The following is a 72,089-nucleotide window of genomic DNA, read 5'->3' as shown; positions in this document are numbered from 1 at the left end:
ATGATAGATTTTTATGCTTTTATGGAGTTCATGCCAATACTCCCGCCTCCTGCTTTCAAGAGCAGCAGTTTCTATGTCAGATATTTTCTTTAAAAAGAATTCAGACGCAATAAGGAGGTATTTCTGCAGCTCCAGCCTGTAAACTTAAGGCGTGGAATATAGCACAAAAGAAAGTAAAACCATTGTGCAAATATGAGGAAAAAAAAGGAGTCAGGGTTGCACAGAGTATTAGCACTGCCTTATGGTCACTTTACTGCTGAAGAATTCCAGTTTGCTGGTACCTGCACTTCTCTAACTCCTTTTCCTCTCTACTAAAAGTGACATGCTAAAAATTCATAATGTAACCAGCCACTTGTGTTTATATAGCAGTATTCCTGCAAACATCTTGGAGTGCTTTACAGTCATTAAAATAAAATTAAAATACTATCTCAATAAATGGAAGAATGTGCATAGTAATTCTCATTTGAATATTAACCCAGTCTAAATACTGACTTCTTTCTGGAAAATTCTAATAAAGAAAACAACTCCATGACAATATATTTTCTCTTTGAACTGTTCTATAAAGAGCAGAATCCTCAGACTGTGTTCTGCACCAGTACTCATAAGTAACTGCATAATATCATTACAGTCAATAGAGCTACTCAGGTACTTAAAGTTGTGTTTAAACTTAACTAATCTCAGGTGGGTTTTACTACTGTTAAGATGCTCTTGAAATAATGATGAGAGCGAACTCTAAATCGTTTCTCCACTATGCACAGAACACAACTTGATTAATGATTGCTTACTGTATATTGCATCGCTAAAGAACCATCTCCAAAGAATTTTTTTTCTTCTCTCAGTCCTAAGGCATTTGGTGTATTTGATGCCTGGCAATAGCAAATTGCATCAGAGCCATTGATCCCCTTATTTTCTTTGATCCATCTCTCCACTGACACACAGAATGTGCAGTAATACTCACCTTGGGGAGCTCAGATGAATCCAGTTAGTCCAGCTGGTGATGGTCCGTGTGGTCATCTTCTTTTTAGTATAATGTCTCATTCGTTGATATTTTTACATAATGTTGGCCATCAGTCTGCTTCTTATTTGTTGGTGACAGCATATGGAAACTAGAAAGCAACAGCTAGTGGTTTCCAATTTTCATCAGTAAAAACATCGATCATTTTGCAAAATGCTCTTTTCCATAGTTGCTTAGCTGATCCGCAAGCAAGCAGATGACATTCCACTGCACGTGACTGCAAGTAGGAAGCCTTCATGTTCTCTAAGCTGTGCTCCTTTATTTACTATTTGCATTATGTATTAGATTATTGGCACGCATTCATCCATGACCTCTGCTAGACTGACTGAGGGTTTTTTCCCCTCCGTTTCTCTGAAACTACATTAAAACAGGTTTTGAGCAGGAATCAATCAAACGCGGAATCAGTGGATCTCCCTTGATACCTGTGGGTGAAAAACTTTGCAAAGCAACTATTATGTCTGCTCACTTAATTTTATGTTATTTCTTGATATTCATCAGCTAAAAAGAAGATTCACACTCCTGATTTTAAAAAATATTTGGGGGCTTATGAGATTAACTACTTTTAGTGGGTTTTGTTTTAAACTTCAAAGTCTGTTCCTTTCACTGGAAGCTCCTCCCCAGTCACAATTTTTATGAAACAAAACCAAAACCCAACAACTAAAAATCTACTAAAAAAGAAGAGAAAAGTTATTAGGAAAGAAAAGACCATCAGCTGAAATTAAAAATGCATTATCAATCCTTTCAGCAAAGGAATGAAATTACGGATTCAGCATGAATCAATCATCTGAGTAGAAACTGACAGCATTCTGAGGATAAATAACACGGCTGAGTGGTTTATTGCTGTGTGGTTTATTTTCTCTGCAAAGCTTCTTCTGGAGCTCTCCTTACAGAAACACCATCTGTGGTTTAACTGGGATTCTTTTCAGCCATGAAGTAGAGTTGGGTGAGGTGAGATTCTGTAGAATTGCAGTGTTTTGGCTAGGAAACTCTAAACAGTGGAGGAGGGAAGAATGAACCACTCCTTTAGGGCCCATTAGCAATGTAGAACAATACTCTCACACTATAGGAGATTAGAGCTAATACTTTGTAATTAATGGAGGGTAATGTAGTTCCCTGGGGGCGTCATATCAGTAATTGATACATAGTGCCTGGACTGAGTTGTTTCCCTGTATTCCATATTCATGTTTCGGAAGCACATTTAATATTGTGATATGATCTCCTCAGTAATTCCCTCATAGTCAACAGTCTCCATGTAAGGAATAAAGCGTCCTGCTCCTAACAGACCTATTTTCATGAGTTTTGAAATGGTTTCCCTTTTGATTGAACTGGGGGATATTCTAATCTTATGAAGAAGTGATACTTGGCAGCTTTCAGAATAATTTTTAGCATGACTAAAATATTTTCAAGGCTAAAATACAGTATCTTAGTTGTTTTACATCAAAGCAGAACTTGAGTGTAAAGAAATTGCTAGTGGTAATAGCAAACAATCTGTTATGATAATGAAGAAAGGGAAAATAATCATCTTGCGTCGTTCCAGCTGTCTACATTTCAGATCCAGTAGATACCTACCATTTTCTGGATGTCAGTGAAGGCTGGTTTTTTTGGTTACTCACATTGACAAAAAGTGAATCCACCACTGTTGAATGCTGCCATGAGATTGCAAATTACTGGAAGAATTCTACTAGGCAACACTTTATCAATTTTCTGGTAGAGAATCAAGCACTTTTAACATTTCTTTCTGTTGTAAGACTGTGAAAAACTTGTGACAATGTTGCTCAAATCCAGAAATAGCTTTGCATTTCTTGCTGTAGATGAAGCATCACCATATGTGCAGAACCTGTACAGATGACCATGCTCAACCGCAAAACAACAAAACTATAAGAAGCATTTTGAAACCAATGTGTAGGTGGTTGAGAAGACTAGATGACTAATAATCATTAAAACTAATTGTAAAGTGCCTATAGTCCACTATATAGAAGAAGGTCTTTAAAAAGATTCCTTTTTTGGGAGTGTTATGAGGGCCCTAATCTAGATTGAACATATGCTTAACTTTAGGGGCGCCAATTAATTAATGTGAAGGGAGCTGATTAGATGCCTAAAACTAAACAGACGCTTTCATATACTGGTGAATCCAGACTTGCTTTCTATTTTCATATAATATGAAAGAAAGCACAGGAATGAAAATATTCAAAAGAGCGTAATAAATTTCTAGTTTACATGCTTAGAACCTTAGTCTCACTTGCTTTCACGTGGCTCCAGTCACTTACAGATGCATTTCTAAAACCATTAAGTAGACCAATAATTATCAAATTGTGTGCATATCAAATTCTCTGTATATAAGCATCAGGATAGTACTGAAAATTTCAGCAGACGTATAGTTCACTTTAAGACATTAAAATGCATCTCTGAGTTGTGTTTTTAAAATCTCATCTATGTCCTTTGGAGACAGTGCTTGTTCATTTCTAACCTTGACTTTTTTGGGGGGTCTGCAGGTCCTTGCGATGTGATCCAAGCCATTTCTGTGATCTGTACAATGTGGTCTGTAAGCTCGCAACAAGACTATACTGAAAATAAAATAAAACTCATTATTCTACAGAGATACATAACAAAAATCTACTACAGTCTAAATATTCTGACTACAGTATCTGTTGTTCTAAACTCTTACAAAGATAGAAGGCAAAAGATATTAGGCAGGGTTTGCTAGTTTTCATCCATGTGTAGGTCATCTCTTTCTCCTACGTCTATGCACATTTATGGCACTAGTCATGCTAAATTTTGGAAACTTGATTTTCTTAATATTAGAACACTTAGAACACAGTCTTAAAAGATGCTGAAGACTCCAGTCCACATGCAACAAATTAGATCCCAAGTAATTCCATCTTAAATTGACATTGTTCACAAAGCAGGCAGTCTGACATGTTCAAAAGTTTTACAATTAAAAAAAAATTGCTAGTTTGCTAAAGTGTCAAAACCAGGATTATGAAGTGTATTTCAGAACTGAGTTCTAGAACTTGGCATAACTCAAGCAATTTGACATTTTAGTATAAATGTAGTGTAAAAAAGATCTATATGGAATATATATGGCAAAATTTTGCATTGCAATATATTTTTTACAGATAAATATTCAACCAACTTTAAAACTTAATTCCTTTCCCTAGTGTGACACTGATGTAGGATATCTGTAGATCTGTCCTGTGGTTAATTAGGTGACCTAAAGATGGAATACCTTGTGTTTTCTTATTCTCTGAAGGACTATCATCTGTCTCCTTTCTGACCTAAACCTTATTTCCAAATATAAGTTAGATGGAAAATCGATATTTCCACAGTAACTTATTTTAATATACTCAACAGGAAAATACTTTTCTGTAGCAAGAGTTTACATATTATATATACTCTCTATATTTTAAAATTTAGATGTTTGAGATTTTCTGAGCTTGTATTTGAGTATTTGCTTTAATTGGCACAATTTTGATCTCATATTTACAATGTTACAGAACTGGGTTATCTACTTTTTAATGAAAATACAAAGTGGGACAAACAGAATGACTTCTATAACATTTTATGTCTACACACAATGGGTTTTGTAATGATGTCAGGGTGGTTCCACCTTGTTTAGAACAGAGGAAAAATTTGTCCAAATAAAATTAAAATTTCTGCCTGAAGTGATGCATGCCAAATATAGCTGAGCTAGCCAATTTTTAAGAACTGGATACAACCTTTGTCTATGAACTAAGCACAGATGCACAGTACAATACGCAGTAGAAATACACACTGAAAAGTGGTTCACTTTATTTTTTCCCAGTTTCATGATGTTTATATTTTTTCCTTTCTCATCCTTTTGCTCCTGTCTGCTTTTTAGTTTTTATTCTTCTGATCTTCAAATAATTGCCAGCCTCTTTCTATCCAAATCAACATCTTCTAACTGCTTGTCTCATCAGTTGAACTAAGATTGTCTGGAACTATTTGATTTTCTCTGTGCTGCTTGTCTTGAGACCAACCCACTCCTCTGGCTGCTTTTTCAGTCAGTTGAATCCTTCTTTCCCCTTTTACATCACAGCTTTTAAAATTCTGTTTCAAAGGATACAGCAGCGTTAGAATTCATATTATCCCTTCCTCTTAAAATAAGCCATTGAGAAAATCAAAGGAGGACATTGATAATCCAGTTAAAAGATCAGAAAGAGAAAAAATACTCTAACCATCTAATTCACTACTTTCTGCAGAGGGAGAGAGATTAAAAATCACTGATGTTTCTGGGCTAAGTCTATCTCTTCGCTTGATTCTTGCATGCTTCGGGTCATGCTGTCGATTAGCATGCAGTAGAAGTGAGGGTAAAAACACCAAAGAAAATATTCATACGACCTTTTGGATCCTTTCTTTCAGTCTGGCCTACTAGGTCATAGGACAAGACGTGTAGAATGGTGTCCAATTAGTAGTGAAATGAATGAAACCTGGAACAAATCCCATTAGGAACAGGACTGAAGTACATCGTTCTGCCCCTATGGACAGTTGAGGTAATGAGCGATGCTGACAATACAGAGGCTCTGACAGTTGAAACACAAATTTAGAATAGAAGATAAATGATTGAAAGTGAGCTAGGATGATTCATTCCTTATCACTCATCTGTCAATGTTTTGCTGTCTATCTGTAGGCAGTGAAAAGGAGAGATAACATCTATTGTCTAATGAATTCTGTGGTTTTGCTCTCTTTCTTAAAAATTTAATCTTTTAAAATAGTTATATCTCTATTAATGTTTAGAAATTGAATAAACAAAATATCAATTGATCAAAAAAAATTACAACTTTGTCTTTCTTCTCACAACTGAGACATTGTGAAAGAAGTGAGGCATGAAACAGGAATTGTCAGCTTTAGAGTTGCATGCGAAGGGATAGGATGAATATATTCAGATTTGCATCTAGAGTTGAAACATGAATATAGAACTTCAGGCAATACATGTTGGACTTCTATATCTGTCTGTTGCCAATGGCCATGGAAAGAGGCTAAGGGAGCTGGTTTCGCTGGTCCTATTCTTGCCTTGAAGATCTGGTGCAATATCCCATCTATCATGGCTTCGATTTTCTCTTTGGAAAGGGACTTTCACAATGTTATCATTGTAAGTTACAAATGAGCTCTACATAATTAATGGAAAGCACCCTTATTCTGTGTCCTGGTTTCAGCTGGGATAGAGTTAATTTTCTTCCTAGTAGCTGGCACAGGGCTGTGTTTTGGATTTAGGATGAGAATGATGTTGATAACACACCGATGTTTTAGTTGTTGCTGAGCAGTGCTTACACTAGGCAAGGACTTTTCAGCTTCTCGTGCTCTGCCAGCAAGAAGCTGGGAGGGGGCACAGCCAGGACAGCTGACCCCAACTGGCCAGAGGGACATTCCATACCATGGGACGTCACGCTCAGTACATAAACTGGGGAAAGCTGGCCGGGGGGGGCCGCTGCTCGGGGACTGGCTGGGCATCGGTCGGCGGGTGGTGAGCAATTGCATTGTGCATCACTTGCTTTGTATATTTTTTATCATTATTTATTATTATTATTAATTATTATTATTATTATTATTAATTATTATTATTATTTTCCCCTCCTTTTCTGTCCTATTAAACCGTCTTTATCTCAACCCACGAATTTTACTTTTTTTTCCCGATTCTCTCCCCCATGCCACTGCAGGGCGGGGGGCAGTAAGCGAACGGCTGTGCGGTGTTTAGCTGCCTGCTGGGTTAAACCACAACATTCAGATAGTGCCACAGGCCCAAAGAACAACCCAGTAATACATTTTAGCAACTGAGAAACTGAGAAAAAAATGGATGTGGTAACAAAGATTAAATGCAATTGATACTTTCTAGCTCAGTGTCAGTTCATTGTAAACTACAGGGAGGCAATTTGAAGACCACAGCAAGTAGGATGGAAGGTGATATGAAGGTTATCTGTCTGAGGCAAAGGTAGTGAAACCTGTGACCGGACAAAAGGAGTTAGTTCTGCTTAAGACCAGGAATTTATAGAAAGTGAAAAATGAGTTAGTCAGCTGGCATGAACAAAACAAAGAAGTTGTTCCCGACCTAACGTCGCCAAGGAACAACACTAGGAAACAAACGAAGTACACAAGAACATGGTCTCCCCAAGCGCAAAACCTAAGACCTGATCAAATCTCACGTAACTGTAGCTGTGCTTATTTTTATTGCCTGTAGAGTTAATTTAGCATGTGTGGTAGCTATTGATAATAGTCACCAGGTGACGGGTGACATAATATGCCACTCTATTTCTATTTTGAACTGCTGTGGTAAGTCAGAGTAGCTATTTTCCCATGTTGAAGGGATTTCCTTGCCCACCTATGTTAAGAATCAACTAGTGAGTGGACCAAAAGTTTTCCTTAAATGGCTGACTGATTGGTGACACGCAGCTACTCTCAGTTGGGGTAAAACATGGAAAAAGCAAGTAATTGTTTATAAAAGCATTCCCAAATATGCGAGAAATAACATTCAGAACACACACACACACACAAATATAATGCAGTTGCCCCAGTGTGAATGTACTAAAGATTGACTGACTTGTACTCTTTGAGCAGTTATTTGGAGAGTTTCTGAAGATGCAGTTATGAAAACAATACCATACAATGCAGAGTGCAATGAAGTATGCAAATGGTCTAGCTACATGATGTTGCTTCAAAATGAGCAACTAAATTAACTTCTTTCAAAAGCTTGAATCATATGGTGCAACTTACTTGAGCTGCAAAAACTGTAACTTACCTTCCTCTCCTGTAAACTAGAGTACTGCATGTGTGATGGAGGCTGAGAAAAACTCACAGAAATACACAATACTACATATATAACATCCTGCACAACACTAGCTGTTTAAGCCTTGTTTTGAAATATAGCACTCCCAAGAAAAATCTGATCAAAGCCAGTTGCATTTGTTAGAATAAGCCATCTAGCAGCTTGACCATGAGAAACACACAGATCCAACTCACTCCTTTTATTAGTACTTTATTTTCTAACATTTGTTAATGTCCTTAGAGTCTGATTTATTGTTCTTATTAGACACTAAACCAGACACCACCTGAGGCCTCTTGGGGACTTGGGATGGGGGGGGGCTGAGCCTACAAGAGACATCTGAGAGTAACGTTCAGCCCTCTGTGTGCTTCCTGTGAGTCACCTCACCAAAGAGTGCCCGCTATCTAAAAATTTCCAAAAGCTATGGGACGAAGTTCATCCACTATCTCCAAAGTCTCCCAGTGGAAGGTAAAGTGTAGCGTTGGAAGAGAGAGATGAGGGGACACAGATGCAGAGGGGCAGAGAGGACATTTTGCCTTCCCCAGCTGCTCTTCCAGCTGCTGCATCTCAGTATCCTCATAGGTCTTGGCTTCACTGAAATCACATTTTTAGGGTGACACAGTAGGTATCTGCATTTTTCTGTACATTTTCAATGTTCATGGCAATTTGTGTTAATGTGTCATTTTCACTAATAACAACAAACAAAAGCACATTCAAATTCAGTACTCAAATAGCAGAATCCCACTTTCTAAAAGATTTATCTGGCACTAATTTAGGAATTTTCAGGAACTGTTCACTTTTAGCATGTTAGTAACTCCTACTTTTTTAAACGGAACTCTCCCTACTTAATCTCCAAACATTTTGTGTCACACTTGAAGAGGAAGCTGAATGTTAGTACTAATAGATGCTTTTAAATTCCACCTCTGTAAAGTTTTGAAATCCATTTGAATAAGGTGCAACAAATTATACGAAGATAACATCATTATCACTGTATTGGGATAGCACTTGGCTTGCCAATGTGGTATTCCATTTCTGCGTGGTATTTGGTGGCTTCTCTGCTGTTTAAATAGCAGAGGTGTGCCCATGCAGAAGCAGTGTCCATACAAATGCATTTTTTAACAGTATGTGTAAGAACATTTCTGTTTAGGCATACCTTAGACACTGCAGCTCCTTACAGACATGCTGGAATAAAATTGGTATCTTTTAATATAGTTGAAAGCCTTAAGAGATCTAGTGGTAGCCAGACTAATGCAGATTTTAGCAAGATTAATTATAGAAAAGCAATTTGGAAACCTTGGCTATTTTTCCTTGTTCTTTAAATTTGCACCTCTTTTCTTAGGGGAATTGTAGAGGGCAACATTCAAAGAAGTACAATGTTCCACTGCCATTTCCCAATACTCTCTATGAATTGTCTCGCTACTTTGGGGACAAGATAGGTGCCTTGCAGGGCAAAGCAATAAGAACAAAGGTTATTTTTAAAAGAACAGGAACTGGTTGGTGTAGTTAGTTACTTGCTTAAGAGACAGTGCAGGTAAGGGATAGTCATTCTTAAAAAGCATTGCACATTTTCTAAACTTTTGGCAATTGCCTTGTGGCATCCGTTGTAACCTGTCGTCAGATGTCTCCTTAGATCACATCATGTTATAATCTAATGAGCTATGACAGATGCAACCTGCTATGACACTTAAAGGTAATGTTAAAAAAATACACCTGCCCCAGGGTTGGACTTTTATAGTTTCTAGAGAAAAACAAAGCAGCTTGCATGCATTCAAGACTTTGGAAAATTAAATAGAAGCTGAGACTAAAAGAATACAGGAAAAAAACCCCACAAGGTACTACTGATTAGAATATACTGTGCGTACTACAAGAAAAAAATATTGATAAGATTAGTCAGTAAGATGCCAAGCGTGTTCAGGAACTATATACGGATGGCTATAATGGATTATCGTCCTGTAACAGAGAAAATGATGTAATAGCAGATCTTATGCACAAATCATGCTATAGACACAATTGTATTAGATTAGAGCAATTGTCAATGTAGTCAAGCATCCTGATGTCCAGCAGTGGTAAATGCATGCCTCAGAAAAAATGGGAAGCCTTTATAAAGTCTTGAACTGTAGAGGGTTATTATTTGAGACGAATAACACTTCCTGACCTGAGGCAAAATTCACCTTATGGCCTAACCCCAAAAGTAAAGCATTTAATAGTTCTGTATTCTACTAGGAAACGCTTGCTGCAAAGTGTCTCATCTTTTCTTTGACCTGTACTAAACCACTTGTCTCAATGATATATTGTGATAGCAAGTTTCACACAAAGATACATATCACTGTTTTATTGTGCCTGCCTTAATTTCGTTTCCCGATATGTCTACAATATATCACACTTGATTGGAGTTTTTTTATAATTACATTTATCATGTCATAATCAGATTTTGCCTTGCACACCTTCTCTTCAAACTAGGGAATCCTGGACAGTGTAGTCACCACTAATATTCTCTTTTTGTGGGACATTTTTAATGGGCAGTACCTGTCAAAGGACAACAGTGTTTTAGGAACAGGAAAAAAAAAAAGTAACAAAATTAAAAAGAATATAGAACTATTATTAACACAGAATATGAATCTGCATTGGTCCCACCCTACACTTTCTGCTTTTGTGTGTTACGTATCATCATGAATCTGTGATATGAAACAAATAAAAGATACAAGTCAAAGGATTAAAAATGTAATAGAAGCAAAGGAAGACAGAAAAAAAAATGAAATTGAAAAAAATTAGAACTATATGGATTAGAGATGTATAAGAAGGCGTGCTCTGAAGATATGCAAGGTGTTTACGAGTACAGATAAGCTAGTCTGGGAATTTATATTCACTTTTCCATATAGTGCATCAAAAAAGAAATATTGAAAATGGAAAGAAACCAAATTTAAACCAACACACTGAGTTTTCTTTAACAATGAACATTCATTGTCATGCAAAATACCAAGAACAAGATTTAGACAGTTTCAAGAGAGGAGCCAATGTGTATACAGAGAATAAAATCAGTAGTTAAAAGAAGAGTTTAGAAAGGGAAAAAAGTTTATGATACAGAGGTGGAACTCATGAGTCAAATTAGTGATGATGGCTGGCCCAGAAATTACTCTAATATTCTACAGAATTTTCTGAAGCACGTAGTGACTCTTCTGTTAGAGAAAGCATAATGGGCTGCACAGACTGCTGCCCAGGATGCAATATGACAATTCCCATATTTCTCAACTCTGAAGTTGTGTCATAAATTTCTTTATAAGATTATATTCATAATTTTGTTAGTGTTGTCATAAAGTGGCAGTATAGATACTTTTTTTCTAACTGGGCAGTTCGATTACCAATCTCTGTAACTCTGAAATTTTTTGGAGCAAGGGTCTATATGACGTCTGATTTCTTTCAATGCAGACTTTCTATGAGCAATTGCTAATGAGGTCCATACCTGCTGCTGCTTTGTTTTCATCTCAGTTTATTATGTTTTTTATTTATGATTTAGTCTCTTCTTGAGCTGTGCAGAAAACTACTCTATAAATAATACTGTGGATTGGTTCAGTCCGTTGCGGACTGAAGTTTAGGGCAAAGGCATCAGAGAAAGAGCCATCACAGTAGTTGCAGGATTCCATGAAAAAATTTCTTGCTCTTATTTGTAGACACTCGATCAGATGTGAAATTTCAGAGTGCTCTATACAGTTTTCACAGAGACAGGACTGAAAATGTTCAAATATTTGCCAAATTAGGTAACAGAAATTACAGTGTGCCTTTCCTGTAACCAAACTAAAATGGATTGAAAGTTGACTTCTGAATCTTTTGATTGTCAAATTGTCTATGTACACTATTGGCATATATAAAACTCATTATTTGTAAAGTTATGCTGTGGTTTTAATTTAGTCATATTGACAAAGAAAATGAGAATCTTATTGCTTGCTTTAATGATTTAAAAGTGCAGTGGCTAGTCTAGTAATCAGGACTTTTTCTAGACAGTGGAGGGAGATGGTGCTCTTTGTGGGCTATTAATCCCAGCTTTTTTAAACATCTTCCATAATATGGGAGGAATCATATTCTGGAAGTACTTCATTTCTTTCCACAGAGGACAAAAGCATTGGCTAGTTTTGCCAGATGCCTAAATTTTAGAAGCCAGAGTGAGGAGAGATGAACCCCATTCTTAAGTAACATATGTTTTGTTACAGACATGATTGTACACCTGTGTTTCACTTTTTGACTAACCTTCCAAAAAGACTTTTCTAACAGGTAAAAAGAGCCAATGTTCTAATGAAATCTTAAATTCATTCTGTTGTGAAATGTTATTTGTCTTGTGAGAAATTAGTTTATGGCCCAGAAGACACCCGTAGTCAGCTAAATTTCCCCCATTAGCAGCAAAGTAGGCGTTTCAAGAATAAAAAGTGGAAAGAAAAATCATCCAGGCTACATTAACGTAAAATAATTGTGATAATAAATTCCAACTAACTAATACATTCTGGCCATTTGAAGAGCTGTTCTTTAAGGGTAATAAGGACAAAAATCTCTAAGTAAAACTAATGAAAGGTTATGTATCACAGAACACGTTATTGCTGCAAGAATGCCTGTACTGTGCAGCATTAAAGGGAAGACCTAGCAGACTGTAAAGTGCTGATGCTGTTGAGCAAGGAGATAGCCAAGAAAACATAAGGAGAACTCTTTTTGCCTTCAATCCATTCTCTCTCCCACACTTCCATGACTCCTTTGCTGATAGCCTTATGGTAGTGCAATCAGTGAAGCTGGTTTGTTTCCTTACGCTCAGAATGATTAGGTTGTTGCAGTCAGTAAAGAAGATGCAAATAGTAAGTCAGATTGTTGATTATAATAGTTTTTTCCCCTATCTCACAGGAAAAGGCATGAATTCTTATTTTTTATATATATGAGAAATATATATATTTATATATTTTTTTAATATATATATACAAAAAAATAAAAGAAATAAGCTATTCTTGTTCTTGCCAGTTACCAGATTACATTCCTCATGGTCATTAATGACTCAGGACCCACACTTAGCCTGCTGAATACCCATAGCACGCGGTACTAGATGTGGGTACTGTTTGCAGTTTTAGCCTAGTGGCTAAACCCTTTTCTACAATTGCTTAATGTATTTCATCTCCAAGTGAATGTTATCTAAATGGAATTTTAGAAGAAAAATCTGCTTTTTTAGTGAAGTTACGTAAATATTAGGTTAGCTCTAAGCACTTGCCATTGTTTTTTCTTTGACAAGGATTGGGCAATCACTGTGTTTATATTTCCTATGTTAAGAAAGCCTTATTATCAGAACATTTCTCATGTTCTGGTTTTTGCAGAAAGAAAAGGCTACTTTCTTAGCTCATCTTCTGAAGTTGTAGTAGGGGTATGATCACAAAGTAAAAAGAAAGCTCTCTGTCCATAGTGATTAGTGGCAGCTTGAATTTGCCATGTGCCATTTTGAAGTCAGAAGTATTTAACTGGATAGGGATTTTTACTTCAAAATTTAAGGAGTTCTAAGTTATTCTGATCTTATCTTGAATTACTAAAGAATTTAAAATATAAGAAACCTAAACATATAAAGGAAAAATACAGCAAAGAGTATTTTGAATATATGTGTGTGTGTACATATATATAGATATATTCCTCTTCTCCTCCCCCCCCCAGTTATTTTGGACATACTCAGACACTTATTAAATAAGTTAACTCAGTTTCAACCAGTGTTAAACTCCAAGTATGGATAAAAAGCCTATTATACCAACTGAGGCTGAGACAGAAGCATATAGTACTATTATACCTGCCTTCATCTTGCCCACCTCTTTAACCATCTCTCTATTTAGAAAGCATGCTTTAAATAACCCTAGATAAGAAATATTAAATGGTTGATATTAATGTACAGTTGGATTTTAGGGCAGCAGTATCAGGTAGCAAGCAATTCTATGATGTATACAGAAAACAATGCATAACCTTTGGGATACTGTGAGCAATACTTAAATGAGAGCTCCTCGTAATAATAAGTTGCTGGTATTGCTGTAAAGATTCCCTACTTAGTTGAATCATATATATAACCAGATAAAATGGGAAATTTACATTTTGCTGTACACACAAAATTACATTAACCTCTCATCTTCCTGAAGAAAGGACTTGTTGCTCTTTGCAGCATAACCAGACTACACTGAATGTGCTTTACCTATGACCAAAGCCTGAAACTGATACAGTAATAAGCAACAATCTCTGGAAATGCCAAATGCTAGAGCTTATGCAACTAGATTTAGACTAGAAACAGTATTTTGGCTACAGGGTCTTCTAAAAAGTGTAAAGAGGTTCAGAGCAGACTTTGGAGATGAGGAGATGGTGGTGCTGTTGCATTTCCCTTCAGAAGTTGTGAGGATCCCTTACCACAAGCTAATATAATCCCAAAGCAATTAATTTCCATCAGTTCAGATCTCAGTTAACAGCCAGTAATGACCTGCATGCATTAATCCATTGAATGAGTCTGTTTGAAACATTTTTTGTCAATTTACAAACAGATGTAAAATACAAGGTTCAGTGACTAGAGGTGCTTCACACTGAAATGCACGAACTGAGTCACCATGTGGGGGAAGTTTAACGACATTGAGTCAAGTTAGTGGGCTAGTCAGCTACTGGAGGTGGCACCTGATCTGCTAAAATGGCATTTGTATCTCCAAAGAGGTGAGACAGTCTGTAATTTAGTGGGAGACATGTCAAAACTAACTTCTGAATAGCTTAGAGTTAGATAAACTTCAGAAGAAGGAAACCGAATCTGAATGGATACCGTGAATCACTGCAAGAAATGAAATGGTATAAATACTCCAGCAGGAAAGGCTTGTCTCTGATAAGGGAGCTACCTCTGATATGTATAAATTTGGAAATTTAGAAAGCAAGAGAGGATTTCCCCCCAAAATGGTAATACATCAATTAATCTACTAAAAGCAGCTAGCTAATGAACCAACAAGCACCTTCAAATCCTCCACAAGTCTGAAGAATTTCAAGCATTCAGTACCTTGCCAGACCAGGCTCCAGGTTCTTAAAGTAAATCAGCACTTTATTTATAACAGTTAGAATTATTTATAACAGCTAGACCTGTATTGGGTAGAAAGCACATTTTCTGCACACAGATATGACTACAGAGTAGGCAAATTGCCGACATTCTGCACAGCTTTGGCAATATCACCTACGGTGACAAGTGCTATAAATTCTTATCCTCAGAATAAATCTCTTCAAGATTTGACCCAGTTTAACACAGCCATCATGTTCTGGGAGAAGGGTTTGCATGCAATGCGTCACAAGTTCAGAAGGCCTATACTGCTGCTTCTAGATTTGCGAGCAAGTAGTTGGCTACCCATGAGCTTGACAGTATTTTTTCAATTTCAGTGAATACAAGTTGGCTGGGAATAACTTGCAGCTGGTACAGCTCTATTTTTAAATAGATTTATTAAAAGAAATTGAAATTAGCCTTTCTGCTTCCCCTCAAAATTCCATCTGCTACAATTAATATTAACAGGATTTCTAACTTGTCCTTTTGGCTAATTATATTTTTAGAAAGACTCCATAAAAGGTTAGTGTGAAGAACATACATTTTGCATTCTTGTCAATCTGCTTGCAGAAAATGTGATCCTCCATAGTAACATGTAGGTCACAAGGAATTTTATTTTATACTTTCCAACTAATACACAGCGCATGAAGCACCCTCAAGTATATAGGTGTTTTTGAGATACTGTTCAAGCCTTCATCACCATCACACAGTGGATTCCATGCCGGCACTCACGGGGAGGCTGGCAGAATTCAAAGGCAGCTGCAATACTGAGCTCAGAATTAAGTAGAAAACATTTGCCTACCCTTCATCAATAATATATCTTCATCATCTACATGTGCTATAAATATAAAGCAATCATTGGACATACGGAGCAGCTTTTCAAAGATATTGTTGCTCTCTGTTCCTAATGCTCTAGTGGGTATTAAAGGTCCTCCCTAAATTAGGTCATGGCTTTTGTGAAATTTTCTTATTTGGAAAACGCTGGCCTTAACGCTATAAGGAATTTTATCTAGCAGCTTCTAGTAAATTGTAGCAGTAGATTTGTAGATGAAATCACTCTGACAAAATTGTCAACCCAGAACTGATCCAGAGAAGCAGTTAACCGTGTAATTGGCTGTATTGGGTCTATTTTTATGAGAACTTTATACTGAATAGCTTTTAAAATGCTCTTTAATGCAAAAAATACCTTGCATATACTATACTAATTTTAAGGACATGTGGATGGGTGTAGGATTTCAGTTACAGTGTGCTTTTGGATGCTGAGTAAACCAGTATTTCCTGCATTTGAAAATAGCATTCTTCAGAATAAAATGTGGAAATTGAGCCTGATCATGTAATCTTTTCCCATTTGAGTCTCATTGACACGAATTTTCTGTTTATTTTTAGGGAAGGACTTGTAGGACAAGTGCTATGTTTTTTATTCACACTGTGACCTAACTCACAGATCTCAGTACTCATGCAGCATTAAAAATCCCACAACAGGTATTGTATGTTTTGTACAGATGAATGTGCAGGCACACACATAAAGCAACATCCATTTAGCACTCAATTGTGTAATTTTACACTTACTTTCAGGGCCAATTTCATGGAGAGCACTGCTGATGCTCAATACACCATCAGCAATAATTCTCTAAAATACACACAATACCTAAAAAAGAGTACTGACAGTTATCTTTTTACTTTTTTCTAGAGTGTGAAAAACCTCCAAAAACTTTCTCTATTTTATTCTGCAATCTTTTCCCTCAGTTGAATAATGTCCTTTTTGGTTAATGCCTAACCTCAAGAACAATAGTAGAAGATGGAGGTAGTAGTAATTAAGCTGTGTGGATACCCGGGTATTGCCACTGCTGCATGGGCAGTGAAGAGCGAGCACGGGCCAGGGTGAGAGTGCTCACTACTGAGGGCAGATGTCCTGAGCCACGTGGTATTTGCATCTGTAAATCAAAATACATGGAAGAAACCAGCTGTTCCTGTTTAATAGTTTGGGTGTAGTTAGAAAATAGAATCTGTAAGCTCTCCACTGTCCTCTTCGCTGCCGCTCAACTATTACATTCTGCTGTATATTGAGGCAATTCTAATAAGTACCTTAGCTATTGCTGAGTAAATAAATGAGTAAACACAATTACTGCAATAATGAACTGGGAACACAGTTTCTGGTTTGAAAATATTTTAATAAAGCAGAAATTCATTAGCACTCACTTAATGACTCTTCTCCTTTGCCTATGTTGAAAGTACCGTAAGAGGAGGGGGAGAAAGGGAATCAGAGGCATCCTTTTTAGTTGTTTGGAGTTTACTAAACAAAGACACCAATAGAGTTAATCTGCATAATATAATTTCACTGGTATTTACTTAATGGTGCATTTAAAAATAACTTTTTTATTTAAATCTTTAAAATTAGCTTCTTCATTGAATATTTATAGTTTTATATAGTTTACATGATCTGTCTGGCACAAAATAGCCATGTTGGCCCTGGTTCAGAAAATTATGTATGTACTGCTTAGCTTTAAATATATACCTAAGTGATAATTAAATCAATGCTAATTAACAGCAATGTGGGAATCTGAATTAAGTTATTTTCCAAATAGAAGGATGTGAGGTATAAAAATAAAGACAATTTCGAGGGTACCATAAGCAATATTTGTAAAGAAAAAGATGCTGTCCATACAATGAACTGAAGTCCAACTGTCTTTTTCAGATAGTGAATGAATTGAGTTGACCCAGATTGGTCCTGTCTCTGTTTTATATAAACAAGATCTGCCAGTTTCGGTTGGAGAAATAAATATAACCTGTCTTTATGCAGGTGTGCAAGACTAACAAAGCTTAAAGTGAAAACCGTCAAGGGCATAGTCTTATTGTAGCATCATCAGATAATAGAAGCATACCCCATGGAAGCAGTTGCTGGGTTCAGAAAATGAAGGGAATGAGTGATTTATGTGCTGGAAAAGCTTTTCTGCAGACGCTAGTTTAATACAAGAGTCCTGGGTGCTGCCGAGGGATTGGGCTAGATTGCTGTAAATTCCTGCAGCTACCTAAACTTCACACTTCTCTAGAATACCCTGGGAATAAAGAAATTAGAGGTCTTAGAAACTTCAGGGCAAGGATGATGCCTTCTGTTTTGTCCTAGAGACAGTTTCTTTTAAAGTGGATTTACCGCTCAGTCTGCTTACTTATTAGAAAGAAACACAGTGCAAACCCTTCGTTTATCTGTTCCTCCTACGCTTTTACACTCTGGAAATTCACGTCTGATTCTTCCACAGTCCCCATTTATAAATCCACATTCCAAGGGGGTATAGTGAAGTATTCTAATTTCTTCCTGCTGGCCACTACTTTTCTGTAAGGAGTTTTAAAAGAATAATTAAGTTTCATTACAGTTAAAAGTGGAATTATTCTTTATGGATTTGGGCAAGTGCAGTACTAGTTTCTCTGGAGGTTTTGATGGTAAAAGCAGTATGCTTTCTGAAGAGTCCTGACAAAATATATATATTACAGAACATTGTTTCTGCCTCACGGGATGGTAGTAAGGAGGCATGACTACAGCCTTGCCTCTGTCATGCCAAAACTTATTTACATGGCATTCTTCAGGAAGCCAGTTCTCCTGGTGTCCTACGTATACGACCCACATAACCAAAATGTAGCATACCACAGTACTTCCTATCAAATTTCCAATTTCCCAATGCCTGACAGAGGGTCTGGTTTCACAATAGTTATCTCAGGTAGAAATATCAACCTTTAAGAACTTCATAAAATGCAACTGTTGCTGTCAGGACCTAAGTCCTTACGGTGAATAACTGTCAATGACTGTAAGCTTGCTTTCTGTAGCCAAGTAGTCAGCAAATACATTTTCATTTCAGTGAAATCATTCTTTATTGTAGTTTTAAATGAAAATTGTATGAGAACTTCTTTAATGCAGGGTTTGTTTCCAACTTTTTGCTATGGCTATTTTCTCCATTAAGAATTCCTTACTCATGTATCATTCACTCGTCTTGGTAATGTAGGTCTTTCTGCAAGTCACTTTGAAGCTGGATGGGCAAATGGGCTCCTGAAGTTCCCCTGTAAGTTTCACTCTCTCTGAGTAACGTTGTCCCTCTTGATCATGTCTTACTTTTAATGGTGTCATTTGTGTGAGTCTCCAAAGTACCATTGCTCTGCATGAGCAATGGCGTCATCAGTATTTTTTCACTGGAGGAAAGATACGGATAAGAACAGAAGGAGTTCAAGGTGTCAGGAGAAAATGTTTTGGCAATGGGCACACCGTATCACGAGGGGGAGGCAAAGGCACAGCTACAATGCAGGCAGGCCAAAGTGCATGTCCACAGATCTCTTGCGCAGGAGGAGTGCAATGGCTTGCATTGACATGGGAAGGGAAAGAACTGATGTTCATAACATTACCACTTCTCAGGTGTTGTCAAATGTGTGCTTTCTTATGCAAATGACCGCTTCTTATGATATGAGACAGCGCTACTCTGTTCCCATATCCGCTATTTCAGGCTTCTCAGTGTTGTTGACACAACTTTTTCCCACAAGTTTGACAAACACAAGAAGTATCAAGTTCACATTCATTTTGAAACCATATAAAGGTTATTTAAAACCAAAACAAAACCCTTAAGTGTTCTGTCAATGCAGAAGTCAAACAATTTAAGCATTGATTCACTCCCTATGAATAAACTAGTACATGTAAAGCAAGCCCTAAGAGGCAGAACTCTCTGTGCTACATCCAGAGTGTTCTGTGAGGCAATGAAGCAGAGAGACCTGAAAATACAGGTGTTGATGGATGAAAAAGTCTTATTTCTTTCTAAAACCAGCAAACTTCTCCTTCCTGTGTGACAATAAGAAGTCTGTTAGAGTTTGAAATCAGGTTTCTGAATTCTGCTTTTGTGTTTAGTCCCAAACTTTTGTTAAGGTAGTAGCTTTCAGAGCTCAGTTGTACTGAATCGTCCTCATTCTACTCCTCTTACTGAGAGACTTATCCTTGCTGCATTTAATTTGCATTGCATTTTGGCCTATTGTTACAATCTTTCCAATATTAATTTTTACTCAGGTTATTGCTTGTTACAACAGATTTCTCACGAGCAACTATGCAGGTGTCTGATAGGAAATTACGTAGGACTTTGTGATAGCCGGAAACTTAACTCACCCCAGTAACTTATAAAGTAGTTCTGGAGTTGATGGAAATTAAAAGTGACTTACGGAACACACTGTGCTATGTCACCTCTCTGTGTGCAGTAACGTGTAGTTACTCCGGTAGCAGATCAGAAGATGGAAGAGTCTCTCCAGGAAGCATAATCCATATTCACCAGTATGCTTGTTTCCATCTTCCTCTTCAGCACACATACAAATAGCTTCGTAAGAAACAATCGTTAACATGCAAAATACTCTGAGTTTTCTAATATTTCACTAACCATGAGAGACCGAACTATACAAGGCAGCATTTGGGCTTTGGATGACTAAACCGTTTACTTCTGCCTTCTTCTGAGACTAATGAATCAGTAGGCTTTTGTCTCCATATAACCATAATGAATAAATAATATTGATGAAGTTAGTTAAAGTAGAAGTACAAAGTGGCTGGAGAACTGAGTTGGAACTGTCTGGACGTTACGTGTGTCTGTTAAACTGTTAAATTGCATACCAAATGGAGGGAAAAACCTAATTCACCCAAAACTGAAAAGAAAAATTTCCAGTGACTTCATGGGAAACTGATTCATGTCCAAAATTAGACGTTTAAAGTTGTTTAAAGTAGCCCATGTAAGCATGTCAATTCATGGCACTGCTGCTGCTTAGAGAAACTATGCAACGTATCTCCACATACCAGGATTTGGTCTCTACCTTTTTGTGACAACACTTACCATGAGTGCTCAGTCCCAAACCTCCATGTCAAGAAGGCTTCTGTGTGCTGTTTCAGTAGAGTTCAGATTATGTCTTTATCTGCTCCAAAGTTTTGAATTGGTCAAGGGTAATTTCCTAAGATAGTCTTTGTGCTATCAATAAAATCTCTTGTGTGCTGATGTGTTAATTGCTCTTGTGTGCAAATGTAATCTATAAAAAGCTGTAAAATCTTGAACAAGTGCTTGCACATCATCAGTTTTCATTGTTCACTCAATAAATAAAAGATGAGAACATTAAGACATGTTAGTAATGTTCAACGAATAATAATAATGTTTACTGAGACAATCTAAAATAAATAATATTATGAGCATTCCCATATCATCATATTAGTACAAATACGATCATTATCTTAACCTTTTAATACTTTTTATTATGTTGTTGTTAAACATCCAATAATGTGTTTTTAATGAACTCTTATTTACTGAACAATGAAATAACTGAGTTAATAAATTTAATTAGCCATGCAAAAATGTTAATTTAAAAAAAAACAAAGGAAAACTACATCTGTCTGGAATAGTACTACTCCTGCAGCTCTGTGTCAGAAAGGTTGCCAGGACCCACTCACACAGACACACACAGTGACGGCAGTGCTGGAGCCCACCTATGGCGAGGGACCCTAAATGGTCCAGGGTCCCAGAACCTGAGACTCAGTATGGCTCTCGGGGTCTCTGCAACAAGCGGGATCCTGGAGAGCTGCAGTGACTTCATGCTCCCTGCATATCTTGGAAGAGCTTTAAAAGTTTTATCAACCTAGAGCCTCAGACATTGTTGCTAGGTTTGTCTTTAAAGGGAGAAGTCTCAAAGGTTGACCTCAAGATCAACCATTTAGAAAACCACACTATTTCTTAAGAAAATGTTTTTTAAAAATCTGTGAGAATATACAACCCGGTTTATAGTCCCATAGGATTTATTCCACTACATTGTCCAAACCATTTGTGTAAATTATTAGAAGACACAATGTAGGCACAATTTCTACATGGTATTCACTAGAAAACATAAATTATTCTTCTTTTAAATTAGGGTAATTGGATTAGGCAGCTGGCTATGTGAGTGCAATACTAACCATGTGCTAATGTATTTTTTCTGAGGCTGTTGCCTGACTAAGACACTGTATCATTGGATTTATCAAGGAAATTTCAATGCTATAGACTGTAGGAAACATTTCTTCTTGGTCGACAAGTGCCAGCAGACTCCGTGCAACTTTTTTCTGTGTTATCTGCATGCACATAGATATGATTTTTTTTTTCTTTTTCCCTGTCCTCAGCAAATGGAAGTGTTGGAAAGAATGATTTCTCCATGAGGAAATCTTCACATAGTGAAGTCTCTACTGGATGGATTGACAGTTTATTAATGTTAATGGAGAGATTTCAGGAGTTTAGGTCAGGATATAGATAAGCCATTCTGGTGAAATACAAAAAAAGAATGAACAATCAAATTTTTAAATAAAGACAAATCCTGATTGTAGTGAATTATATATTCTGTACAACAGTTTAGTAAATTCTGAAAGGTGGAATCCACTGTTTTCACATGGATGGTATCCATGTTTTCATATTCGCTCACCTCAGATTACTTCTGCCACTTTTACCACGCTTTTTTTAGTCTTCACATAAGATATAAACATCTTAATTCAATTCACTGACTTCCAGATGGCAACAGTGACTCAGTTTGGAGAATGGTCTTACTGAGGACAACCATATTACTGCTCAAAGAAATGTAACGTCATTCAAATTTGTTGTATGATACCTGAAAAATGGAATGTTGTAGCCTACAAATTCGTGTAAGAAAGTGAGTTTCTGTACATTTTCTTTAACTGTCTTCTTTGAAAAGCCTTCCTTCCATTTACACTATCAAAAATCAATGGGATGTTTTTTGGCTTTTTTAAAAAACTTTTTAAAAAATTAAGTATTTTAAATATAATATTTAATCCTTGGAATATGTACAGTTTTAGCTGCAAGCACTGCTGTCTTCATTTTAACTAACTTGTATCTTTTGACAACAGTAGCAATTTTGTAAAGGGGGAAATAATTAGAATGTTTTGTGATTTCAACTACTGAACATGATCATATATGCCTAAATGTTTCCAGTTTTGAAAATGAAATTTTACTACTCTGTCAGGATAATGTTCAGTTTAAAGTTTGAGCTTTAAAAAAACAATGAACATTTTTTCTTTTTTAAAGGACTATATCTTTTTATTCCTCAGAGCAATTGTAGACCTGAAGCCAAATTTACATTCATTCTAGTAGTCTGATTCTCAGTTAAAAAACTGAGATTAAAAAGATAGGATGTAATTAAGCTATGTTATATGCAAGAGTATAATTCTGTACTGACTTTTACCCTATACTTTTAAAATGGAAAACATAAAAGGCATTTATAGTCTAAGGTAGACTCTGACTGTTGAGTGCTCAACTTACACAAATCTTTTTACAGGTCACACAGGTGACTGCTGAATCATGAGCAGTCTGAGAAACCTTTTGGCAATTTGAAAATTTTACCATAAATGTGGGTGTAGAAGGAATGAAAATCAAGCCAATCAGTATAATAAACTGAAAAAAACATTACTAATTATTACTAATATCAGACAAGTTGGGTCTTTTCATAACATCAGGAGAATGAAACTAACTGTGTCTCACATCCTATTCACGAGCACAGGCCCAGATGTACCTGGGATGTGAGTGGCAGGAGGTAGGTACCACTAGTCAGTCTATGGGCATTTCAGTCTGTGGAACAGTTCATAGGGAGCACAGAAAAGGTTAGAATATATTAGAGTAGCTTCTGTGTAGCTGAGTAGCGAAATTACTTGGTAATTTATGAAGGTTATGTTCTCTTTCTTTCATTTGGCTTGCTGAATTTCTGTACTCAGGAGAGTATAGAAGGGATTGCTTTGGGTTTTGTCATTTCTGAATCTGTGTGGAAGAAAAAGAGACATTGTTTAGCCATCATAGTTAAGGCATGCCATACTAACTTTGAATAATATGAATCTCATTAAAGTGGATTTTAAAGATGGACCTGAAACAGAGCAAAATAAATTTATTTACGTTTTATAGGTCCTGTTGCTCTGAGGAAAAAATTATATGACCTATGCTTTAAGGGAAAAAAAATAAAAGAAGCCTCCCTCACAGCTGAATTTACTTTAGTCTTTTTTTTTGTACCCTTGATTAGGGGTGAATTTTTAGAGTTCTCTGCACATTTCATGTGCATAACATTTAATTTCTAAAAGATGGTGTGTAGTATACTCATGCAGTTAACATAATAACTTGGCTACTAATGTTAATCATCAACACACTTAAAAATGAGGATAATGCAAATGTGCATACAAGTAAATTCACATTATATGGGACTTGTATAACATTTATAATTAGGATTCATTTTAAAAGTGCATGAAAATGCCGGGAGGAAATTTAAAGTGACATGTATTACTATTATGCAAATCCAGCACTTACTAAACTCCTTATTCTCATACTAAAATCTGCTATCTAAATAATTGCTTCACAACTGGAAATTATCACCAGCAGCCAAATGCTCCTCTCCCTTCCAACCCTTCCCTTGATCGTGTTTATTCAGTAATACAACGGCATTCAGCAGTGTTGATAAACATGCTTAGTGTTCATTTGGTTAAGCTTCAGTAAACTGAGCCTCTGGAATTAGTGATCATGGGTTACAAGGATGCAGTACATAGTGTAGTATATTAAGCTACTCTACCAGAACCTTAGCTAAAAGAGCAAGGAACATTTCAAAGCTCGGTTGACATTTGTTACTGTTTTCTTGGCAATGTCACTAGCTTTTACACCTGTTCATAAATCATTTTTAGCTTAATGTAGTATTGAGTCTTCATGTTTTGCAGTAACAACCAGGGCGCTGCCCAGCAGAGGGAACACAAACAGATACCCAGACATAATTATTAGGACAGGTAATGGTGACTTCACTTCCTCAGCAAGTGAGAGAAAATCATCAGGATCCAATAATGAAAATAGATTATTTTAAAAAATAATTATAGGTGGAGAAATATAAGTAGAGAATAAACTTCCAAAGCACGTTTTAGAAATATCAGACATACACAAAATAAGCAGGATTTCTACTTCATCTACCCTATTGATTTGTGGGCTGGCAGCGTGAGAAGCTCCTCCTCACTTTCACTTGCTCTCCTTTTATAAGAAAAATTACAGATATGAGGCCTTCTTTAATACTTGGAGTTTAGAGATTGTCTGGCTAGACAACTGGTCAGCCAAGGCCAAGCAACCTCTGCCTAACTGTGGCTGGAATCAGTGTTTTCCTTCTTCTACTTATAAAAAGACTGATCCACCATGTTATGTACAAGTCCATAGCATTTACCCAGAGCAACTGCTGCAAAGTAAAACTTCCTATATCAGCCACTGGAACTGAGCTACCGTGGCGCTCTTGTGGGGTCAGTAGTTGTAAGAACAGTAATCCCGTTAGAATTTGACCATGTTGCGGGGAAAAATCTCCACCGCTGCTCCAACTATTGCGTTTCATATGAAAAGCAGGGGAAAATGAAGAGGTGCTCTAATAACAAAAACTATTTACTCAGAAAATTAATATTTAAGACTTTAAAATACATAACGGTGATTTACTTCCTAACACATGGGTCTATTACAGGTTTCTATAGTGAGGTCTTGGAGTTTACCATTTAATCTTTTCTTGAAAAGCAATCAAGAGCTGAATTCATTTGATATGGAGCTTGGTTTCAATTTGCTTGACTCTCTTGCTGGCATTTACACAGTTTTCATCTGAACACATGCAAGATTGAACAGTAACGACATATTTTTACAAGCTACCAGTGGGCCTTTCATTGGAACAAGTATTTGTGGCAAAGTAATTAAAGAGCAAATTTTGCCACATGTACTCTCCAAACAGCTGTAGGTAAATATTCCCAATAATGAACTGCCTGAATTATTTTAGTTAGATGAAGTAGCAACAGCAAGACTAATTTCAAGACATATTTATGAAACATGAGATCATATTTCCAGATGACTGGCCTGGTACTGATCCCACTGATACCAATGCAGGTCTTGCATCACTGCTGTTCTGTCTCACACATCTCCAGCTGTTATGAGTTCACCATGCCCACTTTTGTAAGAACAGGAATTTCACAACTGAACTATGATTACATATCTGAAAACGTGCAATTAAATGGGGAAAATATGCCAACAAGCGCAGGAGATTGGGATCCAATCTCATGTGCTGTTTTGGAAACTTTTCATTGTCTGTTTAATGAAGACTGAAATTTTTCCACCATTTAAACATCAAAAAAAGAAAATATGAAATAATTTCTCAGGGCAATGTAGGTTAATTCTACCACTGAGACAAACCCTTTGTACTTGGTTATAATCTACACTCATGATCTCTGAATATAGCTCTGATGATATCCATGCTGCAGTTGCTATAACTGTAGAAGCTTAGCACATCTGCTATACGAATCTGGAATGAAAAAATGTAGACTTGTAATCCCCAGAAAATACGAGCACTTACTTCTACCACCTCTATGTGGAAAAATGCTACAGATCTGGATTAAACTCACTTAATGCTAGCTAAATGTAAAACGACTATGAAGCCAGTCTACATCAGACATTTGTCTATAGCCATGCAGATAGAGAGAGAGAGAAAGAACTCATCCTGCTACATCTTGGTGCTCAAGATTTTTTGGCTGTATTAACTGCTCTAGGTTGTCTTTTCCCTTTAAGTGCAGTGGGTCCCCAGCTCAGACAAGCCACTTGAAGTGCTGATGGCTACAGTTAAATGGGCTGACTGCTGGCCTTTCTGTCTATATAGTGCCATGGACTTCAATTAGGATTTTCAAGAGTAAGATGTCAGTCACTCTTTGTAGAATATGGCCCAACTTGTGTTTTTAAGCAGTAGATATGTTAGAGGAAAGACGCTTTTCTTGTAACAGTTATGTCAAGCCTATTTTTAGAGGAATAGCATACAGCATATGTTTATTAGTAGATTCTTCCTCCTGGAAGCAGAAGGCGATTTCTTAATTGCTTAAAAAAACATTAAAAAATATTTTTGCTGTCTACTTAACTTCTTATTGCATGTTAGAACTCTACCAGGAGAAGGGTCCTAAAAGACAAGCCACAGCTTTTCCCTGTGTCACCCCTCCTGCTAATGGTAATAATATATGCAAAGTGAAAAACATGAAACATGAAAGCTCTTTGTTTGGGAGTTCTGAAGAAAAGTACGTGCCAACCAAAAGAGAAAAATGAACAAGCTGCAGCTCAACGTTTCTTCTCAGTTGCAATAAAACTTACCCTCCTTTCCAAACAGTATAAATAGTAAGTGTTCACTGACAGAAGGTAATTTCAGACGCTAACAACTTCAAGACAGTTGATTCCTTAATGGCACCAAATGGATCTTCAGTACAAGTTGGTCTGCCAGTTCAGAAATGTCACATGATGCAAACCTCTCATTTTCTTACAAGAAATAAAGGATGAATCACTGACTTCTGTTAGGAATCAGATTTTAAAATATCAACACAGCGTATAACTTCAATAGAAATTCAAGTGTTTTTCTACATTTTAGCATTTAATTTCACTCTGCATAGTTTATAATCAAATGTAGGTGCTGAGATAATTTAACTTTTAACCTGACTTCCTAAATAATCGCTTATACTCTGTGTGTGTGTGTGTATGTATCTGCCTGTCATTCTTTCTTCCAATGCCTTTTAAAGCTGCTAGCCAATTTTAGCTAAATTGGATAGAAGGATACAAGTCTGGGATAAATTTAGCTCCTGCAAGATTTAGAAGAATATCTAGCTGGAGGAAAGTGGAGGGAGAGGGAGAGGAGAGGGACAGATCTTTGTGGAAGTTTACCCCTGAGGACACAAAGGATATGAGGCATCTTACAGAACTGTGTTTAATACTGAGCTGGCCAGAGTACCAGTAATAACATTTACCCAGAAAGTAAGACATACTAATAATTCATTATGAACAGGGTATTTGGAAGGGAGGAACAAGGGAAGGGACAGATCATAGAATCATAGAATCATAGAATCACTGAGGTTGGAAAAGACCTCTAAGATCATCGAGTCCAACCGTCAACCCAACACCACCATGCCCAGTAAACCATCTCCCTAAGTGCCTCATCTACTCGTCTTTTAAATACTTCCAGGGATGGGGACTCCACCACTTCCCTGGGCAGCCTCTTCCAATGTTTCACCACTCTTTCAGTAAAGACATTTTTCCTCATGTCCAATCTAAACCTCCCCTGGCGCAACTTGAGGCTGTTTCCTCTCGTCCTATCGCTTGTTACTTGGGAGAAGAGACCGACCCCCACCTCGCTACAACCTCCTTTCAGGTAGTTGTAGAGAGCGATGAGGTCTCCCCTCAGCCTCCTTTTCTCCAGGCTGAACAACCCCAGTTCCCTCAGCCGCTCCTCATCAGACTTGTGCTCCAGACCCCTCACCAGCCTCGTTGCCCTTCTCTGGACACGCTCCAGCCCCTCCATGTCCTTCTTGTCGTGAGGGGCCCAAAACTGAACACAGTATTCGAGGCGCGGCCTCACCAGTGCCGAGTACAGGGGCACGATCACTTCCCTACTCCTACTGGCCACACTATTTCTGATACAGGCCAGGATGCCATTGGCCTTCTTGGCCGCCTGGGTACACTGACAGCTTATGGTCAGCTGGCTGTCAAGATTAAAGGTAGACTATTAGCAAGAAAGTGGAACAAATAAAACTGTGAGCAACTATTCTTTAGCAGATAAATGAGAGTGCTTAGAAATATGGTAATAAGGTTTGGAAGAGGGTGACACTGTTTTGTAGCTGATGACAGTGCACAATGTAACAGATCATTATTTCACAACTCAGTGCAATCGTAAGCATGTTACTTGTCTAATGAATGTAAAATTATTTTTATTTAATTTTGTAGCCAATAAAATTTGCATAAACTATGTTAGGTTTTCAAGGAGTTTATGCTACCCACCCGTTATGGTAAACTACTTCTTGTCCTTTTAATATATAAACACATTATTCATATTAAAAATTCATTTTAAAAAATGTACTAAGTTACTTAACTTGTATTTTCTTTCTTCATTAAAAGCAACCACTGGAGACTAAGGAAAATACCAGTTTTATGAACAGATCTATGAGTTCAAGACACAAAATGAGTCAAATGTACCTTGGAAGATAACATTGCTTAATAGTCAATAGCCTTACATAAAAACATAGCATTTTATGATACACATTTTTCACTGTGCACTCACAAAACTTTTTAATTTCCCTTTTTAAGATCCACAAAATAATGACGGTATATAAAACAGTGAGGAGAGAAGCAGCAGTTTGAGCAAGTGAGATTTGTAATTATTCCCTGTAGCAGGTGTGTTTCCTTCATTTCCTGAAAAGCTAGTGTGTTTAGCTACATTAGGATCTCTTTGTGTTATTTGAATTCAAGAATGCTAAATCTCTTTCAGGAGTTTCAGGAGTGGATCTGGAAAAGATGCCATATCTGCAGTTCTAAATGGGGCTGCTGATCTTGGTCAATGCAGTCATCCTAATTGAGGCATCCAAAGACAACTCTAAGGAGCTCTGAAGCTTCTCTCAGTAATGCTGACCGCTAAAATTTGCTAAGCATAAAATATTTGAATTACGGGTTGGAAAAGTGCCATGAACTTTGAATGATGCTCATTCCTGAGCATCCTGCCTAGTCTTGAGAAAGTCTGGGAAGAGAAAAAAACAATGATGTGGCTTGCCATATGTCTTCAAAAATCTGTAGAACTGTATGGGGTTGTCTGTCCCAGAGCTGTTTCAACTGCTGCCTAGATGGAGTTCTAAGCACCAGGAAAACCCCAGTGATTTCACATCATCACTGAATATTATTTCTCCTCATAGTTTCTATGTCAGTATCACAAAGAACCATGAAGAAGCCATCAGAAACTTCTAAAAAGTACCAATGGGGAAAATTGCTAACAAATACGTAATTATTATTAAAGCTTTAATAATTAGGTACATACATAAAAAGATAAAATTTTATTTCCTGGCTCTGCACGTCTTTCTTCATCTATTTTTCTTTAAACGTACAATCCGATTTTCATAAAAACCGATCAATTATGATATTGCTTAATAACTCGGCTGGGTATTTTTCAGGCACACAGGCAATAAGCTTAGCAGAGTTTCAAATATGAGTTAAATTAACATCTTTATCAGCTAAACAATTATTCCTATGAGCTCATGCTTCTATATCAGTTAAAAGTTTTCATTAATGAAAGTTAAAATTCACAAAAACATTGAGAAAATCTTGTCAGACTATGTTGCTGCCTAAAGAGACAAGGTTTTATAATTACTTAGGAAGAAACTTTATTTCCCAGAATCTAAAAGCCAGATTTTATATAAATGTTTTCTTATGGATACATTTAGAATTTTATTAACTTGTTGGTGTGGAGAGGAATTGTCAAGTCTTGAACCAAAGGAATTATCCTTTACTGTCCCTGTAACCACATAGTAGTATAATGGCATAAGAGCCGGCTAAATTTTAGTTTGGCTGCGTAACAAGGTATCAGGGAAAATGGATCTAATGGAATGATATTAGCGAATCTGTACATAGATTGTGACAACTATAGCCTCAAGGATGCATTTCTGCCACGTTAACTCATTTCAGTTTTCATTCACTATGTGGAGAGCCTGCAACTTGTTCTCTGAAAGGAATATCCTAAAGCTATGATCTATCAGTCAGGATATCTCACCTTTCCCTTCATGAGTTAAACAAGGATAAACAATGAAAATACACTGTCTGAAATATGGAAGGAACCTTTGTAAAAGTAACCTGGTTTCTCACACTATCTTTCTGGACCTCTTTCTCTCTCTCCCTTATTGTTTTGCCTTAGAAAATTCCTGAAGCATCATTTAATAATAAAAAATCTATTTAAATAATTGGATGTCAAATACTTGCCTGAAAAAGTTACTCTTCTAAGAAAATTTATATTATGTGCCAGGAAAAAAAAAAATCACTATCCTCTAGCACTGTATCATTACTGTTGTTACAGCTCTGCTGTTAAATTTGTGGCGTGATAGTATCTGGTTCAGAAAAATAAACGGGAAAAGGAGAACGATGAGCTGGATCTTGAGGGCTGTAATTCAATGGAATCTGATTAAAACCAATTTAACATCACAGATGATCTGACCCATAACAGATCTGGAAATCATGCCTCCATCTTTACTTTGGAAGGAAAGATTAGTAGTGGGAATCGACAATGAGGGCTTCTGACAAATATTGACTATTTCTAATGGTAATTAGTGCAGAGACTGTTTGAAAGCATCTGAAAGAAGGATCTGAACATGAAATGCTGCCAGGAGTTGATAATACAGCTTGTCTTTAGTAGCTCAAGTAACTGTGACCGGTGTGGACCTGCACTAGCTGCTCTGAGTTTTAAATGAGAGGTTGTGCAAAGAACAGGGCAAAATAGATAACTGAACATTGTAGGGTACCCATATTGTAATTTATTCCCACTGAAAAACAATTTTCTGAGACTAAAACCTGCAAATCCTGGCTTCTGTTTATGCAAATGTTTATACTGAATTGAAAAATTATTTCACTTCCAATGAAGTACTGCAGAATGGCTTTATTGCTGGAGAAAAATCCTGAACAAAGCTTCAGTTAACAAAGAGTAATTGATACCGTCAAATTACAGGGGACTTGCCTTTTACCTGTGTACACAGCGGTCACTTAGAAGGTCACTTACAGGCCAATGCTTGTTAAACAGTGGATCTGGATTGCCCTATTTCCTTCACGGACTTGCGGTATCTTATCTGTATAAGCGCCTTTCACTAAGCTGCTTCATTTGCAGTTCTTCAGGTCTAGCTGCTGTGGCTTAAATGGATCTATGACATTTGACAACATATGCAGGTTCAGTACCTGAAAAATTAAAAGTACATCACAGCAAAAGAATGAGTAGCCACGTGAATATCTTCTGGGTTTATATAGCAGTTCAGGGGAAGGAGGAATATCAGTACGGCAGTTCTTTTGCTTTATGCTTATGCATCTTAAAATAGGAATCTTTTTTAACAATATATTTCATAAAATTGATCTTCTGTGACTGACCAATAAACCTCTAAAATGGAAGAAGGCCCAGGGGAGATGGGGAGGGCGATGTGCCCCTGAAGCTCAGGGACCGATGCAGGGTGTGACTGAGCACAGGTGCTGCGAAGAAGCTGACATTACCCCCCCACAAAGGGGGCTGGGGGGCCTTTGCTTCAGATGAGCAGCTATCAACAGCTGAGTGGATCAACTGGTGCTGTAAATGTTTCTCCCTGAGCTCATTAGAAGAGTGTGAATGTCTCCCTGAGTTAGCCAGGCCAGTGTGGCGAGGGTGACTAAGTGGCTCAGTCCAACAGAGGGTATAAAACCTAAACAACTACCAAAAGTATTTCAAAGAGAGCGATGGGCTTGAGCTGACTTCAACTCACCTACCCCTTCCCAGCCTAGCGATGGTCAGCGTATTCCAGGGACCAACAATGGGAATCACATTGGTATTGTGATTAAACCACTTATTCCCATTGCTAGATATATATTTTGCTAAGTGTACCTTACATTTGTATTGTATTGCGCAATATATGTTGTATCGCTCTGCTAAATCAGAAATCCTGTGTAATAGCTACTATCTTTAAATAAGTAAATTTGATATTAAATGTAACACCCTCCATGTGTGGAATAGCCGAAAGAACCTGGTCAGAGAGCATTGGACTCTGACACCTTCACATGACAAATATCAGTTTAGTAATAACTGACGGGGCTGGGGAACCATGTGAATTGATCTTTATCGGATGCCAGTGAGAACAGAGGGTTCATGTAGCATCTTTGTACATCGATGCGCTTTTCGAGTAACAGACAAATTTTCACAAAGTCTTTAGATAATATTCTTCTGAGTCGCTGACCAAAAATTCCCTTACCTAAATGAACTAATAAAACAAGCCTGGCATCAAAGGTTGCAGTTATTGCTTTGGTGAATGAAGGGGAAAGTGAAGCAGATTTAACACTTTAAAATGTACTTTATAGTTATGCACTAAACTTTCCGAGTGTTAAATGGAGGATTAAATTCAGTATTAGAGCTCAAAAATATGAAATTTTATCAAATTATTCCTTCCATCTAAAGAGTCAAGTAAATCCAGTTTTATTTGATTTCTGAACTATTTTAAGCTTTATACGGTTTTTGATGCATTAGGATATTAGTTAGCTAGAAGGATGGTGCTATCATTCTCTTTCTATATCTTATGTAAATGATGACATTTTTATGGTCACCACTGTTGCAATAACATTGCTCTTCTGAACTTATATTGGAATTCTTATATATGAACTCTGCTTAAATATGTGCGAAGATTATTAACTCCAAGCAAAGAAAGAGAAAGCTTTGGAGACAAATAGGTTAAGCTGGCATACTCAATACCATTCATTTGATAGAATTAGCAACAAAATACAGGATATACTCTTATGTCTAACCATGAAATACGTAATGAAAACCACTGTTTACAATATAGTGTGGCAGTATGGTCTTGAGAGATGTCAATATTATGTGTTACTCTGTTATTATTGATGTTTTTTTTTTTTAAACTGAAATTAATCGCAATATAACACTGTAATGTCGCCATCGCCATTCTTTTCCAAGTCAGAAAATTGTATGTCATCATTACCAGGACAAAGAAACATACAGTCTTCTTGTCGTTACATTGCATTTTGCAGAACCGGTGTCATTCTAAAAAGTCAGTGTTGATGACTTTGTAAAATAAGTTGCAGTCTGCGTCTATGAGCGTAACGCATGTCTTAGAGAGACTCTTCCAGATTCAGAACTGTACGGTTTACTTACAGACTCTGTCATCTCAACTTATTGATACAAAATTAGGAATTACACATACGCACCAATTCTTACTCATCATGGCTTATATTGGGACTTTGTTTATAAATGAAAATACTTATAAAGTGCAGCTTATGGTTTTACTGTTCCCAAGAACAGTTCGGCAGTTACTGCCTATTACGAGTTGCTCACTAGTGCCAGAATGTAAGTTTACTGACATTGTCGCTCTCCTCGAATATCCCTTCTCATGTCCTGGTATACGGGATACTTCGGATGTAAAAGTGGAGCTGTTTACATTGCTCATCTGACTTATCTTTACCTCTTCTGTATGTGGCTGTGTTACTGTTAAAAACTTCTTTCCTCATGCTTTACTGTCGTGATACAAGTACCATGTGCAAGGGAATAAGGTACCTGTGTCCCCCTTCCCAGCAAGGATCCATTTTCAGTTAGCTGTTAAAATGTGGTAGGTTGTGCACAATAAAAACACTTTCAGTATATCTGGTCAAATGTTCTACAAAATGTTTTACAACGAATAATGTATTTGGCATCATTTACTTTTTTTTTTTTTTGCTTGTGCGTATACTGCGGTGTTGATTCGTTTGCTCATTTTCAGAAGGGGGTTGTGCTTGAATGTGTTTGTGCCTAGGTATAACTTTGAAACTGTTTCTTATGAGTATTATTTCTCTAGCCTGTACTTGAACTGTGTGATTGGTCTAAATCTGTTTATTTTCTCTGATCGGATGATTAATATTCTGCAAGTTACTATTGCTTCTGCCAGAATCATGTTCTGTTTTGTACTGTCTTTCCATTTAATCTGTTTAACTGGCTAGAATTCAAATCTCATAGGATGGATAGCATTAGAAAACCTCGAGGGGATCAGGACCCTTTTAACTCCAGCAAGTGTTACTCATTACTGGTTTTGGAGAAGATTGCATAAAACATAGTAGGCATAAGACATCTCATATTCATGTCCATATATTATTTTAAATAATTTCATAATTCAACCTGTGTGTACGTGTATGCATATATGCCAGATATTCAAAAGTAGTGATCTATTTTATAACTTAGTCTTTGAGCATCAAAGAGAAGACACTTTATAGTGGATTGCTCTTCCATCTTCTGAATATCAGGCAGCTGATTTTCAGACTGTTGGTGTCCTGGGAAAGGGATGATTCTAAATACCACGTCTCTTTTGAAAATCTGTCTTTGGTCAGCTAAAAGCACTAGAAATAATTGTAGTTCACGCTTTGAAAAGAAACCATTTAAGGGTACTTAATTCTCTAAACCGCATGTGGTATTTTTGAAAGCAGAAAATTTTCTCTGTTGTGTGATCATCCCTATAGCAATCGGAGCTCTCTAAAAGATGCTCGTGAACAAAATGAAACAAGAGTCACCTGTTCAGTGGAACTTCATTTACTACACAGGCTGGTAAAGCAATAAAAATCGATTGGAAATGTAGGGTGTGTGGTAGAGGCAAAAAGCTGAAACAAGAGGGCAAGAAGTGTTCTTTAGCATTTCCTCGATTAGCTAAATGCTATTCCCATATCGCCCCAGGAGCAGTTCCTCACCACGAATACAGGCAATCTCATTTTCTTTGTGTCGCATGGGGAGCAACGAATGCAGATGCAGCAGAAACAGTTCAGACCAGCCCTTGCTAGAAGCTGTCTTTTAGTTCAGATGAAAACAAGTTGTCTTCCAGCGTGATGAAGAATCAGAGGGAAAAATCTCTTAGAAGACATCAGTGACTGTACTTCTGTCCTTTCCAGATGTACGCAGGGGGATGGATGGCACCATGTTGCTTTCCACCTGGGACATACAGCATTAGCCTTTACATTCAAAAACATAAGCAGTGGTTATAGTGAACTCTCTATCCCTTTCTTCTGTCTTTTTATAAGTAGAATTGAAGGTAAAAGGGCATATCTCTAAATATATATATAAAAAAAAAGACGACATGAATAGAAAATAATTTCCAACTTAAAACACGTAGGAAAACAGCCATGCTTGATGTTAAAACTTTAACGTTTCTAATGGTCTAGAAACTCAGTGCTTAAATTTAGCATTTTAACATCTATGCAGCTTATAAATCATTTTTTAATGCAATATATTTTCTGCAGACCACTACAGTTAGTCTTTGCTTGATATTACCTTGTAAATTATTGAGGCAGTTTCATACAATACATCACCTTTATTCATTATTAAGAAGGCAAGCCACAGAACTCCCATATTTTCACTTGGGTGCTATTAATAACAAGAAGAGAGCTAACCAAGGCAGGACAAGAATAAGGATTGTACGCAGGGAAAACATTTCAATTAAATTTTCTTCTTCACTGGAGAAAAAAGGATAAACATTTAAGTCTACCTAACAAAAAATACTGGAACGGATTAACCAAAGCTGACTGTAGCTTTAATTGAACTATTGATTATTTTGTTATTTTTAGCTAGCATTTTAAAAAATACATAATTGCTAGCGTCCTAGCAATAGGATTGATAATGCTTCTGTAATCCTGTATTATAACATGAAATGTAGATTATTATTTTTTTAAACAGAAAAGATAGGAAAATCCTTAATTTCAAATATTCAGAGAGTTTCACGTACATTGGATTGCACGCAATGTTTGTAGAACTTTTATTTATGTATTCATACGTATTTACTTCCTTGTGTTATATTCCAGGGTAGATGACAAGGATACACGGAAGATAAATGTTTGCTTATCGCATGGTAATGGACAGCATGTGCTTAAAAGGCAATATATGAAATTGTGTACCCTAACACTAGGGCGAAATCTGGAGAAAGAGCAATGCTATTTTAAATAGTTGAGCCTCACGTGAAACGTGTAAAACTTTCCACAGACATTTTAGAGCACGTGTGGCACCCTCTTGTTTTCACCCTGAGCTCTAATTCTGTACAGCAAATGGAGCGTTAAGCTCTAAGTAGTGTTCCCACTACCATTTTAGGTGCCCTAGACCCTGCTGACAAATAATGCATTCTTTTACTCGCACCATTCTCCAGGGATGCTATGACACTTAACACTTTGCTTCAATTCTGCAACACCTCATAATTGAACACAGATAAAATCAGTGCAAGTCATATATGCAGTTCTTTATTACATCTTAAACTTTTTAATGTAAATCCCTGTGTATATATAATATCAAAGGACACTAATCAAATCAGCCATAAATATCCTAGTGTCCGCATTTGCTTTCTGAGTGTAACTACCTTTTGAAAATGTATCTCTCTATGAGATCCCCATGGGAACATGGTGTTGTAAACCTTACCCTTTTTATAAACCTCACCTTTTTATACACTTTTACCCTTTTGTTTAATGAGGCAGTCACAGAGTTCTGCACCTAGATTAAAAATGGAAAACCTATATGCAAGAGGTTTTTTTTAGAAACTGTTTTTTGCTTTTCAACTTGTCCATGTTCATAATCTTTTTTGCTTGCTTTGTCATGAACATTCATGCAGTATTTTTTCAATGCAAATGTAATCTTTCATGTGTGGATACGAATGCTTCCCATGTAAATACTAGGATTCATTGTTTGCTTAAGGAGTGCTGGCTCCTTTTCAGTAAACATCACTTTACCCAACCAAGCAGCAGAAGCAATACAATGGAACTCAGATGTCTGAACACGAGGAACTGGAGCAGTAAGTTTCTGAAAACATAATGGAAGCTGAATCTTGAAAAAAAGCTAAGGCTGAAATACACCTTAATATTTCATTTGTCATAATAAAGGCATCTATAAAAGTCCAAATCTGAATGTGAAATTGTTTCAGAGAGAAAAAGGGAAATATTAATTAGATCATCTTTTCTATCCATGTCTACTGAGAAAAACCAGTCAGGGGTGGACTTCTTTTCAAAATTGTCTATTTCCTACCTCAGGTATGGTGATAACTCTGGTATTAATATAAAATATTTTCTTAACCGATTCAAATTGTGCATTTACTGTAAAAACTTTTTTAGGGGGGTTAATACAGAAGTCCTTACTTAAGTGAAACTAGAACATGACTTTGGCCGAAAGGTGAATTGAGATTGTTGCATGATGGGGAGTCAGCATGAGCTGCCTAGTCTCAGATACGCTTTTTCATGATTGCTTATGTAACATGTTGACCTTGGATAATTTTCTGCCAGACGCAGAGAGATTTCTGACTTGACGGTTTTTAAACAGGAAGTTTTGCATGAAATTATTGAGGTTCATCTGAATGCCCATTTGCTTTAATTTTATATTGCTGATATAACAATGAGCATTTTAGATACTTCATATCTTTAGTAATTACATCCCTTCTTTTGAGCATTTGGTATTGGGAAACGCTGGGTTGCTCTTCAGCTAAACTCAAACTACCAACTCGGTACAACTAAAGTCTACTGAAGTTATCAAACAGGTGCAACAGAGGCTTATCCTACCAGTATGACACATTTTGCTTATGTAGCAAGGATTGATACAAAAGATAAGAGAAAAATTATGGGATCCTTTGTATCCTTGATGAGTTTTGCAATTTGCTAAGCACCGGTTGATATAACTTGCCTTATTTTTCATCTCTGCCTATTAAAAAAGATAAAAATCCGTTAATCTTTATTAGAAAGCAAACAAGATTCTGAGGTTAAGAATGTGACACGGGGTATCAAGAGAGTTCAAAACAGAAAAAAAAATTGTTTCTGTTTCATTTAACTAATGAGAAGATTCAAAACTAGTCTAGGAAGTAATTCCAATATTCTCTGAGATGAATTTTGGATTCTGCATTGTTTTCATGGTTGAGATTTGCTTCCTTTGTTTTTATATTCCTTTTTGTTTGTGTTTGCTTTAAAGAGCAGTTCCACAAAAGAAGAAAATATTTTAAAGTTTTGTGCCTTTTTTGGAAGAAAAGAGAAAGTAAAGAAAGGAAAATGGTCTTCTCCCCCCCCCCCCTTAACTTTTAGATAGGTCCTTTGAGATCAACACTTCAATTGCTTTCATATTTTTTCCTTGAACTACCATTAGGGTTTTATGCTTGGTATTACCTATTAATACGTTTAATTGGGTCTGAATTTACACCACCTTCAATTTAGTTGGGTTTTAGTGCTTGGTTCTATGCTGAAGAATCCTAAGATTAGAAGGACTTAAACACTTGGGAAAATGTGTGGATGCAGAGCCCAGACAAGTCTATTTGCAGACCACTAGATTAAATTATTCTGAACTCCTTATTTTATTGACATCAGTGAAGATTGTTTTTTAAATGGTAAAACCCTAAATCAGATCAGTTGGAGTGACTGCGCAAATATTCATGGTATAGTGGAAGAATATCCATTCATCCTTGTCAGGATACTCAGAATCACATGATTCTGGAAATAAATAAAGACAAACTAGTATGAATAAAACTCAGCATATTACTAAATAATCCCTTGACATTTCTGCTGGATCTGCTGTGGGGTATCAATGATGATCAGCACAAGAGAACTCTAATATCTTATTTTCAAGTTTCAGCTTGGAAAAAATGGTGTTCTGTACTAATGCTGACAATAAAGCCTACGACAGCACAGTAATAGAAAAATATGAATTATCAGATAAGAACCCAGCAATGATGATAAAAGACCAAAGTACTCTTAGAAATATGGTTTGTATTTATTCATAATTGGAGGAAGTTCTGCTGAGCGACTAAAACTCTTGGCTCCTTCTTCTCCATTAAAATATATAAGTAATAACTGTAAACATATAATCAGCTGTTTATAATGTCGTGGAAGTAAAGAACAAACAGCTGCTAAACCAAATAAGAAAAAATAGTGAGCATTCTCAAAACTGAAAGAATATGTGATATGCACAAAAAAAGGGGACTTATTCTGAGCATGATCAATAATGAATGTCAGGAATTGCTCAACGTTTCCACCTAGATCATCTCATCCTATTCACCATGTCCAAAAGCCAGCTTCCTCTCAGCTGGCGTTGTAAGAAGGGCAAATTTGCTGGTGGTGTGTTTTCCTGGACTTCACAACACTCTGTCTGAATGCAAAAGCTATAGGATTGCCTGAGAAAAATTGTGAAATGGATTAGTTATTTCAGGGGATACAATGACAAATAATTTACTTTGGCAAAAAAAACCAAAATACCCCATGAGGGATTTAAGAAATTAGGTTTCCTGGGCTATTTCAGAGGCACTTTAAATATTGATTAGCTTGGTAGGCACGTTTCATCTTCTCAAGGGCATCTCCTTCTATGCCACATGTTGCCAGTCAAACTGCTTTGACATTCAGTTCTTCAAAGCACTGCTCCACGTCGGACTGGAGGTGACTGTTTACTGCAGGGAGACAAGCAGCTAAAACCGCACTGATGAAACTACAAAAATGTTTATTGACAAATTAGTTCTGCAGGTACTTCACTTCCATTTTTCCCATGTCAGCCACACTTACTGCCAGCAGGAGGAGGGAGATGGATTCTCTTGGGAGGTGATACAAGGATGGCAGGTTTGTTTTCCTTGCAGAAACTCATTTGCTGTATTGGCAGAGTCTTATTGAAGATAGGTATGTCAGTTAAGATTCAGAGACGGGGTTTAGATAGCCATATGTATACCACTAAAACATTCACTGCTGTTGATTGTCCAAAACAGGAGCTTTTACACCACTTTCTACAGAATGTACTCTTACCTCTGGACTGATGTATTGGTGTTGTAGAACCTCTGTAATAGGGATGTGACTATGTCTGCGCAGTGCTGATACTACATCTATGGGCTAGGCTCAGATTGTGTCTGCCGAGAAACTTGATTTTAGCTTTGCTGGCCACATTTTCTCTTTCTTCTTGATCAGAGAGTCATTAAAGGACATCTTGAAAAGCAAGTGTTTAGACTTTAGGTATCAACCATTGCTCTTAAACTGCAAGTTTAAACTGAAGGCCATCTGTGTAACACTGCCAATGCTTTTTAGTTGGTTTGTACTCTGTGTAGTGGCTTGCACAGATGTCACTAACAAGATTGAACCTTCTGCTGCCTGTCTGTGAATTGTTTCCCTCGCTCTCCAGGCAGCAGTGCCAGGGAGCACAGAAGGACCGAGAACAGGGATGTTCAGAAGCTCAGGACTGAATCTGTGAATTAGTATTTTTATGGAGGTTCCAAAGGGGCACCAAAAAGGCAGCAAAGTCTGCATCTCTCCATGAACTGGGTCTGACAGGACTCCTTAAAAGCAAAATATAGTTTAATCTTAGTAGTACCATGAGGCCAATATAATATAAAAATGAAAGTCTGGCTTTTTTTTTTTTCTTCTTCCTGGCATGGGTACCACCAAGTTTTGTTACAAAGAATAAATGCTGGTTTTTTTTAAAAGAAAGACAAGAAAAACTTGGGGGGGGGAGGGTTCATCTTCAAGTCAGCAGATCTAACACAGACCAAGTATTGTTTGTAGATCTGTTGAGGCAGAAAATGTCACTTACATAGCCATTTTTCAAAGTAGAACGATGCTGTCAGAAGTAGTAGAATTTGAAATTTCAAATCCATGATTCATCCAGTCATTCTATTTTTCCAATCTGTTCAATGCTCTGCAACCCTCCATCTGATGGAAAGTCCTTCGCTTACACACCCATTTGGAACTGTTTTTCTTTCTTTTTCTTCCTTCCTTCCTTGTGGGACTGAATCACTTCAACTCCTGGGATGTCACCAAAACCTTCCTGTTTGCTGTTAACCTACACATTCCTTTCACCGTCCCCGTGGCACAGCAACACCTACCTGCATCTGCACTGCTTCCAAATTCCAGCTTCCTTTTCTTTCTTCACATATTACCTGTATCTTTCTGAATGTATCCAGCCTTCTATTCCTTTTTTCTCCCCCCTTTAAATCACTTTAGAATACTTTGCTTACACTGTTTTACACAGTGATACTTGGTCTGTCATGGGACCCTTTCCTTTATCAGTCTTCCGAGATAGCCACTTACCTGATACAAAATTGTCTTATCCAAATGTAAGGGAAAACATCCACTAGCACGCCTTCATTTTACTATTTACATCAGCCAATAGAGGTGGCTACAGAATGGAGTGGTTATGGAGGAGTGGTCTATAGTTTTGTCTGGTGTGGAGACTTCTTAGTATTTCATTTTGATCAGCAAGTTAAATCCAAGACAATTATTTTCCAACAATGAGGCGGTGTGTAGTTTGGTGCTGTAACAAAGAATTCTGGAGTCTGAAAATGAAGCAGTAAAAGGCATTTTTGTAGTGTTTCACTCAGTCAAAAATGTGATTGCCTGCTTATTAAACTAACATGTATTTGAGCCATTAGAACAGATCTTAGTATTTCCATTAATTCAAGTAGTCTTTGTAGTGATGTTTAAAAAAAATTTCTTATGATTTGTATAATAACATTCCAGTATATCCAAACCAGGGAACTCAGTATTTGTTAAGAGTCAGGACTGAAAAAAACCCCACAAATTCTTTTAATAGAGACCTGCTGGCACTGAGAATACAAATTGAAATCCCTGTTGGAAATCCAGGCCTAAATCTAAGGTACCACTTTCTATGCAGGCAGCCCATCAAAATAAACTGGACGGGTGGAACACCAACCCTGAAAAGATTAATGCCCAAGCTTTCTCTGTTTAATTTAAACTGAGCTTTCTAGAGAAGCCCAAAGGAGTCTGACACACAGTTCCCAGTGAAAGCGAACACCTGACTTCCTTAAGCCTTACTGAAAATCTTAGCACGAGGCCATTTAAAGTCTGGCCTCTGACTGTCCTCAGTTTGTGCAGATATGAGCTACACATATTCTTCCCCACTACCTAGTTCTGTACTCGCTGCATCTAGTTTGTGTTGTGCACGAGAGATGGAAATTAGCAAGCTCTGATCATAGCTGCCTCATGGAAGAACACCTAGATTAAATAAAGATATAGTTTAAATGGCATGTGAATATCTGATTTTCAATTATTCATTTTAGAGGGGATTCAGAGAACACTACACATGCTTTTGCTTCATTTCAGTGGATTATTTGTCATGAAAACTGTCACACTGACAACTTTTGGATAAATTTTCTGTGTCTCCATCCTAGACTGCAGGGATGCCTTCTATAGGAGAGCAGCTGTCAGAAAGGATGTCAATTAGTGCCTGTTGATGGAGTGGGGTTTGTTGTTGACATCTGTTTTAAAGAAAGGCCCATCATCTCATCTGCCATTCAGGCCATAAGCAGGCATTAGATTTTCTTTTGATACCTGCTACCCTGAAGTGCATTTCAGTTGACAACTGCAATGTTGGACTGATCTTTATTGTTGTGTAGGAACCTGATTCAAGTCAGTGGGGACTGGAGAAGGCCCCAGGATGCTAATAGGTAGTAAGCGCCTCTATAATTGAATTGCCTTTTAGTCTCCTTTGGATTAAGTTACTGTTTCTGTATTTTCTGATAACACATACCACTGCTATTCTTAAAGAGTAGAATAAAACAGAAATCCTTTAAGTCATTATATCTCTATTACCATTTAAGCCTGAGGACAGATGCATTATTCATATAGGTCTCTTAAGGGTAGCAATTAATATTTAAATATATATCTCTTCAAGAGGGGTTATATGAAAAATATTACAGGGTCAACTAGCTTCAAAATCCAGGATTGCTTATTGAAAGATTAGGACTTGTTGATATAACGACTACAAAAAATAGAGAGGCTGCTTGTTTTAATGAGGTGGGGAATAACATGTGTGCACAACTGAGCCCTTCACGGCATGTTGTAGCAATGTATCTTTCTTCACAGAAAGCAAAAAAAAAAAAAAAAAAAAGGAATCTTTCAAGACTGCCTGACAGGCCCCTGATCAGTGCCAGATTAGTTTAATGAAGCACAATACCACTAATCCCTTTTCTAAACGTCCATTCATTCCCTTAAAGCCTTTACCTCTAGGTATGTCGGGTTATGCAAAAGCATAGAAGATATGGAAAAGGAAACATTAAGGTACTCAAAAAGCCGCATGAAGCTAATCAGTGATAAGGTTTTAGTAGCTCCAGAGGTGCAAGGTTGCCATAGCTGATTAGTGTTAATACATGCACTGCATGCATTTACATCTTTCCAAATTTTAACTTCAGGAGAGTGCACGCAGTTTTGAAAAGTTCAGAGATGCAAGTGAAGCTTCTTTCATAATTACAATAGGACTCATGAGATGGAAAATGACTTCATCAGAAATTTCATATTATCTGGATTTTTATAGTAGTATGGCATCTCCATAAATCTTGTCTAATTTGGCACCCATTCTCTTACGGTTTGAAATCAAGAATGCAATGTGGATATTGATATGTTTAAAGCTGTCTGTGTCAAATCAACTCCAGAGAGCTCTGTATCTTGCAGAATTTAACCCTGTTGCACCATAGATCTCCTCTCTTGAACTATAGAGAAGTGCACTGAGATAATGATACATTTTTCATCCATAGGTGTTCTGTTACGTGCATGTGCTTGTCTTGTGCATGTCAGAATCTTTATGACTTGATTTCTCTTTACGAATACTTTCATAGTGATGCTGTGGAGAAAAATATAGTAAGAAATCTCCTTTTCCAAATCTAGTTGAAAATACTTTTGGTCAAATACTCTGATGCTGAATACCATCACAGCTTTATTAATTGAATGCTTCTATACATATTCACACTAAGTGAAGATCTGACATTATGTGTTAAATTTGAAGATTAAAGAAACAACAACATAAGTTATTAAAAAAAAGTTGCTAACGTGAAATGCATTTATACTCCAGCATGTAATTTTCTTTCTCAGTTAAAATTCCATTGAAAAAATATTTTGTTATGAAGATGCCGGATAAATATAGTAAAATTATTATTATTATTATTATTATACTAATTAGTAGTAGTAGTATAGATGTTGATGCTATGGAGACGTTTTCATTTTTTAGAAATACATGCTGGGAAAATTCAGGTTCAAGAGGTTGGCTTGACATAACTGAGCTGCATTGCAGGTGTGTTGGTATTTCAAAACCACCCAATTGTAAAGGTTTTGGTGACATGTGCTGCTCAGAAATAAAAATTAAAGACACAGTATTTTTAATGAGGTTAAATGTGCAGCCTATGACTATTTTGGGTGAGCAGTGAAGAATAAGGTTACTACAGTACTTACCATAGTAAATATATCTAGTAAAACAATAATATTTTAATGGGCTCTGTTGTAAATGAAATGAAAGTAATTAAAGTAGCCAATAAGAATTTAACTCTGAAGTATTAACCAATAAAGTTACATTATAAGCTAGAAAATGCGTAAATAAAAAGAAAGTGTTTGGACACTATTTGATCTGTTTAATAATGAATACAACGGTACCTAAGAGCCCCACTGAGTACTTGGGCCTTATTTAACCATGCAGTCTACATAAGAAGTCATAGTCCCTGACCTGTAACCAGTATCATCTTATTGATCACAAATGATATCTGAATACATTCGCTTCTGTGCCAAGTAGACAAAAATCAGTATTTCACGGAGTGATGTGATTTCTCTTGGCCTCTATCCAGATGGCAGGGGAGATGCCCGGTGGGTCTGCAGCTCAGGAACCTGTCTGCAACATGCTGTGGGTTCCCCCCAGCCCAGAAGCCCAGAATAAACAAGGGACTGATTTCAAGAAGGAGTTGCCACTGTGGTTCCTGCAGATCAGACACAGCTTAAATGACTTCATTTGTTCCACTTTGGAAATCTCTGCATTAGCATAATCCTGCTTCCAGCTTTGTTCTTTCCTCTCAGCTCACAAAAGAAGAGTGAAAGAAATCTTGTGGGGCACAAGAGCACTGAAGTAAATCTAAGACTAACCTGAAGCTAACGCAGCAGGAATAGCCTAACATCATTCATGTACTTATTACATTTTCTTGCTGAAAGCTTCCAACCGAGATCAATTACATCCCAAATTATTTTAGCGCATCCTCTTGCCTTCAGCACAGGGAATACTGAGTTTTGTTTTGTTAGACTTGTTCATCACATTTCAGGCGCTTAATTTTCTCAGGAAAAAACGTCAAAAGAAAATGTGTTAACAAAGTAAGGGCATTTTTTTATCCTATTGCTACTCATATATTTTCAAGGCTAACATGGCATAGGCCATCAGCAGATCTTAATAATGCCTCTATTCTTCAGATATCTAAAATGCTAAACGGAGAGCAAGGTTTGCACCTAGCTTCACCTTCTGTGTGAGCTGGCTTGTTCGTGCTGTTATCCCACACACTACTTCTGTGTGAGACTGAGTTCAGTCAGGTGAAGGACAGGCTTGCGGTGCTCCTGCTTGAGAAGTTTATTTATCTGTACTGCGAATTATAGCGGCCTTAGGAAGAAAACTTTTTATAACGGTACCTACCTGTTTCAGTAGCGACTCTTTTTTTTGTTGTTTTAGTAAGTAATTGCTGCAAGTCCAAACCATTCCAAATCACGTAGGTGGGTGTGCTGAACAGTATGGCGAATGAAGAGATAGTGATCTAGCAAATGTTATGTGGTAGTAACCTATAAGTTGTGGGAAGAAGGTGGTCGATGCTACCTACTTGTACATTATATATTTGCAGACCCTGCCTTCTGCTTAATTAAGTCCATATTAATTAGTATTGAGACACGAAGGAGGTATAGGTATGTATCTCCTCTAAGATCCAATTTTGCTAAAACAAAAGGAGCCGGGGAAGTTGGCAGTAATAGAAATTTATTAACAAATTTCCAGTTTGGCACCTATTAAGTAGACAAAAAATTCTATTCACTAGAGGAAAAGCATCAGCCAAGGGCTCAGAACATACTTCAAAGTGACAGGTATTTAAAATTTGGCAAGTAAGGCAGGCTTTGGACTGAGCAGAGGGTCTAGAAATGTAAGGAGAAACAGTTTCAATTTATTTACACTACATAAAAAGCTTGGATTTAACACTTCCATTTATAAAAAGAGTGTTAAAAGCATAAAATCATGTGGGTGATCACTGTCCTCACAATATCATTCTTCACCACCGGAACTGCTCAAGATGGGTCTCTTATTAATGGAAACCAGAATTATTCCTGTCTTCCTTGTCGAAAGCATCCAACTCTCTTTTTGGATGAGAAAGTATTACTACACAGAAAGGGGCCAGTAACAGAAAAAAGCATGTTAAACCCACTTATTTTTATTGCTCCTTTATACTTTCATGCACGTTCAGAAAAAGCTGAGTCATTAGGTGCTCGAAAGACACTTTTGCTAGCCCAGGTACAAGGTCTTGCAGAGATGCTGCTGAGAAAATCTTCCAAAAGAGAAACAAACTATTCTGATGTTGCAAGAAACTGAAGGGGGGTTTAAAATGGAAAATTTAGTGATCAGAACAGCTGCATCTCTTTGGACATTTCCTCTGGCCTTGCCACTGAATTTCCATCCACTGATCATTCTTTCCATCACTCTGAATTGCTATAGGTAAGCAGAAAACATTTTTTGGCGTGGTGTTTAGGTTATTTTTAATTAGTTTTCTAGCTTCACTCATCTCAATATGTAGAGCATCATTACTAATGGCTCCTGTATTGGCTATTTTCTGATTATCCATACTAGTATATAGGGAAATGAGATGATGTTGCAATTCTCTTTTCTTTGCTTATGTAGCAGGCGCACACATAGACACCCACACATTTACGCTAAGCTAAATTCTTTAATTTTATACTGAAATCTATTAAACTGTTCCCAACCTGCAACAAGAACTTAATCGGGGGGGAAAAAAAAGCAAAAACTGAATATGCACTTAATTAAATTTAGAGTAGCAGATTGGAACTCTTCTTTGGACAACTATTTGTAGTTAAATTTCAAGTAATTTTTACACTGATTATTTCTGGAGGTAGACAGCAGAGACTGCATAATGACACCCTCATGATTAGCAAGTGAAGAGACTGCAAACTGTATTTTACTGTTATAGGGTAAATGATAGAAATTAACCAACATGCTGATCTGGATTTCATTGCAGTGAGTAGTATTTCATCAAGGTGCAGTAACATTTTAATTAGAACTCATTGAGGGTTCTGTTGTATTAGGAATACAAAAATGAAGATGACTTGGATGTTAAACCATTCATCAAATAGTTAGTTCAGCCTTCCATCTCACCAATAATGTTTTTGTATTAGGAAAAAATATTTGGTTGCTATTCTTTTAGTGAAATTTAGGTGGTTATTTATTTTGACAGGCATAATATCAATTCAAGAAACTGTCATATGTATTAAAAAAACCCACCACAAACCCAAACTCTAACCCAAAACTAATGTCCCCCATAGATGAGTTACTCTGACTGCAGGTTTTTTTCCTATTTAATAATGATAATGACCCAATGAAGCTAATGAGTTTATTAAAATTTCTCCAAATACAGATAAAGCAAATAATTTTCCTGCAATTTTCATGTTTCATATCATAAGGATCAGTTCTAGACAGGAAAATAAGTGGTACCATGACAACAGAAATCTGTGATTTTCAAAAAATCCTGATGTCAGAATTTATTCTACTATTACTGAAGGCAAAATCATGCGTATCAAATAAACATCATTGTTGGCAGTTTCAGTGGGAAATAAATATACAAATAATTCCCTCTTAAAGGAGTAACTTTTAAAATTCAAAGCTGACCCATTCTTTAGCAATAACTATTACTATTGGAAGTAAAACGTATAAGCAACCCCTCGTCTATAGGTATGTCTGCTCAAGATGCTATGTTAAATCCACATCAGGAACACAAATGCATACAGCGGCTATCATTACAAACAGAAATAAAGGGACTATGAACTGGGAAACTGTGGGTTTTGAGCTGTGAAACATAGCACACACCTTCCCCTCTGTCTGATGTCTGTCCCACCCTCTGTCCCTTGGGCGGCAGAGACATAAGATACTGAGTCACTTGTTTACCTAAAAGCACTCTTCCAAAATTCTGAATGAAATAACTGAATGAAGGAATGAGTGAATGAGTGAATTATTTCTGAATTAAATAATGCTTTACTAAGGAACTGTAGTGGTTTAGGGTCAGAGGCGAGTCAAGGTTGCAGGGTTAATACCTTTTATTAGACAACTTGGAAAACAGAGATAACCTGTTTGCTCTAGTCCTTCTCGAAGTCCAAAATAGTTGCAGATTTCACAGCTGAATAAGAACTGAGAACCTACTGATCTGTCTAAACTGGCAATTTGTTCCATAAATTATCTAAAAGTCAGAAAAAGATCCCAGCTCTTTCCCACAACTGATTTAATTATTCAACTCTGACTATAATAGAAAGTGTTAACTGTGTCTTATTTAGATTAAAATTAATATTTAGGAATAGGTCTATAAATATGCAAAGATATCTTCTGTGCAAGGACATCCAATTTTTAAGCAGCCACAGTTCAAACTACTTCAAGTGTCTTTGCTTTGTGAAAACATCTTAGAAGTTGAGCATGAGGCCAAGAAAAGATTCAAGGGAAGCAGGGGTAAAATTATAACATGCATATTAGAGGCTCAATTCTTATCACAACACACAAATGTAAGTGTTAGTAAAAATGGGGGGGAATATCATATGCTAAAGACAATCACTCTTGTTCCTCAGGTAGGTTTTCAAAAGTATTTTGATGCTCGTTCATCATCTTTAAGAGAAAATTAGGATGCAGTGGGCATGAAAGCAGGATTAGCTTCACCGTACCCTGTAGTGGCTTCAGATGGAGCTGAGGGCAGCACGGAGTTCTTGTAGCCCTGGCCCGTCAGCTCTGTGGATCCACTCCGTGTGCAAGTCTGCAGAGCTGGCGGTTTGGTGCCTTGCGGGAGCTTTCAGGTGTCACCCATCTGCTCCAGAGGGTGTTCATCAGTTGCCTCAGTTAAGCATTCATTTTCCACAATTTTTTGTTTTTTTTTTCCCCAATTTATGTTCTCATTAATATCTTTTACCTCCCGTTCAATTCTGGTTTTCCTCTTCTGACTTGGTCAAATGCAAACCCTATTGCTCTTCCCCTGCCTCTGCCTCATGATGTACCTTATGATGTCCTCATTCAGTCTTTTCTGGGTGACCCCTGGATCTTGTCATCCCAACTTCATTTTGCTCACAAAATGAGCAAGAGTTCACAGTTTACCACGTCCTTTGGGGGGTATGCTGTTTCCTGTTTTTTTTTCACAACACAACTTGGAATTTTTTTAGCTCATGTTTTTAGCATACACCTCTCTCTGGTTAAAAACAATAATGATAAAAAAACTCTCCAGTTAGTGATATCTCAAGCAGTTCTGTCTCCTAAGAAAATTTCAATGGAGATGATGTAGGCTGGCTGATCAGACTGTTTCGGTGTTATGCCACACAAATAAGCAGAGACCACAGGTCACATTTTGAAGAGGGTAGGGTAAAATGGGTGTAAAGCAAAGCTTATGAGCATGAAGGACAGTCTTTCCCTTGATCAGAGTAGGTAGATTACTGATAAATATTCCCTTTGAAAATATGTGTATTACACAGACATTTTTCATGCTTGCTTCTCTTGTTTCAAGAATGGAAGAGTTCATCTCTTGTTTATATTATTTATATATTATTAACTATATGTGTCTACCTATTTCTACTTAAAAGGGAAAAAAGAATACTAGCATTTATGTAGTCATTCAAGATATGCATCCTGGAAAACTGTACACTAACTGTGTTGTCAACCTCTCTGTATTTCTTAATGTGCAAGATTATTTTCTGTTATGCAGTGTCAGTTTGAAAAAAAGGCAGATCGCTGGGTTGGAAAAAAATTGGTCCTTGAATTTGTTAATTAATTACTGATTAATTGTTTTGGTATAGTGAGTAATTTGAAGTGCTCCTTCTGGTTTGAGGGTACATATACTTTCATACAAGACAATTCAAAGTAAGGAAGCTAAAAGAATAACGCCGACCATCAATCGCTTGTGCAGGTTGATTTAAGTGTGAAGAAACCGGATCATGCATTAGCATGTCATCCTTATGAAATCATAAGGAACGGGGCAACGATGACCCAGATACAATAACAGAGAGCCTGATCTGAAGTCGGTGCAATCAGCTGGAAAAAAACCAATAAACTTTAATGACCTTCAGATCAAACACACAGTAAATTAAATGTTCTATGCTGAATAAAACATACTGCTTCCCCTAAATCCCTCTTTGTGTCAGCATTGAAAACCTCTCTCTTTAAGGAACCAAATATGAGCACACTAAATTTCAAAATGCTGAGATTAAGATACAAATTTTGAAGGACCTTGTATGGAGCAGTTCTGAAGTCCATTACTAATAAGGATTGACATTTGAATATGGGAACCCCCTCTAAAGCAGGGCATATGATATAAAAGCTATTAAATAACCAAACTAACTAAATATTAGTGGAAGCAATTAATGTTTACCAAAATATTTCTATTTCTTTAGTACTTGTAAAAACATGTTGGTTTAAACTGTAGATTTTATTTAGGTTTTCTAACTTTGGGAATACTCAGTAATTTAGAGTTAATGTACGCTTAGAGAATACAAAATCACTAATTACAGCCAAAAGCATGCTAGAGAAGCTCAGCTATTCCAGGAGAAACACACAGAATAGTAGATCAATCTAACACTAACTTGTATTTCTTTTTCCAATTTTCTTGTCAGTGACTTATCACTTTGTGCTGCAATTTTCCGCTTTTTCTCCTGTCAATCACATTCACTGGTGTGAATCCAGACTAAGTCTACAGGCTTCGATGGCATCACTTTGTATTTACAACAGCGTATCTGAGATCAAAATCCTGCACTATTTTAACATGCCTTCCTCCCAGTGAAGCCTCTCTTCTCTACCGATGAAGTTCCCAGGGTGCACTTTCTCTAGACTGATGCTTATGGTGTATAAATAATTTGGCAGGTGCATTGTATTAATATAAATGATCTGTCACAGTACTGATTTCCTTGCAGCCCAAGTGATGTGTGCAGGAACAGACAAAGTGGCAAGTGTGCCTGTTTAACTCTTCCTGCCAGTGCTGTCTTAAGTAGGGCTACATTTATTTGCAGCTTCTGGGGATTCTGATCCTTTCTGCACGCTTTTTGGATGCATTTGGTTTCGCTTATAAGCTAAGGGACCTCTTCTGCAGGTTAATATGAAGGCCTCAAGGATTTCATCTTTACCACGTCTTTTTCTTTTCCTTAAGAAACTGCATATTCACAACAGGTTAAAATGAAGGCTGAAATGAAAGAGAAAATACAAGGGTGTAACAATGAGATATGAAACTTATTTAAACTTAATCTGATGAAACAAATGTACTAACCGCTTTGAATAAAATTGTAACTGCGTAATTATTACTGTATTACATGAGCCAATGAAATACAGTGTCACCCTCACGTTTACCATAGTAGTGTCTACCCTGTGGATGTACAAGCTGGCCCTACCACGTAATACTGGCCTTGAGGCGAAACTCGTTGTACACCCCTACCTTGAGGGATAGTTTCAAAACCAGTGGGTCATGGTTCAGCACTATCCTGCTCATCCAGATGTAAATAGCAGCAATACGCTGCAAGTTCCTATACTGTTCAATACCTCTCTCAAATCCTCTGTACGGGTTTCTTAAGTGCCCCCGCTGATACATAAATTACTCGTATGGATCAGAAGCTTTTCATCCTCACAATTCTGTCAGTTCCTTCGTTGCTCTTCTTCAGAGGGCAGGACCAATGCACAAAAAACATCTGTATACCTTGCTCAAGGTCATACAGAAACCTGTGGCAGAAAATAGAATTGAAATACTCTGACAATTATGGTTGCATAGATGTAAGTAATTCTAGTGTATGTAAGAATAAATATTGAAACTGGATAAATTATTCACAGCAAGCATGTTATTCTGAATGTTTAACTCCTCTTCTATGTAGTTAATTTTCGGACTGTTATAAATATGTTTATATTTCCAAAATGCTCAAGCAACATAGTCTCATACACAATATTTGCTGAGATTATTTTCTGTATTCACCATTCAGCAGTTATCTGCAACCTGAATTTTTCTGGTGGTATCACTGATTTGATGGTTTTGAATCTTCTCAGTATTTTCAAGAGTGTTATGGAATCATTTTTATTTAAGCACAAACATGACCACACATACTGATGAGAATTGAGAACTTTTTATTGTTTTATTGACGTTATTGAAAAAGAAGAACACTTGAATATACTATCGTGAAAAAAGAAGATACCCAATGTCACCATAGCCAAATCATGAATTTTACTCAGTCACAACTGTTTTTTCCCTAAAATTCACTGTCTAGTATCCAGAATGCATATGTACATATTCCAATATTTTGCTATTGCCTGTGACAAAAATACAGTGAATTAGGCATGCTGAAAGGAGAACTTTAGCTACTTTAATATGCATTGCTTCTGTCACAGAATGTTCAAACAGTGGTGGGGAATCAATTTGAAAACTCCAAGTAGGCTGGTTAATATAAATTAAATTAAAAGCCCAAGGCTGCTTGATATGCACTTTTTCAGGCGTTGGCTGAAATCCTGCTTAAAATGTCCCTGCCAGACTCAGCCACAATTTAAAAAATTATCATATTTCAACAACACTCCCATTTAACTGTCATGAACGTTTCTGTATTTGCTTTCACATCATTACTGATTACCGAGATATCTGTGTACAAACAGAAGCTCTCCCTTCTATTAGCATGTCCCTGATTCATTCCCTGACAAAGCATTCCTGTGCTATAAGATCATATTAATTTTTGTAAAAATGGTAGAAGCATAGTGAAAGAAAACTCCCCACTGTTGCTTCTGTTGTCTGGAATCCATCCCTTCGTCCTGCTCCACAGACAACAGGGACTGTGGCCCTGGGCTTCAGCTTCCTGGTGAAGAGGAAATACAATGACAGGTTCTCTGTTAGCTTTGAATCCTGCTTCTGCAGGATCACCCCCAAACAGGGGGGGAGAGTTTCAAAATCAGAGGAGAGCGTGCTCACACTTTTACGCTTTTCCTTAGAATGGAGATATTGGAGATTCTTATACCTTTTTTTTTTTTTTTTACTGTTTTTTTGAAGGTCTCCAAATTTTGCCTGATTCTGGTGTATTTTCACATGTAAGTTTAAACCCACTTCTGAAAGTCATTATTCAACTGCATCTCATTTCATGTGCCATCTCAGCATATGTGTGTCATTTTCAGAGCATCACTAAACCTGTTATGGAAAAATAGACTGAGAGGACCTTAAGAGGTCCCTTTTACTCAGAATGGGATTAGAAGAACATGCGGCATCCTTGACAGAAATGTATTAAACCTTTTTGTGTGTATGGAGACTTCAAACTTTACAAGAGGCAATCTATTCTGAACAGATCTCTGTTCTTACTAAAGGGGGTTTTGGATGTCTAACCTGAACTTTTCTTCTTGCAATTGTTCCATCCACATGGGTGTAGAAAACACTGTATTCCCTTTCAAACAGCCTTTTGCATACTTTGTGCTTCTTACCATTTTTCACTTTATCCTCTCAATCCCTGTTCTTTTAGCCTTTCCCACAGGTTTCCTAGACCCCTCACCATTTCTGTTGCCCTACCTTGGGCTCTCTCTCCCTCTGGATTCTTCCTGAAGTGCAATGCTTGCGCAGGTACCGCTATCCTGCTGAGGCAGGTCTAGTACCGGGCAGAGCATGACAGTATCACATCAGGCTGTATCCTGATATCTACAGCCCAGAATGAGGGGTGGTTTTGTACAACAGCATTGCATCGGTGACTCATATTCAGCTTGTGATTCAGTATAACCACAGACTGTTTTCTGCAGAACTGCTTCCAGACCATTGTTCCTCCTCCCAGTTCTGTGAAATTTATTATGCCTGACTAAGCATGGCACATTCCACTTGTCCCTGGGAAATCGCATCCCATCTTTTCATTCCATTTCTCCAGCTTGTCAAGATGAATCTTCCGTGTACTGAAAGTCCTTGTCAGTTCCTTCCATGTACTGAAAGTTCTCCTTAGTTCACACTTAACAAACATACCCTCCTCTCACAGCACAGGACTGGACCCACGACAGAGCTCTGACAGGTCCAATTCAGTACATCCTTCCCTTTTGGCTGTGAAGCATGGATGTTGTTACGCATCCCACTAATATTGTCTAGTCCAAGTTTACCTAGCCCTTTTATGAGAACGTCCTCTGGGACACACTGGATAAAACTTACAACGTCTGAATCTTCTACTTCTCCCCCATTCACAAAGCCTCTAGGCCAGTAAAGAGTATTAAAGGAAATTAGGCTGGTCTGACACAACTTATTCCTGACAGCTCCATTTTTGCTACTACTCATCTCCTTGTTATCCCCAGATGTGAAAGTATGTGAATGATAAATAATGCAGTGCTGTCAGTTACTTGACATATTTGTGTATGCCATTACTTAAGAAAACCAGTTACAGCTTGAACTGGTCAAGCATTTTTATGTTTTTAAGATCATAAATATTTATGGAATATTTTTTATTGTAAAAATGTTTTATTTCAGAATGAAAACTTGTAGAAAACCACAATTTCTACTTAAATTATTTACATTTCTTGTCTCTTATCCTCCATTTCTCCCCTTCCTTTCTCTGTCACATGAAAAGATACGAAAAAAGGAAGCAAAATTATAAATATTATAAAAAATGAAAACTAAATCAAGTTTGTCGTGTAATTTCTGGGAACTGTGAGTATATTAGGGGGAGGCAGTGTTCCTTTTTGCAGTATATAATATTGGGATGAGCTATCCTCTGCCTAGCCCCCGCTCATGCACTATCAACTTCTTTTGCTCATTAATAAGGATAATTATAATATCTGCTAAAGTTCTCTGTCACCTGTATATTTAAGAAGACAATTATACTGTAGAAATAGTCCTTCCTTGGAATCGTAAACCATGCATAGTAATTCATAGTGATACGCATGTATCTAGATCACATTCAGAACAACAGTAAGACAAAATTACTCTGCAATCCCCTTTGTCTCCCCTTTCCATTATAAAAATGATATTACGTCTGCATGAGCAAACATTGAAACATTAGACTATGTCAGTGCAATCTTAATTTGACCCTTGTGAATATGTTTTAAAATACTGTCATATGATTGTATTTTTTTTCTCTCATGAAAATCCTGTCTCATTCTCTGCAGAATGAATAGTATTCTTATATTTTCACAACCTGCTATTACTTGGATTGTTCCCCATCCACTTTGATTGTCTTAATCCTCTTTTAAAAAACTCATCCATGACTCAAATGTCTTCTTGTAAACAGTTGTTTTATCCATGAACCACCAAACAAAGGATTTTTATGTCTCCTGCCCACTCCATCTGTTTGCTAAGTACTGCAGTTTAAAAGTGTCACTAATGCAGCTGAACACGTATAGGAAATATCCCTATCTAGCCTCAAAGTGCCTTACTACAATACAAATGCTAGTAGAAAACATATTTTTCCACTTTTTATTTTCCACACACAGAGAAAATGATAATGCAGTAAGATCAGCAGTATGTGATCTCTGCTCAGCACACTGGAATCTCCTGTATTTCTTCCGCTGCAGGTGGTTTCCAAGCCGACCCCCATTTCCTAACAGGGCACAACAATAACCCACTGCACAGCAGAGCTCATCCAACAGACGCATACGGACAGGAGCATTTGCAGGAAGCACCTATTTCCCAGGACTTCAGCCAATTAGACAACTCCAAAATAAAACCAAAGTTCACAAACTCCTTTTCCCTGTGAAGGCTTAATATTAAAGCAGAGGGCATTAAGTGGGTGGGACACAAATACATCTGTGCCTTGTTATTAGCCCAGGCACAGCTGTGTCATGTAATGGAGAGAATAAAAGCTCGGGGTTAATAGGGGAGCTTTTGTCCAGGTTGGCTTAGGTTTGTGGTGAGAGAATTTATCTTTGAATGTATTTAGTTTCTGACTCAGCTGAGGTAACACTTGTGATGAGTGCACTTGTTTTTCTGAAAAGTAAGTCTTTGAGAGGGTATTGATTGAATGTAGGGAGGAATTTCAGTGTCCTCTTTTGTTTTGGGTGGGTAACTACTGATAAGACCATATATTGAATAATCATATTTGTGAGATATAGATAGAAAGCCCTCTTAAAATAGTTGCTAGCTATTTTGTGCTTATTAATATTAGGAAAACCAAAATATTATTAATAAAGCAGGAGACTAAGGCATGACTCTAGAAATTCATCCATCTCATTTTATTTTCAAAGTAGGTTCAGGTTGTGTTCTTGCTTTGTAATCTGTAGCCGTGTTTCTAGCAATGAGGAAAAATTCCTCATGCGTTCCTGCACTTTGTTTGGTGGTATTAGCTTCCAAATTTTGCTTCTTTTACAGACTTCTTATACTTTGTTGCTTGCTGCTCAAATAAAGACTGCCAGAACTTAACATAAGGCACTTCTGTACTCTCAGTGCACAGCAACGTGAATTAAGGCAATATGGACACTAAGCATATATGGTACAGTGTCCCTGTGGTCTTGCTCATGTTGCGTGGACCACCAAACCCTTGTAATAATTAGATGAGACAGGAGAAAAAGTGTAAATGCTCCTTTTTGCTGGGGTGGAAGAAAGGACTGCTCTCTGAAAACTAGACAAGGCAGAGTTTTCATGTTGAAAAGGCTGAGGCTCACAGCGAAGGCCTGAGCACCCGTGAGTACGCTGTACGTGGCTGGTGGCTGCAGGATCTTTGCATGGTGTTGGGAGCAGGGCTGTTACAGTTGATACAATGCCTAGATGAGCTGGCTTCTTTCATCTCTGAATGGCTCTGGCTGTTCTGTTAATGTCAGACTTTCAAAATTTTCCCTGTCTATGTGTATGTATATATGACAGCTTTGATTCTGAAATAATTGGATGACTGTGGGAACTAGATAGTCAAGAATAAGTTTGTCTTTATCTGGATCTATCTGTACAATGTCTAAAGAATGTTATCTTCATGTATTATTACTGTGTATATAACCTACCTCTTTCTATAGGGTTGAGAATGCTTTGTTTTCCAACTTTAGCCTCTTAATGTTACATTGATGCAATTGAACTAACATATTTTCCTGATTGGAATCATTGGTATTTTAAAACTTTTTGAAACACATGTATTCTAAAGTCTGTAAAGTATTTGCAGATAGATGGGAAAAAAAAAAAATTGTTTTTCAGAAGTCATTCTTTATCTATGAGCTGCCTTCTTTCTTAATTGTTGAATGAAATGTTCCTTCATATAGACTCAAAACATTGCCTTTTTTGTGGGTGAAGTTGAATGTAAGTGCTTATTATCACTGTTTTCATTGCATTCCTCTTCGTTATGGCGGTCCTTGGTTTAAGAAAGTGGCATATGTAAGACCTAACTAGAGCTGCTTCTTTAAACCACTCTTGCCACTCGCAAATTACCTGTGAAGCCTTTTTTAAAAAGCTCTTGTTTCCCAGTGTTTCAGGTGATAAATAACTTTGCTGAGTTTTGTTTAGTGTTTTTTCAGAAAACCTGAAATAAACAAGCCTTGCCTTTTGTCACAAGGTGAAAAAAGACTTTTTTCATTGACTCAGTTTCCAGGGTAAATTTTAATTTCCCCAGGGAGAGCAATTATATTGATTAGCTGTGAAATTTGCAAAATGGTGATGGATCTGTGACATCTGCTGAAAGAGTTCAGAACACTGCACTGCAGACGTTCTTTATGAAATCTAGTGTATCTTCTTTTTTTCTGTGGAGTTGCAACAATTTCTCTTTGGCCTAAAAAGATTAAGACTGGTTTTCTGATGAAAACCCTGAACAGGAGGCCTCGCTATCACTGCCAAGGAGCTTGGCTGACTTGCTGAGGATCAATCAGCTGTATTAATTTTTATAATACCTAACTCAACTGGTCAGAATGTCTCAGATGAACACAAGTGAAGGACAAGGAATCTGTCCTTTAGCTTTTCTACCTTACAGGCTTGTGAGGTAAAGGTACATGCATATATTTATGCCCCCATCTGCTTGGGCATGTGTAGATGTTCCTGGCTGCATATGCCTACTTGCGTGTTTGTTCTCCGAAGTGTACTCTCATGAGGTAGCTACAGCTGAACTTTAACAAGCCCATATCCAAGATGAGCCTTTTTGGACACTTCTACACTTAGGTTTTTTCTAGCGATACAGCTTCAGAACTACAGATAAAGCTAACGAGAGCGCAGCCATTTAGGAAACTTCCACTGCAAAGAGTAGGTGGCACTTGTACTGGTTTCTCTTGGCATTGAGGGCCTGGTTTGCATCAACTAACAAAAGAGTAATGTCAGTTTAGTGCAAAACTAGCAAACAAACTAGCCTGTGGTAACTATAGAGATGTTCTTTTTGAGTCAGGCTGTATCTTACGCAAACCTAATTAGTTCTCAGTATGGAGTAGGTATTTGTTCTGTTAAGTTTATTGTCATTTTATGGTGAAGGCCCAATAACAGCTTGGTTTAACTGTGTATGGATGGCATTCATTTAAATGGAGTGTAACTTGACTGGAATCCTGCCTCATCAGGGTGGCAGAAATAAACTGGAAAATTTTATTGGCTGGTGAAACAATGGGTCAGAAGCTCAGTGTGTGCAAATCAACACAGCTGGCTTGGGAGTCAGCAAAGCACCATCAGTTTGTGCCAGCTATCTTGTTTCAGTTGTCTGAGAACTCTTTTAATGTGGTAGCTAGGAAATGTGAACAAACCTCATCTTTGTTCCTGACCTTGTGAAGATTGCCAATTCATCCGGTTTGCCTGTTAATGTTTTTAGGATCTGTTATCCAAACCGTGTTTACTTTCAAGTTGGACCATAAGTGGCCATTCAAGTTCTGCTATTCAGTGGTTTCCATGGGCAGTTGCACATGAAATAATTCATGTGTATTTCCTTAGGTTTCTGGTTTGGGTTGGGGTTTTTTTGGCAAAAAGAGTAACTTTTCACTCAGTTTGCACTTTGTACCTCTTAACAATGTGGCTATTCACTAAGATATGCTCTCAGTACTTTCTTTGATCATATTACTCAGTTTTCTTAACTCTTTTTCACTGCATTCACAGTGATGGACCTTAGATGTGTAGAATACTTTCAGAAATTGTGGATCTGAAATGGTTGTAAAAGTTGGTGTTAAATCTATGCAGAGATGGAGCAGCACACAAATTCAGAGCTGTGTTTTGCATAACATCTGGGGTGATGGAGAATGAAAAGCAAAAATGTGAGTCAAATTGGAAAAGAAAAAAGTGTTTGTTTGCATAGACCTCAGTCAAATTTATCAGACAAAAGACCTACACTTCATCAAAACAGTTTGGTTTTTTTCAAGAAGAATTTTCATTTAATTAAAGTTTTCATTGAGTTGTTTCATTTTCAAGAACTTTCCATTTCTATTGGAATAATGGTAAATTCACTTTTAGTCAATGCCACATGGAATCATGTTGCTAATTGCTTATGAAGGTTTCATTAACAAAGGAAAAAATTGATCTTCAAGTTTTAATTTCTTGTTCTAAAAACATCAGGCCAATTTTATTCCTCTGGTTATTTCACTGATTCATTAGAATAGCTTCTTGCTAGAATTTGCCTTATTTTACTTAGGGTTTGTGGCATGTGACAAAAATAAGATGCTGTTACAAGCAACTGCATTAGGCAGCAGTACTTATTTCTGTTTGTACCACTAGAAACTGAAGGAGTAGTAGTAGTTCTGAAATGCCTTTTTCTTAATCATCAGCTACTAATCATATTTAAAATAAGTTCTCCTACAAATCCAGACTGGTGCGAATATCTCTGAGCTTTTAATCTCTGAGCTTTTAAACCCTTTCAGTGAGCTTCAGGAGTAAACTTTGATCTTCTAGATGATTTACTGCTTAAAACTTTGACCCTCTTAAAATTCAGTTAACGTGTCCATTTTTTTCTTTTAAATCTGATTAATTTCAACATAAGATTTCCAAGTCTAACACTAGAAATGCAAATAGTTATGAAAGCTTCCTTGGAAGAATTATCAGTTAGATGCATTTCTCAGAAGTAGTTTAATGACAAATTCTAAGAACTCTATAATTTAGAAAAAACAAATATTAGCAATTTCAGAACAACACTTAGCAGGTGATCCATTTCAGTTCTTGAAAAGTGCTTTCTGCAACTGAAACAACTTGGTTTCTGTAGTGGCCTATGAACTCCTGCAAGTGCAGCCTTTGCCAGGGATGCTCAACTTACTCCAAAACCATCTTTCGCCTCAAAAACAATGTTGTAGGATATACAAGCACCTCTGTAATCTCAGAATGCACAAAAGCAAAAGAATAACCCACATGCCACAGTGGGGAAAAAGTGATGGGTCAGGACGAGGGGGAGAAGTTCAACTTTGTGCGGATGACAGGCATGTTTTTCACACTCATTCCAATGTAGTCCCAAGCATACTGAAGTCAACATATATGCCCAAATACATGTTCCCCATTCCTTGTTAAAGTAGTTCTTAAAAGAAACTACGTAGTGACTTAATTTTCTTCCAGAAAATATGAACTGATTCCAACCCCCATTTAGAAGCTTGAAAAAGCTCCGTACTTGTGAAATACCATCCAAACATGCAAATAATATCTAGTGTTCTGGAGGGAGCTCTTTAACTCTTTTTGTCAGCGACTGACATCAACTTAATATATTAGGCTTTACAGAACTCTTACTTATTGTGACAAATCAAAGTGCTGCCAGGGTGCTCATCTGCCATGGAACTAATTTTTCATGTCATCTGTTGTGTGAACAGGAAATGAAAAAAGCTTTCTTTAGATCTGATTTGTGTGGAAGAAAATGTATGGGCTAACCTCTACAAGAGAAATTCACTTGCAAAGATGTACGGAGGTGTGGATATGCAGGTATATGCACTTGCATGTGCACAGGGTGAACTCCAAGCATTGCGTTTTCCACAGTTGACATCAGAGCACTGGAGACTGGCAACAGAATGGTTTCAAAGCTGAAGATGGGTTTTATTATACAGAAGTACACACATCTTTCAGAGAAAAACGCAAATAGATTAAACTTTAGTTTACATATAAAAATAACATCATTATGGTCCCCTTTCCTATTAGGTGGAGTGATCTGTAGTTTTTTTATTACAGACAAGGTCTGGATTGCATCTGTTGTGGTCTCTAGTTATGATGAGCTTGATATAGTTCTGTATCTGATACCCTCACAGAGTTCAGTGAGCTCAGAACATCAGAGTCTTCCTTCAGTCTCTCTACAGCTCCAGAATCCATCCCCTGGAGTGCAAGACCTGGAAATTCATCCTGGTTTGTCCCCTAAATTAATGCTGAATTTTAGAGAGTATTGCACTTTTGAATGAGCCCTTTCATTTAATGCAATTTGCCGAGATGTTCTCGAGGCTTCCATTTTGCCTACCTTTTTGGGGACCCCTGTGGTAACCAGCAGACAGAATGCCACTGCTCTGAAAGTGGACATGGCACACATCTAATCAATGGGTCATACAGAGCCAGCCCTCTGGCATATTGAAACAGAGGATACAATTGGACAAGGATTTATTTTGCATAGCAAAAAGGTGTGACGTGTAACGTGACTTATTACAGCAGTGGAAGTGAACTTGGGGTTACTGGAAAGTAAGGTGCGCTCTACTAAAAGTATTACTCTTTCCACTTTAATATTCTACCTTTTCTTAAATAGGATAACTTCTAGGGGAGAAGAACTGCAGAGAATGAAGTGTAGAAGACTGACCTCAAATTCTTCATATCAGTCTTACCACCACAGTAATTTGGAGAAAATCAGTATCTTCTTCAAACTGCCATTTCTTGCAACCTGGACATATAATGGAGGGAAGTTTGCCCCCCTCAAGATATTTATTCCTAAATTTTAGGCAAGTTTGCATTCAAACCCTATGGCTTGGAATGTTTTGATAGCACCCCTACAAGTAATAAGAAGGATTTATGAAAATAATGGGTGTAATTCCTTAAGATCATGCAATGTAGGCCCTTAGTTTGGTAAGACATCCTCTCCTGCACATATTATAGACTGAAACTGTGCTGTTTAGTACAACAGTTTAGGGACCAATCAAATTACAAAACTTCTGATTTTTTTTACCTGACAAGAAAAAAACCAACCCTACATTACTACTGGAATGTATTGAATCTTTACAGGAAAGACTGTAAAGAAAGCTTAAGAGGGAGGACAAGAGTTAATTTCATTTCTTAATCCAATTATTAGAATCCAATTCTTAATCCATTTTCTGTAATTTATTAGTCTGAAATAACTCAGTAGTTGAATCAGAACAAGAAAAAGGATGTACTTTTTCTGTGCTGGTTTTGGCTGGGGTAGAGTTAATTTTCTTCCCAGTAGCTGGTACGGGGCTGTGTTTTGGATTTGGGCTGGGAACAGTGTTGATAACACAGGGATGTTTTCGTTACTGCTGAGCAGTGCTGACACAGGGTCAAGGCCTTTTCTGCTCCTCACCCCACCCCACCAGCGAGCAGGCTGGGGGGGCACAAGAAGCTGGGAGGGGACACGGCCGGGACAGCTGACCCCAACTGACCCAAGGGATATCCCACACCATATGGCGTCACGCTCAGCACAGAAAGCTGGGGGAAGGAGGAGGAAGTGAAATGAATAAAGGCTGAGACCACACTGGACAGTTTCTTCCCTTCTCTGTCTTCCCTCTATTGTCTCAGTCCCTCTTGTGGTAACAAATGCAATTACCCTAGAGATAATGAATTGTTTTGGGCACTTTAAGAATCATTTTGTCTAAGCAAAGTACTTGTCTGTATAAAGATCCCCCAATAGTTAATGATGACGATCAGCTGTGTTGATTTGTAAGGGGAGATTCTGAGTACAAAGTCATTCTTTCAGGGAGACTGTTATCTCTCCTCTAGAATGGTATTTTTGTGTTTTGTTCTAAGTTTGCAAATCAAAGGGAAACTTCCCTGCAATGAGTTACTTACAGACTGTGTGCCATAAAAAATTCAAATGAAGTGTCCGTATGAAAACAAAACCATCCTTATTTTTTATTCAGGTGTTCCAATAATATCTTTCTCATGGAAATAAAAATAAAACCTTGTGACATTGTACCAAACATGGCAGGAGCTGTACCTCTTCAAGACAAGCTGAAATACGGCGCCAGCTCCAGGCAGTCTCACAGTTTTGATAGTATTCTGTAGCACTGATCACTTTTATGCATTCTTCTGTTACTACTTTTTCTTTCCTGCCTTCCCACTCTAAGCCTGGTTAACATCATCGGCACAAGTTAAAAAAAAAAAAAAAACAAACAAAATGTTTCTTCAGCACTGGGATTTTTCCATAGAAATGTGGAGAGGCAAGCAGTCTGAGAAGCAAAGAGCAGGGAAAGGGAACATTAACGTGTGGCTTTTCCTTTATTTGTCCTCTCTTTCTGGTCACTGAACAGTCCTCTTAAGTTATGAGAAGTGATTACCAAGTGCTTCTTCGTTTCACATGCTACTTAAATACGACTGTAGTTGCTCTGTATTCACAGTATTTCGTAGATGCTTCCCAGCGTTTGCAGAGTAATCTACAGCGACAGGTCTCTACGAGCTTGTGGGGCTAGAGCCCTACAAGAGTGCTGTCCAAGAGCATATGATAAATCTGTTTCTCCATAAAAATTCAGTCACAATATATTTTAGTTCAGAATTAATCTAAATAATAAAAAAGACAATATTAGTAACATATTTTAAGAATAAAAAATAATAAACAACAAAATTGATAAATGTAATATTTCCACATGGGAAAAACTGTTCTTTTGCATAAGTTTGCAGGAAACATGAGTAAAATCTGGATGCATATATTTCAGCTCATGCTTTATGATAATATAGCGACCTCTGTTTCCAAATCTAACATGCTATCATAGCCATTAAATAAAATATGTTCTCTGAGAATCTTCATGTTATATATTAATGTCTATCAACTCTTCTTACTTTCTTTTTCTTCTCTTTGGAATCGTATTTTGTGGCAGTTATACAGTACTTTGATATCTGTGACTGAAAACCTAAGTGTTTGGTAAACACAATCTATCCCCATTTTACAGCCTGTGAAAGGCTGCAATGGAGAAAACTTCATGTCCTGCAGTCTGGGAAAGAGACAGTGCCTTGCAGTGCTCTGTGGACCACGTTGCTCTCAAATTGTCAGGGTTAAGGTAAGAATTAGAGACTAGGATTAATGTTGAAAACCTTTCTGAATGTTGATAAATTCTCTTCATTAATTAACCTATAACCACAGTAAACTATTTGAAATGTCAGGACAGGGGTATCATTTTGCTTGAACCGTAAGAAGTGCCGTATTCAAAGTTAACGGTTCAATAAGATTTACAGTTGTTCTACAAGCCTGCTAGTCACTGGCCTGTGAAACACAAAAGAAAAAAGATGACAAAACAGTAAGAAGTCTGCCACCAATTTCATGGTATGTACCCCACGGGTATGCTTTGTATGCTAATTAGAACCAAGTGGATGTGAACACTTCACTGAATGCCTTATAAATAAGAAGCAAGGAGAGCAGAGAATCCTGTTTGGCTCAAAGATGCTAATTTTGCACACTCTAGACTAGTATAACATCATACTGAACCTTTGCTCATATGAATTTTCCAAATTTAAAATGAATGATCCCACTGCACTGACAGAAGTGTTGCAGGATTGAAGCCACATACATTATGCATAAAAGCATCACTTGCATTCGCTTTTTGATTACTAGCAAGCTAACTTGCTGTCATTTTCTTAACAAAAGCAAGAAACCAGCTATTAATCAATATAGCTTCTCAAATTAGACATCTAAAAATATAACAATTGCTCTTGGGGGGGGAAATACCAAAATTACAAAAATACTAAAAAGGAAAATAAACATATTCCTGAACAGTGCAAGTAAGTGCATTTGCAATGATGGATATAATTAACTTCTCACTGTGTTTCTGTAGCTTGCCTCATAAATTGGCCTATAAAGGCTTTAAAACATGAATTTTCTCAGAAACCTAAGACTGTTATATTCCTTCACAGAAGCACTGTTCCGGTCTCCCAGATGCATTATCACTATATTATCCATAGCGTTTCCAGAGAGCTAGCAGCGTATCACGACAATTGTAGTTCATAGTTTTGGCGTATTTTGTACTTTCCCTTGATTGGACCCGACCTTATCTTCACGTGTTATATGGCTATTGGCTGTGTTGGGCTGTTGATCATTACATACGTACAAATGTCACTGCTTTTTCAAGAGGAAATGTTCCATGTACATCAGTCTAACAGGATCACCTTTGAACTAAAGTAGACAGAGATGGTCTTGACCCACTGCAGTAAAAGATAGGTTTTGTCAGAAAAAGTTTCTTACCATAATGGATGCCTCAACCAAACTAACAATACTCTGTGACAGTTTGGAAGGCGTTTTTACTACAGAGATAATCATGAGGGTCTGAAGATGGGCAATAAATCAGGTCGAAGCCATTTAATTTCAGTTTTGACTCAAAATGTATGCATTTCCTTTCCCCAGGGTTACAGAATCTGTAATATTTAGGGTAAAAAGATATATGATACCAAAACAGTGAGATCATACTCGTAATATAAGAAGATAAAAAAACTTGCACTGAGTTGGTGAATACTGATGCAGTGACGCTTTCCTCCGTCTTTGAACTGCATTTTCCTCTTGCATTTTTCAGTCTTGTTTTGGTATTGCAGCAATACTTCTCATAGATTTTCACAAGCTGCACCAGTGGCAGACTCCTGAAGCAATACGCTTGACAGACCCTGGGTTCAAACAGGCCCAATCTCTTTAAATCTGAATTAAAGTTAATGAATGGTTGTGTCTGCCAATGTTGATAAGGCATTCTGTTCCCAGAACTTGTGCAGAAACTAATGTACCATTTCCCTATTCTCAAGCACTCAAAGAAAAAAGAAATAAAGTCTGCTTGCATTTTTTGTGCTCCTGTGTACAGGAAGTCCTCCTTACCAAACAGGCCTGCTCTGGGCCCAGTGTTGCTCTGACCTTTACAGATTTATTAATGTGTCATACACAGGTAATTCAAGGACTGCTGATGGAAATGTTATCTTAATAGAAGTAGACAGGTATTAAGGAACAAAAAAACCTTCGTTCAGTTGTGAAAGAACATTTGAGTTTATTTCAAACCTGAGAAAGGTGTTGTTTGTCCAAAATCACGTTTGCTTTTTCCCAGCCTGCCAGTTGTTCTAATAAATATTACCTGCAAATCTATTCTATTCTGTCCTTCAATCACCAGTAGCTACAACCCTACAACTACACAATGTACCAGTACAACAGCATGTCGGAGAGAAGACGTGTCTATTTTTGAATTAGGCTCAAGGCCTGGGGTGCTTTGGCTGTTCTAATGTTTTATTAGTCCATGATAAACTTCAAATTGCAATGAAAGAGGTAGCGGTCAAAATTTTAACTCGGCTAGGATTTCTCAGCTCCATGTCTCTGAATGCAATTTGCAACAGAATACACCAAAATTATATTCTTGTTAACTGATTCTTTTGCTTGAAGGCAGTGGTGATTTTTGTTGTTCAATGTTCTAAATTGCTTTTAGTATTCGAAGCGTGGCATGCTGACGTTCTGAAGTGTTAAACAAGTAAATATTATGGCTGTAGGTTGTTGAGTGATTGTTTGTTTTGGAAATGCTGCAAGTTCAACTCTCTTTAAGGGAAGAGGAAAAAGGGATAAAACAACATAATATTGTTGACAATAACAGTCACTGCTGTAGCCTGGTTGAGGGAACAGAGTAAATATTTTCTTTTGCATGTTAATTTCAGTGTGTACTTGGATATTTTTTTCATGACGTGTCAAACTAAATCAAATCTTGGTCTGAAGAGATGAGTGAAGAACCCTGCATTTAGTTATTTAGGTACCTTTTGGTGGATAATTGCATGACATTTGAAGGTTAGATTTCATGTTTGGAGAGGGTGCTACAGATAATGGTGGGAGAAGAACAGTGTGGGTGAAATGCAGATGCATAACAACTCTAGAAACGCTACTTGGCAGCTAGCAGGTAGAAAATGAGGATTGATGCTGACAGCCGGAGGACAGTAAATACCAATAAATGAAATGAGGTGGCACATAACAAATCTGGCATCATACTGCAGATAATTGAAAAAAATTTGGGCACTTCTGTAGAATTTCTTGTTTCAGCCCAATATGGAGGTACAGTAAAAAGTACTAGAAACATTGCATAGAGTGCCATGCAAATGGGAACTTAATGATGATGGGCTTTGAAATTCCATATTATAATGCACTCAACAATTAAACGAGAAAAGAGAAAACATGAATGTTTTCAGGTATTGTGCCACTGCTGAAAATAAGGCAGTTTTAACCGAAGAGTAGAAATGCGAGTGAAAATTCACATGTAGGCATTTGACCTCGGATGCTTAATGTTTCAGCAGCTCTGAAGAGCATGTTCATCCCATCCCTCACACTCAGTAGTGCTTTGTAATATAACACATTCACATATGGCCAACCAATCTGACGGGATATACTGCAGCACGAGAAGTTACATTGCAAAATCATGAAGAGATGTTGGAAAATGTCAGTTCTGAACTACTCATTTTAAAAAGGAGTTTAATTGATTTTAGTAAATAGTTGGACAATTTCCATCGGAATAGTCCTCCGAACATACAACTGAATAAAAACTATGGTTATTAGAAGTGGTGGATTTCCTGCAAGCTCTATGCAAAAGGGTAGCAGGTAATTATGTCTGTGTTCAGAGTTGCGTTATTCCACAATTCTTCAGCAAAGTCATTTTCTGCCGTTTCTGTGGGGCGGTGGCAAATAGCAGCTCGCCTGCATGGAGAGGGTCAGCCGTGCCTGCAGCCACTTTCTCTTCCCTTTTTCACGCAACCTGCTACTCACATACAGAAAGGCGGGAGAAGAAAGTACGTACTTATTGCTTACTGTTCTTATTCTTCTGTCAAATCTTATGTTGGTACATAGTGAATAGGCTCTTTATACTCTTTAGAGACCTCTTAATTCTCAGCTGAACTTTTGAGTTTTAAGGTAAACACTTGTGGAACTGTAGTCCTTTTGCAGGAACGGAATAATGGACTGTAAGATGAATTGTAAACTGCAGAATGCCTGTGGAGTTGGGCATACACCATCCAGTCAGGAAGCAGTAGCAAATGTAATGTTTTCCCTAATTAATTGTAATTGTTAAAATGTAACGTGTGTCTCAACATTTGTGCTATCTTGATTAGTTATGTGAGTTGCTCAGTATTTTATAATGGACGTATGGAATAGAATATACACATATGTCACCTCCCACCAGGTACCTGCGCACCTTTCAGGATATGTTATATGATGTTATTTAATGGTTGTCATAACACTTCGATCTTTTCCTCTAAGAGGCAGGAGCAAATCAAGTGGAGTATTTTTGTTTTGAAATGATATGTGTTCTTGTGATTGATTTCTGTTTATAAGATCTCTATATATGTGCTAGGGAACTTGCGATCAGTGAAATCGCATTGCAGGTGATTCTTAATTTCCTAAGCAGTTCGTTCCCCATACTTGGACTGGCCTCATGAGAAGCCTTGTCCTTCGTTACAGGGTATTTAATTTTCAGTGGGTGAGGGACAACTTCTTCTGGGCATTACAGTAAAATTCTGTTCTACTTAAGGGCTCCTAAAATTTCAAATGCTTCCTTATCTAGGCACACATTGTAACAGCATTTGAATTAATTAGATTTTTTTATTTGTCCATTAAGGACTTTGTCGTTCTCCCATGCAAGTTTCACATAAAATCCATTATTTTTCTGGCTTTGATTTTTGGTTCTTTGAGTCTCTGTGAATCCTAAGACTTTTCTGTGTGCGACGCTTTATTTTGGAGTTACTGTAGTTTTTAAGGCAATGCCACAGATGCCTTGGGTGATTTGGCACAGCCCACTCCCATGAAAATCCTGGGCTTACAGGCTGATCTAATTGCCCAGGACTTGGTTTCCTCTGGTACCGAGTGTGCGCTCGGTTCTTGAGAGGATCAGGAGCACCATCCTGACAGGGGCCGCACATGCAATAACAGAGGAAACAATGAGTGGAAAATTGGAAATAATAAGGGAGCAAAAGGCAAGATGATGATAGATGACAACAAAAGTAATGAAAAGGAGGGGGGAAACTAAATGATCAGGTGTTTCAATTGTTTGTTTTCTGTAACTGGACAGAAGGATCTCTAATTGCCTGCTGGAGTTATTTTTCATAATGTACTTACTCAAAATGATTGCAAACAAAATAAATACAAAGGTGTGATCTATAAACTATTGTCTGCTTTTGCTATCTTTCCATAGTTTGTTCCTTGGGATTTTTTTTTGTCTTGTGGGTTTCTTTTGTAAGTCTTCACGAAATAGTTACCCAATAGCATGATCTGTATTTATACTTTTTACTATTTCTTGGGAGGTTGTAATTTAATATCTAGAGTTTTTGATTATTTGTCTGCATTTTTAAAATTTCTTTTAATATAAGCTAATCTTGTTTCTATCCAGGAATCTGGTCAGGATTTATTGTATCTCATTTATCACAAATTTGCTTGGACTACTATAATAGCTGCTAGCTACACTATTAACTAACAGTTCCCAGCCCTGCATCTGTTAAATTTTCTTCATTATCAGCACCAATCTCAAACTGCAAACTGTTCGTTAATACCATTTGCACCAAAAAAACCCTTGGAAGCAGTAAAGCTGCTGTTCCTTCTTAGTGCAGGCTGACCAAACTAATTCTGTCTACAGAATGCCTCCTGATGGCAATGTTACTTATAATTTACACTGTTAAAATTATCACTGTTTCATCTGTTTTAATTTTTTTAAAAAAAGGCAAAAAAAAAAAACCCAAAACCCCAAACAAAAAAAACCACACCATGAAAAAAACAAACCACAACAAAACCCCCACAAATGAGATTACCTGTGATGCTACTCGCTATTCCTTCATTCTGACTCGAGGCTAAGCCAGATTGTTAGAAATACACTTAGAAGTCAAGCGACTAGGAGGAGAATAAATGGCGTGCTCATCAAATCGACTGTATCTTACACTGATAGAGTAAGTATAAGGTGAAAAAAATGTAGTGATCAAAAAAGAACTCCTGATGAAGGAGCATCACATTTCATACAGTTGAGGGAGACAATTTCTCCAGCAAGATAGTAATGCAGTAATCTTTTAATACACACAGTGTATACCGGGGGAAACTGGCTTGCCAGGAGAGTGATTCCGATTTAAAATCAACAATGGTTTCTTATGCCTGAAGAACTATCTTTCCTTCAGAGTGATTGTTTGGGGCTGCCTTAATAGTTTTTACATTCAGTACCATTGCCATAAGGTCACTGAGGGAGGGGGCAGAAAAATCCTTCAGGCAACGTGATAAGAAGAAATAAAAGGACAGCTGTAGGGAGGGTTGTGAGAAAATGTCCTGTGCAAAGTCCATAGTTGCTACAACATGGCCTAAATTCAACTTTTCGTCATAAATAAACATTCACACTGCTTACTCTGAGTTAAGGAACCGGTATAGAGGGTAGGTTCCTCAAGTGACATAAATTGTTGTGACTCTACTGACAGCCATTTATATCAGTTAAAAGTTCGGCTCCAAAAGTTTAAAACAGATGGGTAAAACAGTAGGAAATAAACATATTGGGTAGATTCCCTATGTCAAAAAGTGTAGTTTTTATTTGGTAGACACCTAGGTGATGCTTTAAAATACTAATTTAAACAGAAATCAGGATCACAATTACCCATATTTAATTTAGGAACAATCATAAAGAACTTCATGGGGAAAATCCTGCAAGATCATTCTACCAGAAAGTACTTCCATAGATTTTGGTAGTCATCTTACTGAATGTATTAGATCATTATGTTTGTATAAAATATTTTTGAAAAGTTTCAAACAAGCTATTTAAAAGCATAACTCTGATTCTGGTATCATGTGCTTTGAAGCAAAGAAAACTCTCCCATTAATTTCTAGGGGAAAGATGAGTGCTTTCATTAACTAAACAATGTGTAAAAATAACATTATCATTCTACTGGAAAAAACATCTTAAACTATACACTCTTTAGACTGCTGAGAAGATAAGATTAACAAATTGTTTTCAGGTCTTTGTTTCTTTATTGGAACCAGTGTAAATTCCAGTTGTCTCTCAGATACTTGTATACGAAGTTCATTATGTCCTAGTCCTACAACGGGGAATACTTCGAGTGTCTCTCTCTGTACATATATGTGTGTGTGTATATATACATGTACACATAACTATTTAAAATAAAAAACTACAGAATATTATACTTAAGACTATACTGGGCTAAGAATAATTCAAGCCTTTTGCTCACTTAGAATAGTTGAGAGACTGACAGTGTTACTTAAATATTATTTCATATTTACTGTAAGCTACTAGAAGGTTTACTCCTGCAATTGAACAGAAACTGTTAAACATAAAATAGTGGGGAAAAAAAAAGCTTATTTTCTTGCATCATAGTTGTTTTGTCAAGTTTCTTTTGAAATATCACTGTATCCAGTTTCACAGTATCATAATTATGATAAAGTAAAAATGTACTTTAAAAGAAATATAGCCATACCACAATAGCATGACATGGTGCAAACGTTAAAATCGTGAAGAGGTTATTTCATTAGTGCTGGAACAGCTCACTACAGTTTTGCTCCTACATTTCAGATTTGTGCATACCAAAAGAGTCATAATGTAAAGGAACAGTTGTTGTGTATGAAAAGCTTTTTTTCCCAATTCTTTAAATGCGAAGCGGAGGGATAGATATATGAGTAAATATTGAGTATTAAAATACAAATTACCTTATGCTAGAAGAAACAGGTTTCTTCCAAATATGGGATTGGGAGCCAGATCCAAAATTCTCCTAA

Source organism: Aptenodytes patagonicus, chromosome 5, assembly GCF_965638725.1.
Source record: "Aptenodytes patagonicus chromosome 5, bAptPat1.pri.cur, whole genome shotgun sequence".
Taxonomy (NCBI): domain Eukaryota; kingdom Metazoa; phylum Chordata; class Aves; order Sphenisciformes; family Spheniscidae; genus Aptenodytes; species Aptenodytes patagonicus.
Note: the sequence above shows the minus strand (reverse complement) of the source record.